The sequence below is a fragment of the Uranotaenia lowii genome, chromosome 2 (assembly GCF_029784155.1).
Source record: "Uranotaenia lowii strain MFRU-FL chromosome 2, ASM2978415v1, whole genome shotgun sequence".
Lineage (NCBI taxonomy): Eukaryota > Metazoa > Arthropoda > Insecta > Diptera > Culicidae > Uranotaenia > Uranotaenia lowii.
This window is the reverse complement of record NC_073692.1, coordinates 273,200,845-273,266,071: the sequence shown is the minus strand read 5'-3', so window position 1 is coordinate 273,266,071 and position 65,227 is coordinate 273,200,845. Positions and strand designations below refer to the sequence as shown.

The window sequence follows — 65,227 nt, the reverse complement described above, 5'->3', positions numbered from 1 at the left end:
GCCAACTTTTTCTTCTACGTACTCCTGTGTGCTACGGCTGGACCCAGTCGGCAGTTACCACACTTGCGTTGGACCACAATGGCGGAGGAAATCGGGAGAATTGAAGCGGACACTGGCGGATAACGGCCTAGCACGGTAGAATTGTCGGGCACGGTGCTAGTGCCTCGATCGCACACAAGGAAGGCTCTCTGGTCGTCGGCAGCCTACACCTTCGGATTTTGGCGATTGACTTAAGGGCGATTCAGCACGAGGATTCGCTGACAGCCCGCACGAGTATGGCCGGCGGATTACGGTAAGCTCGACTTTCGGTTCCCGGTGGTGACACAGCGCGTAGCGGATTTGGCACTTGTGGCTTTTCTGTATTTAAGCCAACAATTCGGGATCCTGTAGAGACATGATGGGAGGATGTCAACAGAATTAGTGGGTTGCCTGCATGGTTTTTTTTTAGTTGTAACCACAGGTGGTAAATCCCGGTTTACGGATTGTATTCCAAGGCACGGCGAGCCACCGCGTCCCCCCAGTTTGCTACTCTGGGTCCATGGGTACAATGAGACTCATGATATACTCCGTGTATACCCCCTACTCCCAAAACTCCACATGGGGCCGCAGACCTGGTTCCCACCTCGAACTGTTTAGTACACTATACTTCAATAGTGGGAGGTCTATTCGCGCTAATGCGCTCTAAGGCAATACTCATTAACGAGACCACTTTCAGCAAAACCTCTCATCCTTACAACTCGACGCCTGAACTCTCCTCTAACGACTTGAGAACCGACATCTCCTCGCAATGACTCGAGATTCCCACACAAACCTCTCCTCTTCGCGACTTGAGGCCTGATCTCTCCTCTAACGACTTGAGATCCGACCCCTCCTCGCATCGACTCGAGGTTTACCTCTCCCCTGTACGATTCAAGGCCCGATCTCTCCTCTAACGACTTGAAATCTGACCTCTCCTCGTAATGACTCGAGGTGACCACTTGTACCCCTCCTCTTGTTGGTAAGGGGCCTGATCCCTCCTCTTACGACTCGAGACCCGACCCCTTATCATAAAGACTCGGGGTTTACCACACAAACCTCTCTGCCTGAAGGTTTGAGGCCTGACCTCTCCTCTAACGACTCGAGGACCGACCTCTTATCTTCAGGGTTCGAGGTTTGCCACCTTGCCCGTCGTGTGCCTGATCGAGAGCAGCTTATCATAGACTCGCGCCTGTCACGGCACACGCGCGGGACTTAACGTAACGACTCAGATGATTCCCGAAGAAGACGTCATCTTACACCGACTCGAATGGCTCGCCCGGCGTCGAGAGCCACTCTACCCGTGGGTATTCCCCGAACGTGGAATAACCCTTTCCCAACGATTTCCACTGCGAAGAAGGTCAAGTCTTATCCCCGCAGCTTCTGTCGTTGAGAACCGCTCTACTCGGATACTCCCCGAAGGTGGAGCATCCTACTCACGAACGCGGCGTACCCACGGCATCCGCTACGCAGAAGGTATTGTCTTATCTTTGTAACTTCAAACCGTGGGGTCGGACGCACTCTATTCGACAGCCCCCCGTCGATGAGGTCAGTCTACTCCGACCGTTGTCCGGTCTTCTTTATCCCCCTTGGTTGGCAACCCTAGGATTTTTGGCCCGCGGATTTTCCTGCCCGTTGTGTGCCAAATCGAGAGCAGCTTATCCTAGACTCGCGCCTGTCACGGCACGCATTCGGGACTTGGAACGCACGACTCGGATGTTTCCCGACGGTGACGACATCCTACACCGACTCGAGAGGCTCGCCCGGCGTCGAGAGCCTCTCTACCCGTGGGTATCCCCCGACAGTGGTTAACCCTCTTCCCTCGGGATCCGCTACAAGGAAGGTAAAGTCTTATCCCCGCAGTTTCCCTCTTAGGAAGGGTTGCCTGCATGGTACGGGGTCCAATATGGCAGCTACCTGGCAGTTCAAGCTAGTCCAACATCGCTTTGCTATCCTGCAGCGGACGTAGTGACGGGCCTGAGCTCTCGAATCCAAATGAGGCTGCATTTACTTGAGGACTTTGACACCGTACACAGGTCAATGGCCTTGTCTTCATCCACCAATTCTTCCCATCATGCTCTATTGTCTTCTTTTGCCATTTTCGGTAGCGTTTATGATCCTAGTCAATCTTAGCACCATCTGGTGCCAAACTCCGCTGTTGAGCTACTGCGCTGTGCTGCTGACGTGTTCGGGAAGGTTTAGGGCGGTCATTCTTCCTCCTTACTAAGACACCTCCTTGGCATGTTACGCGTACAAACTAAAGAATCCCACTAAATCAGGTAGTAAGGTTAACGTACTGGTTACAGACTCTTGTGCTGAATAGTTATGCCGTGATTCATGTCCCAAAGAAATCTTTGGAATGGTTTTCGGAGAAAAAAAAATCATCTTCCATAGTGTCCAGTTCGTAATCCTGATGGATGTATGTATAATGAAAACCCACCAGTGGCAAATATTGTCTTTGCTTAACTCACAAACAAAATTTGCAGTACTACCAAGGGTTCCGTTAACACTTCCAACTGTTCGAAACAAATAAAGAATAATTCCAACTGTCCAAGTGTTCAAACTGTTCGAAACAAATAAATTTTGTTTTGTTTTTGTGGTAGAAAAATTCGACTGTAAATATGTTCTTTCGGGGAGGTTTTCGGCTTTCAGTCTTGTTTTAAGCAAAATCGACGTATTGATTTACGTTTCCAACGTTTCGATCCTTATTGGAGCTTCTTCTAGGACTAAACATAATAGTGTTTATTTAGTTAGTTCTGCTGATCATTATTTATGGTTTCTTCCCGCAAAGATGCCGTTTTCTTGTGAGTGTCGGCTGGTCGTATCTTTTGTAAGTATGAAACCTACCACTCCCACTGGCGTGTAAGAGAGTCCCTTTCTAGACCTCAGGGCGGCTGGCTTATCAAACTAAATCGCAGGGAGCTTCCAGAATGCACTCAGAAAAAAAAAACCCAAAATTGCACTTCTCGACCAATGGTATATTTAACTCTTTGTTGCACAGTAGCATTATCACAAATAGGGCACGATACCTGGAGGGCCAATCCTGGTACGGGGTGTCGGTAAGGCTGACGTTGTAGACCAGTGATTTTCAAACTTTTTTCACTCACCGCCCCCTTTTTAAAAATTTTTGAACTCAACGCCCCCCTGAACGTTTTTTTTTTATTTTCAAAAGCAAAATTAAGGTTCGGATCGTTGAAAAATCATGAGCTATTGGTATTTTGTTGTTGTAAGACAAGTTTTTAAAATTTATATTGCCTTCATTAATTACAAAATAATTTAAATTTCCAGGACAAATACTTGAACTTGAAAATAACACAACGCAATTCACATTTGTCTGAGGTGAAAATAATTTAAGAGCTGTTGATGACAAATTTGGGTGCGCTGATTCCATAAACGCAGTTCGTTTTTTTCTGTCAGCTCTTATTTTCGAGAAAACTTTTGAAAATAGGTAAATATTCGCCTCAGAAAATTCTATACATTTTTGGCGAAGCTATAGAGCAGCACAAAAGGTTGTAATTCAATAATCAACTTTTCCCCAGACCGTGAGTCACTTTGACTTCAGAGAAAAAAGCTATAAAAGTTTTCTTTTTACCAATACATCTCAAACTGCACTAGTATGCAATTTTCTCCTTTCTTTTTTTCTCTATTTAAGAAGATTTAAACAAAATTGAATCTTTGAAAAGCATAAGTCAAAACGTTTTGTATATTTTAACAATGTTGTTGAATGGGTTAAAATATTTAATTCAAATACTCAAAAACTTTCCTGAATGATGTAAGAAAAGTTGTAATGATAACTCTTCAAGCTTCTCAAAAATGAAGAATTTAATGATGGTAATGCGCTGAATCTCTGAAACTAGGTTATCAACATTTTTTTTTATAAAACACATTTTAAAAATTTTCAAGCATAGCCATCCAAAATTAATTTTTTTATAGTATGAATAATCAAAAATAAACTAACAAAATTTGATCACCACATAGATCGTCACAAAGTACGTGACAATAAAAAAGAACTGTTAATGTTCGAAAAACAAAAACAAAAACTTGCTTTGCAGCTCTGTGACATTATTGACGTTTTTATCTATAACCTTTCTGTAATTTGATGTTTAGTTCTGTAAAGAATTTGTTGCTCGTTGTGATTAATGAGAATTGTTAATGTGACCTCATCCCACCGCCCCTTTGAGGCTCTTGAACGCCCCCCAAATTTCAAAGTTGAGCTCACCGCCCCTCTGGAAGCCCTCAACGCCCCCAAGGGGGCGGTAGGGACCACTGTGAAAACCACTGTTGTAGACGCTCAGCGAGTGGACTAACCGATGACGATGGCGGCCCCTTTTCCTTTAATACAGCGTCGATCCGGCTTGGTTTAGTTAGACAGTGGCCTTTCAAGTCACGGGTGGTCCACTGTCTTGGGTCAATCGTAAGGTTCGGGGATGTACAATCGACCGGCACTTGCGATCGTGGGTTAACCGTGGTTGTGGCGGATATTCCCTTCGCTATTGGTGGAAGAAGGGGATTCCATCCACTCTATATTGTGTCCCAAAACAAAGGGGTCCTGTAGTAAGGAGATACTGGCATTAGCGCGCGTCCTTCTTGGCGAGAGCAAAATGGCGGATGAGCGGCGGTTGGCTTACCTGGTGTCTGGCTGTTATTTGCACTAACAAACTTTCTTATGTGTACACTGCGGTGGTTTTAAGCAAAGTGAGCCAGCACCAGGAAGCCGCATTTGACCGGCCTTGAACCGCGAGTTTCGGTCGTTGCTCTCGCTTCGCGATCGCTCTTCGTTCGTCGTATCGTCGGGGCGTCGCTGCCGATCGTGTGAATACCCGAAAGCATCCACTATCCAAGCTGGCCTCTGGTTGTGAGATGACAAACCATTCTGGCTGCTTGCTGTTAACGTTGTTGCGCAGTCGTTCGTTGCTTCGAATGCGGATTTTTGGGGAAAAACTTCACACACACACTAGTCACTCACTGCTATATACTACTCATTTTTTAAAAAGCTACGTTAAACCGCGATCAATCTCTACCACCTCGATGGAAGTGTTATCTGACGCTTACACTTTTAATCTGATTTAATTTAATGTTAAGTTTAAGTCTAATTTAATTTAATTCGTGTTTTTAGAAATTATGTGTAGTGTATCGACTTACTGCGTACAGATATTTGTGGATAAAAATTCGTTTGTCTAGTGTTTTTGGGACAAATTTTCCAGCATCGAACTTTTAGCACAGTCTTCACTTTTCACTTATTTCGTTTTGATCAAAAATCAGTTATTGTGTATGGCCAAGCATGGTGTAGTTTTTGGGTGTGTTTTTTTTGTTATCTGGCAGGTCGCTCATTTTTTCCGAGTAATTGGAAAATGTTTGCGTATGAAGAGTAGATGTTTTCAGTGTCTTTCTTAACGTTTACTGTGTTTTCAGTTGTTTTAATGTGGCAGCTTTAATTTTTCCTGGTTGTTGCCCTGTCGATAATCCTGGCTCCTTCGACGTCGAAATGGTGGTGCGTGGTTGGATATGTCCGCCTGTGAGTAACCGTGTACTTAAGGTTGTGAGTTCCCTTCCTTGACAGGGTAAGGCCGATCCTGAGAGGAACAGCCCGGTTGAGCTAGTTGGTTGTTACTTCTTTTTTTTTCTTTTCTTTTTGATAGGAGTTTAACCCGTTAAGGTCATATTGGTTGTTACAATTTACTACTATTTGTTTAAATTTGGATAATATAAAATTTTCAGCTCCGAAAAAACACGTCTGTCACGTTAAATCAACGCCTTTTTCTTTGTCCAGCTCGTAATCCTGATCTACATTATACATATTTCAAATCTTACGGACATTCTGGTCTACAGTGACAATTAGAAGTTTCGATCAGTTTATGAGCTGTAAAAATGTGAAAAAGACGGCGAAACATTGAGATTTACAACTTATTCAGTCGGGTGGAACAAAATGTCTTAAAACCTTGGATAATCTAGTTGACATTATGCCGAATGAATATGAATGATTGAAAATCGACATTTTATTCTACAATTTGTTCCAAATTGTTCAACGGATAGATCGAGCATAAGTTTTATCTTTTCGTTCTAAGCAATTGGCATTGAGGATCAACAATATAAAAAAGGGTGCAAAATAAGAATTCCACCAATTATGTTTTTCATAACTGCCTAAGCATAAAAAAGTGTGAAGTTCAAGTCTCGAATTCAACTTTTTTCCGCAAACATGTTAAATTTTTTTTTTAATAATATAACGATAATTTTGAAGAATTCTTACAGAAATGAAATTATATTAATATTCATGGAACCAGTGATGAACATTTCTAAATAATGGAGCAAAATCTAGATTTTTAGTCAGGAGCGAGTTTATGAAAATCGAGGAAAGATTAAAATTAAGCAAAAATAAAGTTGCAGATATTTTCGTTTGATATTAGATCTCTTAAATATTCCCATACAAAACATAAAGAAAATATTAACAGAAAGGCCTCTTTCTTTCTTATATCTAAAATTTTTATTTTTGACATTGAGGCGTTCGAGGGGCGTCATTAAGTTGTCCAATCAAAGTGAATTTTTGCACAGTTTATTATCTCGGTTAGTGTAACAATATTTGGGGGTGAGAACCGCTAAATTTTCGTTTTTTTTAAAAAAACCTCCGTATAGCTGGGCCACCCTAGTGGTTAAAACTTTCTACCACGAAATCTTTTTACTTTTTCAGGATGAGATGATCCCATTTGAAATATTTTTAAATTTCCACCACGTGAGAAGGTATGCTAAAAGGGAATGTTTCTTTCAATTTAAGTTTTCGTGATGACTGATACAAAACATCAATATTATATTGAACCAATTCAGTAGCTTCCAAATTCCAGACATACATTTAATCAAATCTACGATAATAGTCTATAATAGTGAGCTAATGCGTGTTTCCTAAATTAGCTAACCATACTCAAAGAAAACAATTTTCTTATTTTCATTCGTGCAAAGGAAGAAACCTAATGAAAACAAATACTCTAATTCAACCTTAAATGAAACAACAAAAATTTATCCGATAGCTATATCTTACTGACTAACAGTACTTATAAAAAATCAAATCTTGATCTATTTTGTTCGGGCGCCTGAAGAGCGCTACTTTTTGTGTATGTGTATGAATGTGTGTGGATTATCCTATACCGAAATCCATTCTTCAAACCTTACCACAGAATGTGAATTCTATATTTTATAGGTACAAATGTACGTACTTATATGTTTCATACAAAATTCGCACTATCGGAACTAGCTCTTACTGCTCGGTGGCATCCCTGAAACATTCGGAAGATTCTTGTAGAACTGCATAAGCTGCTCCGGCGACAAGTAGAGACTCGGGTTGGAGTACAATGCCTGGAGGTAAAGCGGATCAAACGGAAATCCTCCGCCTGGTGCAGTCGCGTTAGCTGCACTTGGATGCACAGAAACTCGGGCATTTGAAGCCTGGGCGGGAGTACTGGCACGTGATGCCGAAGTTTTCTGTTGCTGCAGCTGTTGTTGCTGTTGCTGCAACTGTTGTTGCTGTTGCTGCAACTGTTGTTGCTGTTGCTGGTGCTGTTGCTGTTGTTGTTGATGTTGCTGTTGTTGCAACTGCTGCAATAGTTGTAAATGTCGCTGTTTTTCCTCTTGCACGCGCTTCTGCTCTTGAGCGGCTTTTTGCTGTTGCTCTAGGGCAGCTTTCTGTTGTTGCTCGAGTAAAAGCTTTTGCTGCTGCTGCATTTGAACCTGCTGCAGGAGTTTGATTTGCTGGCTGAGTGGATGGGATGAAGGGGAGTCGGCAGGCGGTGGATGTTGTGGTGACGGGATTGATTTCGAAGGCGCCTGGAACTGCCCAATCGGTTGTGGGATTATCATCTGTGGCTGTGAGGTTGGTTGTATCTGGGAGTTTGATCTCCGCCGTTGATTTTTCTTCGAAGGTGGTGAAGGTTGCTCAGTTAGTGTACCCAATAGCTGAGTTAGGCCAGGGATTGAAGTTTTTGATAAACCCGAGGAGGACAGTATATTAGCTACAAGCAATGGATTGACTTTTTGTAGGTTAGCGAGCAAAAGTCCTGTCTCAAGAAGTGAATTTGGATTTGAGGGACCGCCATTGGAACTGGATGCTGAAGAACTAGAAGAAGAAGGTCCCAAAGAGATTTTCGGACTGACTGCTTTCGGGTGAACGGATGGTGACGTATTTGCAGCACCTGATGATGGCACAATGTCATACGGCTTTTTCCTCGCATTGGAAGAAGTTGATTGTTGGCTACTCGTTGTATTTTGTAGTGCTTGTGCCGACGTAGACGCTTGATTCGGTGCCTGCACAAGTGTTATTTGTAAACTAGGAGTTGTGCGTGAGGTTGCTCGCCCACCAGCATTTGAAATAGCAGTTGTTCGCTGTCGTTGAATTGAAGCTGAAAAGTCTAGTCCAGCTGAATTGGGACGAGTGCTTCCTGTGAGATCCAGCAGATCTATAACCCCGGGAGTTGGAGTGGGTCTTGTCGGAATGGTAGGAATAGAGGGTATGTCTTTAGGGTTACCAAAAATCTGTCCTGTCTTGGCATACATTCCTTGAGTTTGACAATCAATCGGTATAGGTATACATTTTCTGTCTCGAGATTTTGCTTCATCTATAATGGAACGTCCTCGTTGAGGGCTTACTTCGGCAGTGATGTTGATGAGCATCGGGTTGGGGCTTTGTTTGGAACTGTTTTGCGAAATAGTCGAAAAAATGCTGGATCCATTAGAAATGGGAGTTACTTCTAAACCTCCTTCGCGCAAAATATCCAATTTGCGTTTTTTCATGGGTGGCAGAAGCGATGGAATTGGACGTACTGATAGACCAGACTGTTTGATAGGGTTCTTACCAACATCAGGAATACTAGCAGTTGGAGGCGGAGAATCACTTTCATTATCACTATCTAATAAATCTATGACTTCTGTTGGAGCTGACATATTATTTTTCAGATTTCCAGTGTCACCTGAGATTCCTGTACCAGCAGGATTCATAGTAAAGCCGGTAGCAAGACCAGTCATTGCAGCAGCTCCGACGGCACTTCCAAGCAAACTGTTTGCAATGGGAGTAATTGTAGTTAAATTTGGCCCGCCAAATATGTTGGCAGCATTACTGCTGAGCAGTGATATATGTTCCTTGTCCAAAGGTTTCCCTGGGACAGTTTGTGGTACGACATTTGGTACCGGAGCTACTGACTTTCTGTCCGGTTTCACTCGCACATGACGTAAGGATGTTGTTTTTGATGGTGTGACTGGTGGATTACTGCTTGCAGTGCTTATCGACACCGTACCACTAGTTGGACACACAGACACTTCTTTAATGGTCAAATCCGGATCTGGGCGATTCAGCGGGAAAAGGGTTGCGCTGATATTATTTTCGAAGTTAGAACCTTTAGAGTTTTCACCAGACGGAGATTCAATGTTAATTTCTTGACCAGACTTATCCTGCTTGAAGCTATATTTGAACTTTGGACTCTCGTTAGGACCACTTCCAGGAGTCTTGTCGCTCGATTGCACTGTTATCTGTTGTATTTGGATCTGGTTTGTGATTTGAATTTGATTCGTGATGTGCTGCGGACTTTGTCCACTAATTTGCTGACTATTTGGTTGCTGGTTGCCTTGCGGGTGGATTGTAGTCTGATGGACCGTGATAGTAGTGTGGGGTTGATTGATTTGTATTTGAGACGACTGTTGATCCTTTTCGTCAATATTCGGTCGGACAATCACTGTCAGCGGAACCGAAACGGGTGACATTCCCAGATGAACCCCGTTCGGACTCCCAGTAACATTACTACTGTTGCTATTGTTATTCTCCAATAACGGAGACAGGGCTTTTGCTCTTACTTTACTTTGTACTTCATTTGATTCTTCACCTCCATCCAGTTCCTTTTTCACTGGAACTTCCTCCATCGGTTGAGGTACTGACTCTTTGTTTTCCTTATCTTCCTTAGGTTCACTCTTGATGACGGGGTCTTCCTCAGTCACTTCCTTCTTTTCAACTTTCAGCTCCAAAATGCCCTCCTTGCTATCGTAAGGCGTTGGTGAGATCTGACTTTCATGCGAAACAGTTTGCTCCTGTTCATCGATTTCCTTCTTCACGGCTTCAGCAATCTCCTGTTGATGTCTCTCGTAAGGGAGCAGAATGCGTTCATATTTCCGTCTACTCATTATGCCATTTTCTCCACCCGTACCTTCTAGAATCCGCTGCCAAACTTCCTTATTCCTAATCTCACTGTAGCCGCCCAAATTCAGCACGCGTGTATAGATGAGGTAAAGATTCACTGTAAAAGGTAAGTGTAAAAATGAGTTGATTTGTTTTCCCAAGCTTTAATTTTATACAGACATACCATTTTTCAAAACTGTTGATTGACCATTAGCATACGCCAAAGCTTTTGCATCCAAGAACTGATGCAATCGCTGTAAAAAGTCTTTCTGATCGGGTGCCATCCGATCATTGACACGGAACAAGTCATCCTCTTCCCTGTCACTTTTGTCCTCCTCTTCGTCCCGATTATCCGCTTCAGCATTGTTAGGTTCTTCAGCCGCCTCGTCGTCGTGTTCACTTTCTCCTGGCTTCTTGACCACCTTGTAGGCTTTCGGTTTACGTCCGGGTTTGCGTCCTTTAGGTCGACCGGATTTGCTCTTGCCACTACGCTGCTGTTTCCCTATCACCGATAAAGTCAGTGTGGGCACAGTTGGAACAGCAATCGGATCTTCGACCTTAACCGGAGCTCCCCTCGATGGCCTTGGGTTGAATCGTGGTGTGGCATGTAAATCAACCTTCTTGGAAGGAGAAACCTAAGGACAATAATAAAAATAATAAGTTTAGTTTGTACATGATTGCATTTAACATTGTTACAACACGCACCCATACCTTACTATATGAATAGTCTGAAATCTCGGAATCGTTCGAGTCGCTCTCTTCCGAGGCCCCTTCCTCCTTTTTGATAACCTGTGGCGCAGAAGAGTCGGAAATGGTTTTCTTCCGCTTGCCACGCGGTCTTCCCTTCATTTTAGGCGCTAAATGATTGCACAGCAGCTCGTGGGTTTCCAGTTCCGGATAGTCAAAGGTGTCTTTGCAGAACATAACGCGCATCCCCGGGGTGGTGGCCACGAATCCGCTGAGCGTTTCAATCAACGTGTTCCGCAACCAATCGTCGGCGACCCCTTCCAGTCGTTTCAGTACCGCTCGATAGCGACAGTATCGTGAAAAACTCACAATCGCCACTCTTGATGCATTGTGTTCGACTGCAAATGAGAATAATAATAGAAAACTGTTTGAGATTTCTTCTTGTTTGGGATCATCATCAATCGCGAGTCAGTGAAAATTTGGAACTCACTGAACATACAGTTGAAGATGTTTTTTTGATAACAAATCATAATATGATTAATGATAACCAATAGTAGGTACCTTTAAAATATGATTAAGAAGCTCTGGATTTGCACCGCGATATCTTTACCGCCAGAACGATCTTTTTTATGAAAACACAAATGGTTCACTGTACATTTTCCTAGAATGACTACCGTATATGATAGCGAAGGCTTTTTGACCTCACTTAACACATTAAAGATCGCAAAGAAATCTTAGCCCGAACTTGGCATATTTACTCCATCCCAAAAGCGATTGGTCCAAATTCTACAAATTATCGTATTTTTGAGGTATTCAAAGTGTTGTCTACAATTATGTTGAATAAAATTTGAATAAAATGTATCACAATTGAGTCATGCCTCTCAGTAAAACGCACACACGTCAAGCGAGAAAACGAGATAATTCGTATTTGGACCGCAATGTGTTGAAAATTTTTATTAGGATTTGTGATAAACTCACGATCTCCGGAATGATAAATAAATAAGTACTTTTTAAATGAGAACTTAAATAGAAGTTTATTAAACAACTGTTTGGTTCGACTGACATATTAATAATAATTTTCATCTGCCCGATTGCTAAGATTAGCAACTAGTCCTAACTATCACATCTCCTTTTGTTTAAAGAATAGGAAAGATGGTCGAATCTTATTAATCGAGAACAAAATCGTGGTGCCAGTGAGGTGGATCGATGGATCTTGAAGGCCTGTTCTGATCACCGGAAATAGCTGCCTCGATTTCGCTATTTGCCCCATCCTGACCATCATCATCTCCAAGAACTTTTTAAAGATGAGCCGTGTTCCGTAAATAAGTGTTTCCGTCTTTACCTCGAATTTCTACCTGGTTTCCTTTCCTTCTTAACACAACGAACCGGGTGGGAGCAAAAGTCGTTTGGAGTTTGTTTCCTGGTAACAGATTTTGGACAATTACCTTATCGCCTTCCAGTATTCCAGATGGTTTTGCGTGACGGCGTTCATCCTCGCGCTCTTTCCCTCGATGTTTAATTAAGAGGTCCCTATCGCCAGCTTCTGGGTCCCTCGGTGGAGCTGTTTCGATGTCTTTCAGTGATGGTATTTTACTCCGTATGATCCTGTTTTGTAACACTTGAGAAGGAGGTTTGCCGGTGGTCGAATGAGGAGTAGAGTTGTACATCATGAGGTACTCAAGGAGATCGTCCTTCAAGTCGCGTTTAAGAGCTTGGCTTATCTTCAGACGTTTTAGAAGAGAGCTATTTTGTCGTTCTACTTCCCCGTTCGCCTGCGGCCAATATGGGGATATATGGTTCAAAACAATATTTCTTGACCGAAAATAACTTGAAAATTCCGTACTCACGAACTGTCTTCCGTTATCGAGCGTTATTGTTCTGGGATAACCCAAACGCACAAAAATTGACTCAAGCTGCTTGATGGTTTTCTCAGAAATGATTTTCCTCATAATGCAAACTTTCTTATAACGGCTATAATAGTCCACGATTACCAACAAACATTCACCGGTGGGAAGGGGACCAAGAAAATCCATAGCTACGTCGACCCAAGGCTCATCTGGCATTACTCTACGCCTCATTGGTTCCGGCGCAGAAGGCCGACCAACCAAACGACAACCTTCGCAACTTTTTACAAATGTTCTAGCATCTTTGTCGACGCCAGGCCACCAAACGCGTTCTCGAGGGCGTAATATCATTGCCGTTTCACCAGGATGCCCTTCGTGAGCAAGCTGCAAGATTCTCTGTTGCAAGCATTTCGGAATTACTAAACGAGATCCACGAACCACGATATGCCTCAAAGGAGAGACGAGGATGGGATAAACTCACGATCTCCGGAATGATAAATAAATAAGTACTTTTTGAATGAAAACTTGAATAGAAGTTTATTAAACAACTGTTTGGTTCGACTGACATATTAATAATAATTTTCATCTGCCCGATTGCTAAGATTAGCAACTAGTCCTAACTACCACAGGATTAAAGCAAATATAATAATAGTAGGAATATTCCTCACTCCCCAGAAACTTGAAGGACACATGAAACGCGCCTCCATGTGAGAAAAGTTCTTACGAACATGAATAAATGCTATCGAGAAGACCTAAGTTGCCTTAGACTAAATTTCGAAAGCTTCTGGGCGAAAACTGTTAAGCTCATTATCACCAAAACCTTGTGTCCCGATCTAACAATTATACTAAATACAACACAAGTATATCTACTATTTTTTCATAATATCTTTCATGATAAGTAAGTTGACTTCGTTAATAAATTTTATACTCAAAATATGATTTTGATTTATCAGTTCAACATGTTTTGGAGTTTTAAAAAAATCAGATGTGCCTAAATGAAAAGTATTACAAAGAGCTAATTCTACACGAAGAATTTGTTCCTTTACCCATTTATTCAATTTTAGAGAAATGCTGATTTCCGTTTACCAAACGTGTTCCAGATAATTATAATAATAATAATAATGATGATGTGGCCATTAATAAATCTCAAATCATATTGTAGAGTAGATTTTAAGATCACTTTACTTAGTAAATTTTTGCCTTCGTATGATTTCTTTTATGAAATATTCAGTATCGTCCAAAAAGTGAAATTTCCATCAATGATTGTTCCAATTCAAATGACATTAGAATCTCAAATTGTAGATCTATTAGCATACTCCGTCAGTCGGGAGCTTTTTTCCATTCGGCAAAAAACAACACAAAATGAGAACCATAGCAACATACTTTGCTACACGAAGAAAAGTTGGAGTAGGCTGAAATTCCTATGTTGAAAATAAAACAAAAACAAAATTTTCTGCGTGGTCATAGAAATGCAAGTTCAAACACGAACTTTTGTAGTTAAGACGCGAACCCACGGTTGATGAAAAGAATGTTCAGAGTTTCCTCAGTACCTCAATGCTTGAAATTTCCTTCTAGTAAGAACTTTCTCCAGGAGGTGGTGCTGATATACATGTCCTTGCTGAAGTATATGAAGCATGCTGAGAGTTACCAATGTTGATTATAATATGTTTGATTAAAGGCTTAAACGTTTTTGAAAAGGTGGCATTTTTAGTTGATTTTTTGAGTATTGTGTAGTTTTCATGTACGTAAACCTTTTTTTCTTTATGAAACCATTTATTAACATTCTGGTCCGGTTTTCCTTATTCGAAGTATGCTTAACTCTAACCCGCTCTTGAGTGTCACACAGTTTCGAAATACCTACACCCACAAATCAAACTCTACTCGAATAATGAACTTCCTTGAAGGTGGAGTTACCGGTATAAGATTCTATGCCGAGCCGGCATTCCTATAGATCACTTTTTCCCAGTTTATGGAGTGATCCATTTCCGTTGCGTGGGCGGCTAACGCTGGATTCATTGACCCTGTTGTTGTCTACAGCATTCCTATGTTCTTTAAGTCGAACTTTAAATTTGCGACGAGTTTGCTGCCGTTGGAAGCATAATTGTCACATGTTACAAAAAGGCAAAGCGAGAAAAACGCAATCAAAGTTTCACGAAAACAATTTGCTGTTATCGCACAGTTTCGCAAGTTTTGTTGACTTCAATGCCGTAGACCTATAAAGTATACTCCTTATATGAGCCTCGATCATTTTTTTCGAAAATGAACAGATTTTTCAATGAAAATCCTTGTGTTACATTAAGCCGCGAAATTCTATGAAAAGTTGAAAAATAGACGCATACTTGTCACACCAAACATTTTCCCAGTAGTTGTTTGGTTTGGCATTTCGTGTGTGGCTCTTGTGTTTTATTCGTGAATGGAAGCTCAAATTGAAAAAAATCAGGTTTGAATCGGGTTATTTGAAAGCGTACATTATCTGGTGACAAACATGAAGTCTTTAATGGGTTAGAACTAGAGATGTACCGAATAGTGGTATTCGGCGAACGGCCGAATACCGAATATTGACCTTTTCAACTATTCGTCCAAACGAATATTTGGTCAAATATTCTGTTGAGTTTTCAATAGAAATACTTCTTTTTCTACTTCTATTTCTAAAAGAAATCTTCTATTTTCGCCATCTGAATGCCTCTCATGTTTTTGAGTCGATTATTCCCCACCAGATGTATCAGATCTTTATTAAGTAGAGGTCTCTTCAATTTTCAAAATGCCATTACTAGCTGAAAGGACTTCAGATGACTTGTCGCATCTAGAACGTTTATCACAAAAAAAGATTGGGTTCCAGTGAAATCTGGGACAAAACATGTCAAAACAGGTGCCAAGCTATTTGAAATTTCTTTTTTTTTATATCGAATTAGATGGATGTCTAACTTTTGCTAGATGTCATCAAAAAAGTAGCCAAAAAGAACGATAATTTTCAACCTTAAGCATACAATTCTTTCTACGACACGTATCCACACGGCCGGTTTTGAACGATTTTTTGAAAAACTTGTAAATAAAGTGAAAATCTGAGCAGAAACTAAACATTATTCTCAAAAATACAAGAAGAAAAAGAAATAAAATAATGTAAAATTTAAGGTTTTTATTGAATTATAACAGCACTTTTCAAATCGTATCTAATTAATAAATTTACTTTAAAAAATCGTTTTGTAACACAAAGTTTAAAAAAAAAAGAAAAGAGATTTTTTTTAAATTTAATTTAGCAAATAACCTTAATAAACCCTGGTATAATCTGGAAAGTTAAAAAAAAATTGTGACCATTCTGGTCAAATTTAACTTTTCTCGAATTCTTCATTTGGTTTATGGGCAAGACTGTATATATTAAGTTTATTTGGAATAAACGATAATCAAAGCATTAAGCAATCTACAGTGAAAATTACACGGATACATCTAAAATGTATAACTGCAACATTACTGCAACATTACTTTTGGATATTTTATAAATTATTCAACATCAGTTAAAAAATTTGACGAATCTGTTCTTGTATAAATTTAATAAAAAATAAACTAGCTCAACTATTCGATAAGCCGAATATTCGACTTAACGGTTTTTTGGCGGTATTCGGCTCCGAATATTCGGCCGATCGAATATTCGGTACATCTCTAGTTAGAACTTTAGAACAATACAACGGCACGGGAAAGCAATTTGCAGCAGCTAACTTACTTTACAGGAAGCAACATTTCTTTAACTAATTGTCAGCTGCCGTGCTGAAAATGTCACAACCGTGAGAGAAGCGATACCAGATGAGCACAATTATTCCGTTTCAAGTGAAGTTCCGGAATAGTTTGTAAACATTAAAAAACAGACATCTCCGGTATTTTGCGAGGTGCGTCAAAATCAAAAACCCAAAGCAAAATCAAAAAAGAAATGGTCTGCTTAAACCACCGACAATCACATATGGCCATCCTGGACAATTGTGGACTACAGTTCCACGGCGCCGGAGGTATACTAATTTGACAAATGTTGTGAAGCGGGTTACGCTTGAATGCACTCTTCTAAGCGCCAGCAACGAACCCGAAGCAGTTTTCAGAGTTTTCCTTACACATGCTGGGATGTTGCGAAAACAGTGACCCTTCCCTTTCCGTGTATCGCCGTGATCCCCTCCAGACTATTAAGGACACGTACGCCAAGTTTGGTGAAAATCTATTTTGACGTTCCGAAGTTATAACACAGATAAGTTATAATACGTTTATTTCTCGAGTGTGACAAATATGCGTCCAATCGTCTCAGTGTGACAAATTGACTCTGAATTTTTCTTGAAATTTCTAGAATAAACTTTATGTTTCGACTAAGAATTTCAATGATACGTATCAAATTATGACGATTGGCTTAAAGAAGTCAAAAACGTTGAAATGTCACATGTGACAATTATGCGTCCAACGGCAGTTTGGCCAATGTAAACAGCTGGGCAACTCTCACAGGGAATTTCATAGATTCCAGATCTTTCATCCTGCGGAATCTTATCCTTCAAGGAGACCAACCGATCCTTAAGGGTGTTGCCGCTCTTGTATGCTGTTTTCAGACCGTGTTGAGAGAGGATTTTTGTTATCCCATTAGTTTGTTTCGGGTGGAACGGCAGGCTAACTCTGTGGGGCTCTTCCTTCTCTGGCCTGAAAGTGGTAGCATCACTTCGGTACTTTTTTGGGGCACCGTCACCAGACACGTGGGAAAAGTCTTTCATTTTTCTCCAAATCTGCTTCCAAGTCGCTCATTAAAACTTCAGCCAAAAATGGGGATGGTTTGCTGCCCATGCTAAGGCCAAAGGTTTGTTTAAAAAACTTACCCCGAAATAAGAAGAAGTTTTGCTTCATGCATACTTCTGCAACTGCCAGGTAGGCATCTATTTCGTTGGGGGGCACCCGGCGACGTTCCAAGTGCCCCCGTAAGCTGTTGAGGGCGTCCGAGGTTGATACACTGGGGAAAAGTGCGGAAACATCGAAGGAAACTAATATTTCGCCTCGACGCACTTTAAATCTTTTTAGGCGCTCGACCAGTTCCACTGAATTTTTTACACTCTTGCCATGCTTCACATGGTACTTTTTCATTTCTTCAACCAACCATGCTGCCATTTTTTCCGTAGGTGTACTTATATTTGAAGAGAAGGGTCGCAGAGCTATCGGGTTTTTATGGATTCTCCATTGCTTGCCGAAAATCCATGTTGATGGATGAATGATGGATTTCAAGATGGCGTCGGAAAGGAAAAATTCGACTTCTTCTTGTTTAGCCCTTTTACAAAATACCCATATAATGGCGGTTGAATGCGATTTTTATCATTTACAGCATTTAAAGTTAAGCAAAAGCTACCATGTTGGATTTCAAGATGGCGTCAAATTCGACTTTTACTGGTGGATCTCTTTCAACTAATACCCATATTGTAAGGTTTTTATGCATTTTCAAGAAATCTACAGTATTTTTAAGCTGAGTGGTAGCCGCCATCTTGGAATTTAAGATGGCGACGGACAACGAAATACACGTATAGTACTTTCACCTAATAACCATATTGTGAAGGTTTCATGATATTTTCAGTATTTCTACTATTTGAGCCCTTTCACTCATATTCATACCACTTCTGGTAATTTGAAGTTTACAAAACATTTTATATAAAGTAACGGAAATTATTTTGGACCAGCGGACCTATTTTGGACCACGTCGTCTAGCTCTCTTATAAAGCAACTATTCATGAAATTTTTTAACAAATATTGTAGGAGCCCGAACACTTAATGTAATGCAAAGTTTTTTTCATAATTAGTTGCTTTATAAGAGCGCTAGACAAGGTGGTCCAAAATAGGTCCGCTGGTCCAAAATAAGTCCGTTACCCTATATATATGTTTTTTTTTTATTTTGACTCAAAATCAACACACGTAATAAAACCATATTAAAACTTTCTAATACTAGTTGGCTTAATCTGTGTTACTTGGGTCTCGATCCACAAACTTATCAAGCTCTAAAACCATTAGAGAAGATAGAAGATTGAATTAGAGGAGATAGAACAATTTCGACAAATTTTGCAGCATAGTCTCAATTGCCATCTAGTGAACTCAACCCACAGACCACACAGCTCTTGTATCAGTAAGCTTGAGACCGCCCGAAAACTCGCAAGCGCAAGCGATTATCCACCAGCGCATTAGCTTAGAGCTGTTTTTGCTCGATTTAGTACGCGTTTAACCTTCTTAAAGAGAACGACAATGATGCCGCAGCCCGGTTTGACTGGTCGAACGAAATTCAGCGAATGCAGCTCAACTAGACTGCTAGTGCTTCTGGTGCTTACGTTAGCTTTTTCCAGCGTGGGTTACGCCTCGATTTTCTACTCCGGCCACACACTTCCGGTGCCTCGGTACAGGACCTATTTCGATTCCGTCGGGGAGAGAAGGTTGACTAGCGATCGATTCGAGGTGACGGTGATTTTCCAGGAGGACATTTTGATGAAAAAACAGTGCGAATGTATAACTAGCCAGAAATGCCGATCACCGAGAAACATCATCCATCTTCAAACGTAAGTTGATCTACGATTTATCTTTTTTATAGACTAAACAAAATGTTTAGCGCAAAATAACAGACAGCCAAACAATTCTTGCTGATAGCGAAGAGATGCTCTTGGCGTTCAGTTATTTATAGTAATGATCAATATTTCCAAAACATCTCACATGTCTCGACTTTTCCGTCGTGTTTCTTTATTTTTTCGATTTCCACAGACGTGACTGCCATCATCGCGAAAAAGTTTGCTGCGAAATTTGAACTGAAAAACGCTCGATGGCAAATCAGTTTCGTGGAAATGACCCTTCAAACAATTTGTTACTGTTGCCAATAGGTTTCGACAGTTCGGACAAGTGCCATCGATTTAATTCAGGCAAAATACTGTAGATTTGTTTTTTTTTTTCATGCAACCGAGACTAGATGAGCCGTTAAAAATAAAATAAATAAACCACCCCACCGCCAAACAACCAACCTGTGTGTTTCTCCTTGTCTACGTCGGCGAAATCCAGCGCCAGGTGTTTGTTGAGGAACAAGGTCGCGGTCATGGCATCTTTGGCACTGTGCTCGTTGTAGGCCGTCCGAAGACCCCAGTTCCATTCGAGGTCCCCGCTGAGCCAGGTCAGGAGATCGTCCGCCCGCAGAATCACCTTCTCGGTTATTGCCAGCACCTCGTCCTGGAGAGAAATGGGAAGCAAAACGGTCGAATCAATATCACAGCCAATTGTTTGTTTGAAAAACACATTAAAGTTAGTAGGTACAATGTTTCAGTATTCGCAATGTTGAAGCTTTTATGCATCTGAGCAATTTTGCTGGTCGTTCGTTTATTAATCGTAGCTTAGGAATGTTTTTTTAAACACATGCTCCAAAGTGTTTAACGCACGGCACTATCCTTAAATTATTCATTCGGAACTCTGTGATAGATATATCTATACCTAAGTGGATCATACTCGCATTCGAGACATAAATATATGGATCTGGAATTTAGTTTTAGTAAATCATATTGAAAATTCTTTCAAATAACTATTTCGTACAAAGTAAAAGCCAAATTTCCTCAGTATTGTTTAATATGTGTTATTTAAAACATATGGGCTTTAGAATTTGCAATTTGAACAAAACAAAAACATTTCAAATGCACAAGGATGTGGCACAAGTAGGTACATAGAATTTCGTTTTTTGATTTTCAAACCTGGAAAACTCAGAAACTATGAATTGTGAATTGAAACACTATTCCAGAACATGAAGCACGAAACTTCTATTTCATCAAAATACTAAAATTGTAGAATTTGATTCAGTGATTGCCGAGATATACCACGTACATGCACCACCTAAAAATAAAAGTTCCCATCATCGAGTTCGCTGTTTTGATATTTGATTTCCATTTACAAATAATTTAGCTTAAAACTGAATTTGAATAATATCACAACGGAACAGCATTTTTGGTGCCTATGTTTAAATAACTAATTTGGAAAGTTTTTGGCGTCCTGAATTTAAAACATTCGTTAGATTTTCTCTATCTCCTCTAGTTATGGTGTTATGACGTATGGAAATTTTGAAATTGATCAGTTTTGAGTAACAGCGATCTTTGATAACTGATGAACTAGTTGATCTATGTAGGTACATGAAAACTTAAAAAAAGACATTGAATCTTTTTACTACCATAAAACGGGGTAAGTTTGATCTCTTTTTTTATATTTTTCGATTATTTTTTTCTGTAAAGGGGAATTTAGCATGTTTCATATTTTTAAAACCTGTACTGGACTCCTATGAACGTAAAACATGGTTGCAGAAATTTATAAGACAAGGGTTAGTTGCCCTACTTTGGACCCATTAGGCGGTGGATTTTAAATAATCATGTTTTTCTCATGAATGGACGGAAAATTTAAATCCTTCAGGAAGTTCATTTATAAGTTATGATATGATGCAAGTTTCAATGAAAATTTTAAACATTGGTTTCGCCATTATTGAGAGATTTGCAAAGATATGAATGATTTAAATTTCCAACTTTGAACCTACTGTTCCTATTTTGGTACTGGACCGGTTCCTTTCATTGGACCTAGAACTAAAATTCCTATGAAAGTTTCATTTTTCGAAAATAAGGAAACAAATTTATTGAAATTCTAATCTTCAATCAACTACTATCATAAAATAGTATTACAGCTTTTAAATATTTAAAAAACTAAAATTTCTGTTATGATTATCACAAACACTTTCATTCCTCGTCAACTCTATTAGCAGAACGATAGCTAAAACTTGATTGTGTTTACTTACTTGTCGTTCATTTGCGTTAAGCTGGCAAAAACGTTAGAAATATTCAATACTAGCTGACCCGGTGTGCTTTGCTACACCTTCCAAAAACTATTGAATTATGTGGTACCTAGCTATTTAACTTTTCATTGAGTTGCACAAAATTTTCAATTCAATTTCATAATTATTTAAAGCCTTTTTAAAATGAAATTACAACTTTTATTTATTTTGAAATCTTAAAAAAATTATCTGTGTTTTAATCTTTTTTATGACTCTGAATTTCTTTGTTTCTTAAGACTATAACTTAATCTTCACTGTACCTTTTTAATGTGGAGAGAGTTCAAACTAACCTAGAAACAATTTTTGTAACAAAATGACATCGCATTATTTTACCTATTCGTTCTCGAATTATTAAACAAATTGTGAGAGTGACCCCATCCCCTAATCCTACATCTCTGATGGAAGAAAGGAGGGGTCTTCTAACATCTGAAAAACACTTCCAGTATACAAATACGATCACATGTCTTATATGGCTCCATTCTAGATAAATTTGCGAGTTATTCGATAGAATGAGTGGCCCTCTCCCCACTCTGGCAAAAAAAAGGGGTCTCAAACTACCGAAGAAATAATTCCCGTGCACAAATATGCTCCCATGCAAATTTGGTTCCATTTTCTCGATTAGTTATCTTTAAAAAATTGTATGAGTGACTCCTCTTCCTCCTTCTTATTTTTTAACTAATTGAAGGAAGGGGTGCTAAAGCACTGGAAAAAAAATATTTACTGGGCTCGAATACCCTTTCATGAAAACTTTGGTTCCGTTTGCTTTATTAGTTGTCGAGTTGTACTTTAATATTAGTATTAAAGCCCCTCTTTCTACCTGGAAGGAGGGGATCAAGATCAAACATTCCGTGTATTCAAATGCCCAATGCCCAATTCTGTTCTATTTGCTCAATTGTATGATTGTTCTCGTGTCATATTGGTTCCATTTGTTTCATAAGTTCTTGGTTTATGCAAAACAATCGTATGTGAGCTTCCGTCTTCTCTAACTGTATCCCCAATTGAAGGAGAAAAGAAGTCTCAAATAAGCAAATAATCATTTTACTTATCCAAATGCTCTCCCATGCCAAAGTTGTTTCCATTTGCTTGATTAGTTCTTGAGTTATGCGATAAATTTTAAAGGAGCCTCCCTCTGTCCCTCCCATCACGCAACTGGAAGGAGGCAGTAGTTACATATATGCACAGAAACATTCCTTGTGCTCAAATACCCCTCCAAGCCAAATTTCGTTGCTTTTGCTGAGTAAGTTGCCGAGTTCTGTAAAAATTGTATGAGTGCACCCTCCTCCCTTAAGATCTCCCGATTTCAACAACGGAGGGTTCTCAAAATATCATAGAAACTTTTCTCGTAATCAAATACTTTCCCACACCAAATTTGGTTCCATTTGCTTGATTATTTTTCCAGTTATGCTAAAAACTGTAAAGGAGCCCCTTCCCCCCTTTCTATCTCCTCACTGAAAGAAGGGAGGGGTACCAAATATTCACAGAACTATTGATCGTACCCAAATACCCTTCCTAGCCAAATTTGGATTCCTTTGCTCGAATAGTTTTCAAGTTATGCAATGAAAAAGAAGTTAAAGGCCCCCCTCTCCTTCCTGTACCTCCAACGGAAGGAGGGAGGGGTCTGAAATAACCATAAAACCATTTCTCGTATTCCACTACCCTCCCATGCCAAATTTTGTTCCATTAGCTTGAGTAGTTCTCCAGTTATGTTAAAAATTGTAAGGAGGGCCCCCTCCCCCCTTCCTATCTCCCCACTGGAAGGAGGGAGGGATACCAAACATTCTTAGAAATATTCCTCGTACCCAAGTACCCACCCATGCCAAGTTTGGTTTGATTTGCTTAATCAGTTCTCGAGATTTGAAGACTTATTACTTTTATATGAGGGACCCCCTCCCCCCTTCCAGGGATATGGAGGGGTCCCAAACCATTATAGGAACCTTCCCCGGCCTCCAATACCCCAATCTACCAAGTTTCACGCAAATCGGTTCAGTAGTTTTCGAGTCTATAGGGAACAGACAGACAGACAGACAGACAGACAGACAGAAAGACAGACAGACAGACAGAAATTCATTTTTATATATATAGATTGGTTTTGAATTATGCCCCAATTCAAAATTCGTACCATTGTTGATTTGTTGGTTTTGATACAAAGATTTGGTGATGTCAGGTCTAAACATGGAACATCAAAGTCGAAAGTTTCCTATATTTGGACCCTTTGCAAATTTTCCGAGTTTTCCATTGATTTTAATAATTTTTTTTAAAAATAGGTAGTTTGATTCATATTCTTCACAGTGAAAGTAATTTTCCTTTAAACTTTGGCTTGGACAGTAAAAAATCGTGATTTTCCTTAAATACTCTAATTTCTCAATACGCGCCCCACTAAATGAGCTGTCTGATTTACCACTGATGAGGAGGTACATTTTTGAAAACGTTGAAAATTTTATCAGAAAGACTTTAAATGGCAAAAAACGGTATGGTAGGGTTCAGGTAGAATAAGAGTTCATTGTGTGCATAGGAATATCTTTATTTTATGCCAGCAAAATGAATTATTTACAAATTTCGGTATTTTAGGACTAAAGTAGGCTCTAGGTCCAAAGTAGGAGCACTCCCTACTTCAAATTTGAATTAAAAATCGATTTCGTCTTTGTTTAGAATTTGATGCTTTGGGGTAACATTGATTAGTCTCTATTTTTACGGTTTTAATGAGTTTTCTTGATCATGAAGGATTCAAAACACCTTCATTATATTTACAAATGCTAGTTTATCAATTGCTAAGGCAGTTCGGAAAAAAACTCAAATGATATTAAATTAATCATGAAACTCTACAAAATGGAACACAAAAATTTCGGTGGCTCAAGGATATTAACTTTGTAACTTTTGGTCCAGTGAATTCTGAGATATACAATGCTGAATTTCGGCGTTTCTTGGTTTAGATTTCTTCGCCGTCCAAAAAAACAGCATCGAGGTCCTCAATGTGTTAAAACCAAACAACATTTAAAATAGAAAGATGGACAATGATGGAGCATAAATTAAGGGGCTGTATTTTTCAACATTACCTACTTATAAAATTTTAACTAAATACCAAAAAAAAAGGGAATTTTGCCTCCATTAAATTCCCTAGACTCCGCACTATTCCTCTTTAAGTTTTTCCTTCAAACTTAACCATTTGATAGGGCTTCTAACCTCTTGTCCTAGACTGACTTACTCTTGGAAAATGTCCCTATATTTTATAAATTAAAAATTTACCTCAAAATACAAAAAACAAAAACTACACCAAAAGTATACAATTACTAAGAAAAAAGTTGAACTCTCACACATATCAACCTGCTGCTTCTAAACGCTTTGATTTCATTAGGATGGCTGTTCGTTCGCGAGCCTTCGAAAAAATAGATATTTCAAGATTTTCAAATAACATTTTTACTACATTTGAAATCTTCAAAAAAAAACAAGTTTTTCCCTATTTGAAACTCAATTTAAAGTTTTTTAAACGTAGAAAAAAGTTTTCAGATATTTTAACTTTAGGTTTAGTTATTGATGATTATGTGGAAAAAATATCACGATGGTCAAAGTTACCCCGGTGACCAATGTTACCCCGTTTTACGGTATCCTACATTCAATCAAGGATTCAGATTTTTCCTTGATATTCTTATTTCAGAAATATATCGATTCAAACAATTCATTTCTACAATTTTCATTAATTTTTATAAGTAAAACTACAACTATATCTGACCTCATTCAAGTCTCAGAGAATTTGATATAAAAGAACTTAATTCATATAAATCTGTTTTGAAGACTGCAAACCGATTTGACTTATGCTTTGAAATAAGCTTTCCGATTTTACCAGGACTTGCCCGGATATTTTGAACCAAATTTATGAAAAAAAAATCCTGTCCGAACCGGTTGCACAGATTTTGTTGAAAAAGTTTTTTTTTTCATGGACGGTCATTTAATAGCCTAAAATACGAATTAAAATCTACTGACATGTTTCAACGAAAAAAATGCTTTAACTGTTTTCTTCTGGATTTATTTCTGAGTTTCACGACATTTGCCCGGATTTTAAATAATTCAATTTTGATGTTGAGTGCCCGGGTTTTGTTAGGTTTTTAGAGGAAATAGCTCGTGCGGGAATAATTTTGGCAACGTTACTTTGAAAAATTCCACTATCTTAAAATTTTCATAGAAATTTTGTCAAATTTCTCGTATTTTTCAGAATTGGGAAAAAAATGACAAAAAGAAAACTTCTAGATGGAATTAAAATCTTTATTTTCTAAACGTTTGTGATGTTCCATTGTTCCATGGCACAGAAAAGTGCACAAAATTTGATGAATTTTTACCAATTTTCATAAGTCATCTCAATCAGTGATCCAATATAAGCTCTTAAATTTTTGGCACTTCGGAAAAAATCGTATTTTGTTGAATAGTGTAATTTTAAAAAAAATCCAATTAGGTCGGAACCAATTTCAAATCCTTCTTTTGTCACTTGGAGTTGGAACATCGCAAGGGGTGGATAATAAAAAATAATGCGAAAAACAAATAAATTGGAATAAATTGTACGAAAGATTGTATGCAACATAATTGCATACTATATCATTGCCAAAACCCATAAATCAAGTAATTTTGTATCGAAAAATTCATAAAATCAAGAAAACACAAGGTGATAAAACTCCCATCTTCCACAATCTGGTTTTTGCTCTTGTAATCTTTCGAATATTTGATAAATTTTTCAATGTTTTCATAAAATACATCAAACTTTATTTATTCCCCCCATCGTTTTTTTTTTGAAATTTCGAGGGGGGTTGTGACAAAAGAAGAAACTGATATTTGTTCCGGCTTTATTCGTTAATAAAATACACTAAAAAATTTTAAATAATTATTTTTTAGATAATTTTCTTGGGAGAAATTTAGTGTTATTAATTGAAAAAAATTCAAAGTTTTCAAAAGCATTAGACACATTCCACGCGCTTGTACCGCTCAAAAGTTCGAGTATCAAAAAATCTCAAAATTGTCTATTATTTTGAAACCAACGGAAAAAAGAGAAAATGTTTTTTTACACATGTTTTAGATGATTTTGAAAATCAGTTTTTTTGTTGGAAAAAGTGGTGTTTTCAACAACTTTTACAAAATCATTAATTTTAATATATGGATGATTTTTTTTGGAAATATTTTTAGTACGTTCAGAAGCCAAAAAACACAGCCTTATTTTGTAGAAAAAAGAATTTGTTTATATGCAATGTAGTTGGTTTGAAAAGCAAAAAAAACTGCGTATTTGAGTAAATTCACGTCACAAAAACAGGGAAGTTTTTAATTTTACGAAAAACTCTGACATTTTTTATATTTAAAAAAATAGATTTTCTTTAAAAACGATAAGACGATACTTAAACTTTAAAATTTGTAGAAATCGGTTGGAATCTAGCTGAGTTACAACAGCGCGAATGAGTGAATTAATTTTTTTTAAAAACTCATTTGAAGACACCAATATTCTATTTCCACAGAGAGAACAGGAAATCAAAGATGTATGTACTGAAGTCAGAAATGGTTAATTCTAGCGTGAATTCACGTCACAAAAGTAATCAATCACAACAAAAACAACTTAAATTTTGAAATGATCAAATTATATTCATTTTGAAGGAAATTCAATTTGCGACCGTTTGCTACAATTTTTTTCATTTTCAAGTAAATTGGTTGACTTCTAGAATGATAACAGTGCAGAAAAGTCCTGAAAAGCGATTTCACGTCAAGGTGGAATGTGTCATTTGTGCTTCGTAATCAACAGCAAATAATGTTATATATGGAAAAATAAAATAAAAATACTAAATTCTTTGATTCTTTATTGTGTTTTATTACAACACAATTTATTTTCTCACGCCATTTCCTGGTGTTCAATACATAAAATTTAAAACCTTTAAATTTGTGTAAGTGAATCAAGGAATTAAGGTAGCTTTTTTAAATTGTAGGATATTTTAATTTATCTTCCGATTTAAAAAAAAAATCTAAATTGAAATTTTAGAATAAGACTTAAAAAATCAAAAGTTTGTTTAACTTGAGATGCTAAAAAATTAATTGTATCCCATTTTTCTGAAAATCGAATGTCTAGAATTACTTTTACCAGAAAGGCAAATACCCTAAAATCGATGCCGGAATGAACAAATCGCCTGAATTTACACCAGAACATTTTTTTCAAATATCCATTTCGTTGTTACTGGTTATGATTTCTTGTGATTAAAATTTCAATTATACATAATGAAAAAAAAATTGTAAAACTCGTACACCTTTCCAAAAAATGGAATACGTATGATGAAAAATGTCTCTAAAATTGTACTTTCTAGCGAAAGGAATTCTGTGGTTTTTATAGTTTTTTTAATACAAAAACATAACTCTTTAATGCATAGTGTTGTTTTAAAACAACACTAACTAAATTCAATTTATCTCGAAAATGCGTTAATATTCACGGATCATTCCTTCACTGAAGTTGTGCTAAAGATTACAGGAAATCAGCTCTGGATGTTGTAAATACTGATTTTCCAATCAAATGTGAGTTATTGGAGAAGGTATGCATAAAAGTTGACTTTTTTCACTGTTGTTTTAAAACAACATGATGCACTAAAGAGTTCATTAAATAAGTACCTAATCCCTCGAAAAAAAATCCTTCAAAAAATCTCAATAACATTTCCTACCTTTTGAGAGAATCTGAAAACTGTTTGTCCCCTAGCTGTCGAAAGCGACGCGTAGTGACAACTAGTGAAAGCTGTTATAAAGCTCAGACGCAAACCTTCAAAACAGAAATATCGATAATCTCGGTCAACTCGATAAGTCTCGGTATTTACAGTAGAATCACTCGAATAAGGAGCCAATGTGTAAGCTTTTACTTGGATTTGCCGAAATCGACGCAGTAAGTATCAACTGTATAGTAACTAATTTAAATGAGCGAAAATGGGAAATTGGAAGGAGGAGTTCTTGTTTGTTGGTAATCTTCTCAAAACTTATCTCTACGCTGAGATTCAGAAAAATTAACACTCCCATATTGGAAAAGTGTAGTTAATTAATTAGTTAATAACCTAAGAACCAAGTAGAAAATAAATCGATTAGGTTTGAAATATTCGACAAAAAATATTACTTTGTTTCGTCATTGAGACGCTCGGGGTGAGAAAGGTGTAGGTGCCACATGATAGCTTCGAGAAACGTGCTTTGAAGTTGTCAAGGTGCTCGATTTTTCGGATTCGAGCAGTTTAAATTTTTATCGAAAGTGTTTAAAATATGTAAAAAAACCTATATTTTGCCCTAGATCTAGATTAAAATATGAAGAATTCTGGGGCAATTGTAATTTGGTCTTTTCTGTTTTTTTTTGGTAGAGAATATCACTTGGACAAACTTTTTCGATCTGTTCTGGAATAATTTTCCTCCCTTGATGCACAAACATATGTAAATCAAAGAACTTCATTCCAGCGTTTTGACCAGTTTTGTTAGATTTTTTTAAATTTTCAACATCCAAATTACGATTACGAGAAGAATAATTTTTTTAAAAAATTTCTCGTCAATTGTGTTATGTTTGAAACAACCTGTGGGTAGTTGTTTGTACATTTTCCATAGTATCTGACAAAAGATTTGTTTTGGATGTTTTGCTTTATACATCTTAAGCAGTTTGTTAGATTACTTCATTCGATATTAGGTTGATAAATGCAATGATTGTCAATTTACTGTCAATAGAAAAAGCGAATTCATTCATGATCGATTACATCTGAGCATATGGATAACATCGTCGAAAAACAAAACATTATGCAAGTACCCTGACTGCAGCACAAACTTCTCAACAAGTGCTGAGGCCTATTAGCATCTCCGCTGAATGGGAGATCGCACTTTCTCCACTCCTTCGAATAATCGACTGATGCACCTGGATCACAAACCAGCAGACGTTACATTTGGACGAAATTATATTGAAGCTGTAAAATGCTGCACTAAAACGATTGATATAATGATGTACTAAACGTAAACTTTCATAATTCAACCATTATACATACTGTCTTCAAGAGGAATAAACTTTAAATTTGTTGTTGCTTTGTCTGGGTTTCCGTTTTTGTCTTCCTGTTAAGAAAAGATAACGTCATGAGCAACTATCAACATGCAAGTATTCTTTAATGAAACAAAAAAAAAACAGTAAAACAATCATAAGCTGATTTCAAGGGTCCGTGTATGTTGCACAGGTGTATCATTGCTCATAAAGGATCGCTCAACCTCTTATCAATTTCGTCGATTATGCAAATTTTGACATAAAAAAATATATATAGGGACATCGAGTCCTTATTTTGTTGAACTTACTTTAAAAAAAAAGACAACATTCCGATTGTTTCGAATGTTAATTGAATTAACCTTATTGATCTAAGATAGTAAATGCTAACGAACATTATTTTTTTTATTAATTGTCATTTCGGGATGGAAAAAGGGCATTGAAGTTTTCGAAATTTATTTTCCAGGACGAGCAGACGCACAAATCAGTGATCATAAGAAGGTTAAAAGTAGGTACTTATGTGCAAAAAAGTTCATTTGGAGCCGCTTTCAAGCCGAAATTCGCTTCAATATTGCTTTTTCAATGAGTGATCCAAAAGGCGAACAGTCATTCTGCAACTCAAAAGGGCGCTCAAATTTGACGAATTAAGACCAAGCCCACCGGGCGTTGCTATTTAGGTCGGTATTTTAGATGGTTTCATTGGTTGCGTTTTTATCTATTTACTGATTTTCGCACCCATTGTTGCCATCCAGGTTGGTATCTGTGTTTGTTTATTTTCTGAAGGCAACGACCGGCTGCGTTGCTACCGGGTTGCTACATAAACGAATCTTGTAACAACCTACTACTCGAATGCTATTTCTCGGATCAAGTTAGCGACTGTTGGTGCGATGATGGGTTGATAGATATGTTGCTGAATGTACTCGATTCGAGCAACCGTTGGTGGGCTTGGTCTAAGGGAATGAGAAAGTGAAAAGGCTTGAAATTATATTTTCTAATTTTTTGAAGTAATAATCACAGAAAGGCTGTATATTTCAATCGCGTAGTGAAATTGAGTCGATTTGGAAGCATTTAAGTGACTTATTTAGGAAAATGATTGAATGCATTTAAATAGGAAATTGAGATTATTTTTTGAAACTTAGAATGCGTTTTTCTAAGAAAAAAGGTCTGGGCGTGTAGGCTCTTTTCAAAAATCGATACCGATATGTATAATTTCGTAATGTTTCTTTAATAATTTTTATTATTATTTTTTTGCTATTTTTGTAAATTATTGTAATATGAGTAATATGCATTCTTTTTAAAGTACCGTGTGAGTGTAGTAGTACAATTGTGTCAGTGAATTAACAGCGCATTCCCGCGACAGAAGCCGGCAATTCTTTTAAAACCGTGTGGAGCACATCTCTCAGAATTCCCCTCAGATTTCCCCTTTTTTGACAGATTTAAGCTTTTTCTTCAGATTTGAGCTTTCATCTCCTATGCTCTCAAGGCAAAAAAAGCTTAAATCTGAGGAAAAAAAGCTTAAAAACGAGATTCACCAAGACTTATTTAAAATATGTTGGTCACACGATACATAGACAAATCCTGTATCGTTGCCGGGACCACGAGAGTTGATTCAAGCGGTTTGATGAACACATGTACATAGTTCAAATGTATGAGTAAGGACGACCGTGAACTGGGGTTACTTGGATCATCGGGGTAACTTTTATAAACATATAATTTTTCCTCATAATCATCCATAACTAAGTCTTAATGAAAAAAAAATAAGTGCGCTTACAGGAATTTACCACCCCAAAAGCGCGCCCTAATTTACTTATGTAGCTAATGAGGATTTCATTGAGTTTTGCCATAGTAACATAAGTGTGAAATCTATCAAATATATTAGTTTCCTGATGAGGATAAACCTCAAAAATATCTGTACGCTCATATGAATTTCTACCACTGGGGAAAAAGTGTATAAACCACGAAGGAATTTAATATCTTCTCTCCTACATGAACCAAATCGAAGAAAATATACTTTCCTTCAGAGAGGATGTCCGGAAAATTGATTAGAGATGTAGTGTCTTTTTAGTCTCCAATATTTTGTAAACAATCCGTAAAAACACTGATTTGAGCTATAAAATTTTGAACAAAAATAGACCTATCTTGTCTGATTTTCTGTTCGAGAAATCGAATGAAGACTGTTTGAGCCACCACTCGCTTCGAGAAATGAATTTTTGGCTGTTTTTACCCTCAATTCCCCTACGTTTTAAATAAAGTTCAGAAAAAGAATGTTCAGACTTGGAAATTTTGAACCAAATGAGAGCTATCCTGTGTGTTTTTTTAAAGAAATTGAACGAAGGTAATTGAACCACCGCACGCAGCGGAAAATGGAGTTATGGTTTTTCTTACCTTCAATTCCCCTGCATTTTTAATTAATGATGAACATCGTATGTTCGGACTTGAAACTTCAAACCAAATGAGATTTTTCTTGTGTGATTTCTTCCAAGAAGTCGAATGAAGGTTGTTTGAGCCACCGCACGTATTGGAAAATCTAGTAATGGCCGTTTTACCCTCAATTTACCAAAAATTTTAATATGTATAATTCAGAAAAAAGCTTTTTTGGACTGGAAGATTTGAGAGCAAATTAGACCGATTTAGTGTATTTATTTTTTTCGGGGAAATGTTATAAAACTTCTCATCGTTGCATGTACCAGAAATAGTATCCTGACGACTTGGTTCATGATTGTAGAATGTTTAAAAGTTTCAATTTAAAAACCACCTTTCACATAAATTTTATCAAGATTACCTGAAGAAAAAGTTTTCATTGGGTTAATCTTGAAAAAGATGGTCTCTGCTAAACTTGAAAACGTTGGTTACTCATTTCATACTTTGGGCAATGTAACATTCTGCACTTTAAATATGTTCAAAATCTAGGCAAATTGATGAAGAAAACTATTTTAAGCATTTCAAGCCACTGCAATATATTCTGCCCTGACACGATCAGCACTAAAGGGCTTTTTTCATGAATATAAGAAATTAATTTCAGGGGAAAGCCAAAAATGCAAAACTCAACGAATTTTTTTTTTTCATTTTTGATTCAAATTTATGCAAAACTTGAAGCAAACAAAATTAAAAATGTGCAAACAAAAACTGTAGAATATAAACCTTGTCAGTCAACTGAAAGTGAATCGAGAAAAAATATTCAAATAATTAATTTACGTTGAAATCAAGCACTACAAAATTGTTGAAAACAAAGTTGATGTTAATATTTTGTAATGTTTTTTTTCCTTTGGATGGAAAAAAATGAAAGATAAGATTTATCAATCTTGAATTTCTGCTTAAAAATGTGTGTAAACTCAAATTTAACTAAAATCTTTGCCGCTTGAAATGCCAATTTATGCAATTCAACCAAAGGTTGAAATTTTTTTTGGATTAACAGTAAAAAGTATGAAAACCTTCAAAATTAATCAAAAAGTATGAAAGCTATTTGACAAGATGTTTAGTTTTGATATCCAGGTGAATTGTTTAAAATTTGGGTTTCAATTTAAGGAGAAAGTCAAATTTGTGTCCTAGTCTGAAATATTTGTTCATGAAAGTCCTCACACTAACTTAGCTCAAAGTGCTTACTAATATTTTTCAAGAAAAGCAGGAAACATTTTTTCATAATAAAATTCCATGCATGCTCTTTACTTCAGGTAATCCTGATCAAATTTATGCCAAAAATTTATTTTGAATGTACAGTACCGTTCATAATTGTATAGAAATTGGAAGTGAGCGCACTGTCACTTCGACTTTGAACTTCCATAACTTTTTACTCTGATGATATTTATTGATAATTTTTTTTTTGCGTAAGATAGATCAACTATCACACTATTATAACACAAAATTTGAGCTTTCTGGAGTTTGTGTGGCCTAAGAAACAGTAATTCTACGAAAATCGGGCTTTTTGGACTTTTCTCATTCAAACTGCAATATCTCTTAAACTACGCAACATTTTTTATTGAAATTTTGCACAGTGATTTTTGAGATATGAAGCTAGCATGTCTGAAATTTTCGAAAGATTCTATCGATGAGATCAAAAGTTACGCGAGGTGCAATTTTTCAGGCATGAACCTAGAAATGCGATTTCTATAGAATTTTGGACGAATATTTCCATAGGAAAATCATTTTCTCTGTTTAACAACCAGTAAATCTATTTCAACCGAAAAATCACAAAAATATCGCGAGATTCTGATTTCAAAACACAAATGGATAATTTATTCCATGTTTTCATTTCTTCATTGCTTTTGCCAGACATTTTTTGTCTGATTGGTGGAGGAAACGATATTGTTCTCATGAATCGTCCAAAATTCTATAGAAATCGCATTTCTAGGTTCATGCCTGAAATATTTCACCTCGCGTAACTTTTGATCTCATCGATAGAATCTTTCATAAACTTCAGACATGCTAGCTTCATATTTCAACAATCACTGTGCAAAATTTCAATAAAAAAATGTTGCGTAGTTTTAGAGATATTGCAGTTTGAATGAGAAATGTCCAAAAAGCCCGATTTTCGTAGAATTACTGTTTCTCAGGCCACACAAACTCCAGAAAGCTCAAATTTTGTGTTATAATAGTGTGATAGTTGATCTATCTTACGCAAAAAAAATGATCAAAAAATATCATCAGAGTAAAAAGTTATGGAAGTTCAAAGTCGAAGTGGCAGTGCGCTTACTTCCAATTTCTATACAATTATGAACGGTACTGTAAATAAACAGATCTGAAAATTTTAATACTCTACATAAAAAAACTAGGTCGTCGGGATACTATAAGTTCAAAAGATCTCAAATTTTGCAGAAATGTTTGAATGAGTCCGGATTCGATCTGCGAAAAAAGCCGAAAAATGAACTAGTCTAACGGTCATGCTTTACACTCCTTTCCTAAGTATTTAAAAAAAAAATGTGTTACAAAAAAGCAACCTAAATATCCGCATCCAAAATATTCGAAAATGACCAAAGTTCCTTCCGATAACGATATTCGTCATTATTGTAATCTTTTCATTTTTTATAAATCTTCTCATTTTTGTCATTAGGTTTTTATATGTATATTTAATCTTTTTGGACTACCATTTAAAAAATAATAAATCCTCTAGATTTAGACAGCAGCTTATTTTCGACAACATATTGAAAAATGGCATATCTTTTTCCTAAGTTGTTCAAATCCTACATGTTAAAATTTTTCAATTTTTCTTTTCTTAACGTAGGACATGTTGGTAAATAACAATTTAAGTGAATCCAATGTGTTAATGATGCTCTAAATTATCATTTCTTGCTTAACTGCTTCGCATTTGTCTAACCTTCAATCGAATTTAAACAGTTTTATTCATCTGTCGCAAATTAGCGCTGAAAAATTACATCCATAAAATATAATTTTCGACATAAGAATTGCAGCTTATGTAGCCATGGTTTCCGGAATTTAGTCAAATAATTTGTCAAAATTAAATTTAATACCTAATAAAAAATAGTTTTTTGCCCCCTTGTGCACATGCCCAACAATTCTGAGCCTTAATGCGGCAAAGATGAGGCTAAGAAAATTCAAAATGTTAATGGTTTCTCTGTTCCATGAAGGATGAGTTTTCAGGTCGTGACATTTTTAAGAAGCTTTCTCCGAGATGAATGTGCACGGTCGATTGTGGGAAATCTGACATCCGATCGGCTAAATTCGAGAAAAATTACCAAGATTCATAAATTCTATGAAACGAAAAGTCGTGCAGTCGATTTTTTTAGTTTATTGACGCTTCAACCTTTGAGGTCTTTCACGTCCTTAAAAGCAATGGAAATCGGATTTCATAAGGCTTCTTATTCAGAAAACTTTTCACATTCCTTCAAGTTAAAGCAGTTTTGTTGGAAATAAATTGAATTATTTCAACAGAGGAAATTCTTGGAACTATTTATTGGTAGGTTATTCCATTTTAACATGACTATCAAAAACAAGTCGAAAATTAAAAAAGGCTGTCGAAAACTAGATTTTTACAAGAGCTTTTCAATAAGAGAATGAAAACTGAAATTACATACTTATGGTCAACAAAAAGTGCTGAAAGTCTAGAAAAATGTTTGGTGTTAAAAAATATGTTTGATTTTCAAAATAAAATTCCGAAAATTACAAGACAGGATTATTGTGTAAAACTTATTTATTTATTTATTTTATTTTAATTTTTTTTTATTTTGTAAAACTAAATAAAAACTAGATCCTTCAGCTTTACCCTTATCAAGCTAAAATGCCTTTAAACATTGACATTATTTATATGTTGATTAAAGCTTACCAAACATTCCTCATTAAAATTCTTGTACGCTCGAAAAACAAAAGGCAATTTTCGAAAAAAATATATAATTTTGCAATTTAAATGTAATTTGCTTTATATTTTTTATTTCTCTACACGTAATAACCCTTTCTAGCTAGGTTTGGTGTATAAAGGTCAAAGTTCCAAACTAAACACTTCATCAGATATCCCTCCAATAACCCCCAATTTATTATCGATGTAGATATGCTAAACTCACAAGATCATAATGTCTTTTGGCTTTCAACGGAACTCATTTTTTTCTGTTCATCAAGTCGTATTTTTATTCCCAACAACCAGACGGCTTCATTTAACCCACTTCACGAAAAAACACGGCTGAAAGCATGACATGGTCACATGAAGAAGTAGGTAGGTAGGATACGTACATATGGTAGACGTTATGCTTCGACCAAAGAGGCAGGTAATTTAGATTCTTTGCGAAGGCAAAAACAAAAAGTTACAATTCATTTCAGTTCCTCCTCCGCATGTGCGTCTTCTCCATATATCGCGCGGGTTGCACCATTCATTCGGATGTGTGGTTGTGTGAACGAGAGTTTGCCAGTCAATGTCAATGTAATTTTCGACTCAAATCAAAGCGCCGCAAAACGAACGGAGCAGGTATTAACTACTATCTAAAACGACGAATCGAGGATTGGAAACCGTATCCATAAAATTATACCGTACATCACGTATCTGTACCACACATGTTTTATTTTGGTTTAGTAAGTTTTGCACATGATTTTTAACAGCTGCAACAGTTCTCTTCAGCTGACAAGAAATATCTACATGCCTTTTGGTCAAGTAGCTCACATATTAACAAAATTAGGGTCAATTAAATTCATCAACCATCCCCTGAACTAGAATGTCAATACGACACTATTGATGAAAGTTTGATAACCTGAAACTATGTCATTAAAAAAGGGTAAATTCTAGGACCCCTGCTGAATTGATGAGGTCAAGAGACAAGAAAAAAAAATGCATTTGATAATCTAACGTGGGAGAAAAGACACCTTTGGCTTATTTAGTGCATTATAGTGCAATTTAGTGCACAAAACTACAAAAAATTACACCCAGATCGTTTAGAAACTCAACTGATGCTCAAGTGTAAGATATACCATTTTTTTATGTTTGACAGAATTCAAACTAAGAGTAAGATATTGTCTGAGGCCTCTAGTTTTTCTGATATGACGTAAAAGGGATTGTAAAATCACCAGTTTTGATAAGAGTTTTTCAATGATAGTAATTAAGTTCTTAAGTTTTTGTCGAAATATGATCGTTTCTGAGGTATAACGTTCCATAAAAATATGTTTTTTTTAAATAATAGATCAACCATTTCTAAACGAACACACACATACATATAGGATCTCAGTGAATCTTTATGTTTTTATTTTTGCAGAAATCTAATTAAACGTAGGTACAAGCGTTCTAACTTCTAAGTTTCTAAGTTCTTAGCGTACATCTTTCAAGGATATAAAGGCTGATATTTTACTAATTCTAACATCACCAGCCCACAGAAAGAGTACGATGTATGCCGTGACCGAGACTCGATCTTATGTCCTCTGGCTTAGAAGACTTTAACGCTATCCACAAGGCCACAGTTGGCGGCTTTAAATCCTCTACATGGACTATGAGTCCGTTGAGAAAAAAATGTCAATGGAAATAACTTTACTAGGCCTCTAACCAAGCAATTTTTGTAAAAAAAATGGGTGAATAGTTTTAATTATTTAAAAAGTGCAAAGAACGATATGAGCTATTTAAAGTTTCTTTTCGGTTTTTGGGGAATTTTTGAGGCTGTCAACTTGGTTAATTTCTTATCATAACTGAATTAAGCTAAAATGTGAAAAAAGTCGATGATATACATGGGCTCGTATGCAGTAGAGGATTAATACCGAACAACGATATATCTTTAATGCAATTTTCTTGCATTGCACAATGGGAAAATTTGGCCCCAAAACACAAAAAAAAATCTAAGCCGTAGGTTTAAGGAAGCGAAAAAATATTTATCTTATGTTATGTAACATTTTTTTAGGAATTCAAATCTGCTGTCAGAAAAATTTGAGCAACAATATTTTTTTCAGTAATACAGTCTTAAGGAAACATTGTGGTTTCAAATTTTTTGGGCTTTAACCCTTCGTTTCATAAAGTAACATGAGAGTTATGACACTTTAAAAATCCAAAAAAAAATATTTTATAAAATAAAAAGCAAATTCTGTGTGTTTGTTTGTTTGTTTGTCCTCTATAGGCTCAGCCGTCTTATGAGCTAGAAAGCTGAAATTTGGCATGGATGCTCATGAGGACCAGGTATGATGAACAATGTTTTCAGATTTTTGGACGACCCCTGGCAAGGTCAAATAATTCCTCATTTCAAATTTAGTAACAGAAAACAGAAAGAGTGATCGTCCAATATGTTTGCAATTATTGCTTAACTATGAATCTGGAAGTCCATCTGGAAAATGCTTGGAAATTGACTTTCATACAAACTGTTGTCATATTTCAAGTTGAAAGCGAAACGGAGTTCGTATGGGATCAGCTAGTATTTTATTAAACTCAAAATGAAAATTTCAAATAGTTTGTTACATCACAGGAGGACGTTTGTGAGTTTTTGGTCTTAACGTTTTCAATTCTAAACGAAACAAGTTTGTATACAGCAAAATGTTTTAACAAATTCTTGGTAAACAATAAAATTTTAGTTTGGATATCAAATTCATTTAAAAATAAAAATTTTTATGTTTACCGAACGGAAAAAACTGAAATGAAATTTCCACAACATTTTTCTAAGAAGCCAATACTACTCGCGATCTTGGACAAAAATTATTACACAAGGCAACAAAATTCACATTTTTCCCAGGGGCAAAAAATTTAAGAGCTAATTTCGAATTATTTTAGGGAGCTGATTCCAAATAAATATGTTATCAATTTTTTTCTAACAGCTCTTGGTTTTAAGATAAATTTATGGAATAACAGACTTGCAATTCTTTAATAGACTTTCTTGAATGATGTCAGAAATGGGTGTAAACTAATACTTATATCTAGGAAAGATCTGAATTCACTGTAGGTAAAAATTAAGAAATTTGTGCAGTTTTTTGTCAAGTTTTTAAAACATTACAAACATTTTTAAAATTCAAATTTCAATTATTCTCTTTTCTTGGCAAATTTTTGTATTAGAATTTGTTAATACACCTTCTCTTGGCGACAACTAAAACTTAAGAGGATTTTATAATTATAGTTTAACCGCGCAATTTTAACGATAAAGTCAATGCACGGATAACATTAGAGCAGAAGTGCAAACAAATCAAACAACTAATATATATTGAGGCTTTCACTATCATCAAAGGATGATGAAAAGTGATGAGATATATCACATTCAATGATCAACTTTTCCGCGAGTCATTTTCACTTCTGAGAAAAATTTCCCCAACTCTGCAAAATACGGAAAGATTGACGAAATTTTAATGAAAATTTAAACCTAATGAAATCTTTGATATTTTTGAAGAATAAGTCAAATCGTTCTGCGGTCTTCAACCGAACCAACTCAAAGACATTCTTGAATGATTTCAGAATATTAAGGTATAATTCTATTTATTCATATTTCTAAAAAAAATTAGAATTCAGTGTTTACAAAGCTTAGAATTTCTGAAACTAAAATGAATTAAGGATAATAAATATATTCAAAATCTGAGTATTGTTTTCATATAGGATTATTGGTAGTTATCAGTTATAAAGATTGATTTTACTCAAAACTGATCAGGCTTTGGCCATTTTTTTTTTCAGAAAACTCGAGCAAAACCGGTTAAAACCGAGTTATCTGGAAAGCTCAATCTAGAGATTTATAATATCCCAAAAACTAATTTATAATTCTTTTGAAAAAAATAATGAAAAAATATTGCACGGAATCTACGAATATCTATCGAGGTTTCAAAATATGAAGGGGGGAGTATTTTTCAGCGTTACGTTATTATTGTCGTTACGTTATTAGGGGTATATGTCGCGGCTTTACGATATACGGTGCGGGAAGGGGGAAAAAAGTGCATATTTACGTTACGTAACTTATGAATACCGCCTTAAAATACTCTGATAGGTACATAGATTTCTGATAAAGTTCATGAATATCAGCTAAGTATATAAAGCTGTCCAGATTTTTTTTCCAAACTTATCCGTACCGGGGAAATCCAGGAATTTGGGTTTCAATATGGATTTGCAACTCAATATCCGGGCAAATTCGGCCAAAATTCATTTATTGAAGAGAAAAAATAAACATATATTTCACCGGGCACATCAGCGGAATTCAAATTAGATTTGTAAAACCGAAAAAATTTGGCAAGTCAATTTTGATAAGTTGAGTTTAAAATTCAATGATTGACGCAGAAACAGTTGATATTGTTAACGAAATTTGGTCCAAAATCAGTCCGATACCCTATAGACCAGTGGTTTTCGAACTTTTTTAAAACTTTCGAGCTCAACGCCCCCCCGGAAATTATTTTTAGAAATTTTTTCTATGAAAAATGATAATCTGGATCACTTAAAAACCATTAGCTTTTGGCTTTATGTTGTTGTAAGACTTAACTAAAAATTCATTAAAATTAATTATAGAGAGGGATGAATGACCCCATAGATGTTCAAATCCCAATGATCAAATAAATAAAAAAAAATATATGAGGCCCTCAGAGCCAAAGGGGTAGGGGGTATTATAAGTGTATAAACGGTCGATTTTGGTTTAGTAATGTCAAACGATTTTTCGTATTTCAAACTATATTTCAGGATTTTTAGATATTTAGAATTTTATTTTCATAGGTACTCTTTCGTTCGAAAAAAAAAGGAAATTTTCGAAAAATATATAGAAATGACCAAACATAACAACTTAAAAGCGTATTTCCTTCAAATTTGTTTTTAAGCTCTTATACTCCCTTGACTCCAAGGGCCGCACATTGCTTCAAACCTCCAGTAAACACTTTATTACATGTAAAGTTTTCTGGACAAATACATAAACTGATTGAGTGATTTGTTTTGATATCAAATCATATATCATAAATTTTATTTTGTTCTTTATTCACCATTTATTTGCAGTATTGAATACAAATTAATTAGGTAATGTCAAGCCGGTGAAATAACGTAAAAAAAGGATTATTTCTTGATATCTGAAATCCAAACTAATCTGTTTAAAGATATGCACTTTTAACGGGTCTTAAAGTTTAAATTGGATTCTTGTAACTGAATTCCGAAAATGTAAGTAATAACAGAATAGATTAATAGTTTATTCATGGCAAATGGCACATGAATTTTTGAATCGATTGAAATAAAGGCGAGCAAATAAGAACTGTAAAAAAATCTCTTGCCTGAAAAAATTCTTTCACATTTTCTTTTCAAAAATTCTATCACTAAATCTGTTTAGCAGATTTTTTTGAAATTATCAAGCATTGAAATCTAAATTTTTTATATTTTTACTATCCCAAAATAATCTTACAAAAGAAGATCAATATGTAGAGCGTATACAACATCTGTGAAAATATAAAAAAAAATCTTCCAACGCGCGCTAAATATCAAAAATTGGCTCACCGCCCCCTGGAAACTCTAAGCGCCCCAAGGGGGCGATAGTCTTCTAAATTAAAAAAAAATCTTCTAAAACAAAATAAAGCACATTATCACATTGAAAATGTAAGCTTATCGATACAAAGATAATAAAATCCCACTCGTAATTTCACCATGCTATAAAAAGCAAGAATTGCCAGTTGATAATTCATAAACAAACTCTATGTGTAGTGTGATTATAGACATTGATAAGAAATCGTTGATAATGAAGATAATGAAGATCCAAATAAAAAAAAATCTGTTGGGTAGTTTATCTCGTATCATGTGGAAGCTTACGACGTGATGTAGCATTTTTAACGACATAAGATTCATATCTAGTGAGAATAATCATCAAATCCAATCCAACCGTTTGAACCGTTAAGCCCATCCTTCTCCTATAATCTTACCAACACATTGGTGAAATTGTCGTTCCCATGTGAGAGTAGGAATCGCTAGGTAGCCATCTCCTTGCTCTCTTTCGGTCTGCCTCCATCTCCATTTAAAATAAAATTTGGAACACTGTCCTCTTTGTTGCCGTTGCCACCAACCAAGGCCATAATCAAGTGGATCAAGAACTGAACTATACTTTTCGACGAATTCCGGCAAATAGGAAACGGAAACAAAAACTTCCAATGAAAAGAGTGAGATATAAAATGCGGAACTTAATTTTAAAAATAAATCACGTCAGTTGAAAAAGGTTCATGCTTAGGTGTCATTTGGTTGAAAATAAGTTTTACCTAAAATAAATTAAAATTAACATTTAACTTCTTTCAATAACAATTATGCTTTTTAAAACGAATTGTTGAAGGAGAATGTGAATAGTCAATAAAGCAGAACTATCAATAAAAGTGAAGCTTTTGAAATATTCCAAACGCTTGCAAACAAATCAAAACAATTCATACTTAAATAGTTCTAACGCTTTTTCGATACGTGTCCTTTTATCATGAAAAGTTGAACAACAATGCCGACATTCATAATTGAACTAATCAATATATATTATTTATGTATTTACATTTTGAAATGCAAAACGTTTTCGTAGATTAAGAATTTCCTTTTCTCGTTGATCCGAAGAAAAAATAAATAAACTCCCAGTCCAGCGATAAGCGAACTTAACCATAAAAATAATTTCAACTAATTATCACAACCTCAAATGCACCGATTCGTCATCACGAGTGTACAACGTTTCCGAACTAGAAGCAGGCGAGGAAGCTTTAAGCGCTTCGTTTTTCCAGAAGGTCGTATATATTATTCAACAACGAAACAAAAAAAAATCCCCGATGCCGGAGCGCTATTAATATCCTTCAATAGATTACCTACTGAAGCAAGCAAATCGGAAAGATTTTTTGTTTTCACCATTTACGACCTTTTGTGTTGTACCGAAAGTTGGCTGTGCGGTGCGATGCGATCCGATCCGATAGCAAAAAGGGGACGCGCGGGACGGAAAACGTCCGACGATGATGGGCAACGCAAAGCGAAAACAGAAACAAAATAAATAATAAATAAATCAGACTCTTGTGTCATGTGCAGAGGCATTTCTTGTTTCCGACGAGGTTAGGTTGGTTCATGTTCAGGTGGACGGTAAATTTGATGCGTGTTTTTTATTTGTTGATAATCAAGATTGGTTTGTGTAGCCATTGTTATGAACGATGTGCGAACAACTAAATCGCTGAAAATTTATTGATCATGAAAAATTAAATATGAGCTGAACTAGCCAAAAAGTGCTGCCAACAAACACCGCACTTATCACTGCATTTATTGAGAAGCTCTAAAACTTTAGAATCAACCAGTAGTTTTTGGATTTTTAATCATTAATTTCGATTTTTTTCTCAGTAAAACATGAAGTGTGTTTATACAAATGTTCACCCAAAAAATATTATTTTTACTCAGCTAATAAGGATAGAGTAAAGTTGTGTTGTGGTGAAAAAAGATCTATTAAATGAAATCATTTTTTGGTGATAATAATAAACTTAAAATGTTTGCCTATAGGAATTTCTATGTTCTCTTATTGTACACAATAAGATTGCAATTCTTCCGCTCGGGATCATAACACTCTGATTTACAGAGAAACTGCTCGAATGACACTTGACATGTCAAAAAACAATAGGTTTTCCTGAGGAACGGGCAGATAGCAATCTGAATCTCGTAGCACTCCATTACTCCTGAAATTCGGAGGAACTCGTGTTTGAATGCTCAGGAACTCGAACAAATTCAAAACAACTATTATATGTAATACGTAACTGTCAAGGGGTCTTTATTGGTAAATTGATCCGTAGAATAAACTATCCTGCTAGTAGGTAACTCTAGCCGGTTACCTTAAACAGCAAAAGAAGCTGAAAGTCGCGCGGCAGTTTGTTCTTAAAAGCTTCTGAGGGAGTTCTGCAGCATGCTGGAGCAAGTTAGTTTTATTCAAATAGATGTATAAATGAGTGAAATATGTACATTTCGCCGTTTTTTTTTGTTTAGAAACCGGACAAATTGGAAGAACACCTGAAAATTTTGCAACTGTGGACGCTCCAATACAAAACCAACGTAAGACTTTTCATAAATCGGAAAAATTTCAAGTAATTTGCACTAAAAGCTGGTCGGGGTTTGTATTGATAGATAGTAATTAAATATTTTTCTGTGTTCTTACATTTTATCTATTTGAAAAATTTCTAAACAACTCCACTAAGCTTGGTATACAAGTCAGATTTGATAAGAAGATGATTCAATTGAAAAAACTCCTACCACTTTCCCCAACTCCTATTTTTTTTAAAGGACGGGAGACTGTTTCAAAATGAACAAAAAAACATTTCTAGAACTTTTGATAACGGAAATGAAATAACTGAAATTTATTATATTCTTCTTTTATACAAAATTTAAGAAACAGAGTCAAATATTCAGATTTTGAATATGAATGAAAAATAATCAAAATCAGATTTTCTTCCAAAAAAACCAATTTTATTTAGAAGATGCTTCAAAGCACACCGTCACACAGCTAGGAGTATCTAGAACAAAAAGTTGGCCAAAAGAGTTTTTTGATATTTATACTCTGTCATACGTTTAAATATATTGAAATGAGACTAATAAAATATAATAAGAGTTTAAAAAGTAATTTTTAAGCTAATTCAATCACCTAGCAGTGATTTTTAAGCATTCTGATAGTAAAAAAGTCGATATCAGTATCGAATCCACTTGATACTTCAAATATTATCTTCCGATTTAATAATACAAATATCATTGAATTATTCCAATGGAAATCCTCTTACTTTCTTACCACTTTATTGTACTGATTTCTATTCAGATTTGCATCAACAAATTTTTGTAGTTTTTACATGTAATGAGCTTTATAAAGATTGTGCAGTTCAGCCGCATTGCCAGTTATCTTAGAAACTTTTTTGTTTTTTTTAAGCATGCGTTTATCATGCTGTCCTAATTTCATTTGTACTTTCACTTGTTAACATAAGATTCGCTTCTATAGAGCGATCTCGATATCCTATACTGCCTGATTATTCTAAACAGCTCAGCTCTGAAAAATGAACGTTCATTTTGCAAACGAAAAATTTCAAATTAAATTGAATAAATTCTCGATTTCAAGCCCGTAACCTAAAATCCAAGAGTTTTCTTTGTTAACATTTAAAAAAAGAATAATGTATAACTTTCCAAAATTCAAAAACAACACTGCGACTTTTAAACATGTTCCACGAGATTAACATCAATGAAAATGTATAATGAGTTATATTAATTATTTGCAATAAGCACTAACAAACAATTTATAAGAATAATTTCAAAAACTATTTTTTCTTTTCAGCAACTGATTAAAATAAACATGGCGCATTGAAAGGATTGTACAAAAAAGAAGACAACTTTTTCAAATTCAACATTGAAAATATCACGAGTGCGAAAGTATTTATGCGGAAGTTTTATCATCTGTACATGGTTCCTAAAGTTATGAATTTTCACATGATGTAAAATTTGTTGCTGGGACTTTTATAAACGAACACAAACACATACAGGATCTCAATGAAACATGATGTTTTCTCGAAGAGATTCCATTTTTTCTTAACTCTAAGCGTACACCTTTCGAGGATATGATGGCTAGCATCTTCCAAATGCTAAAACCACCAACCCACCGAAAGTGTACTGTGTATACCGTGACCAGGATTCGATCTCATACCCCCTGGCTTAGAAGACTTGAAGGCTATCCTCTACGCCACGGGCGGCGGCGGCACTTGCAGGGAACATGAACAAAAACCCTTATTAAACAAAAATAAGGTTTGAAAACTTCAAACATAATAAAGAGTTTTTGAAAGCTCCATATACAGTACCCGAATTACTTTTTCACAACCACTTATCCTCAAATATAACATTCTGACATTCATTTAAATTCTCCTTTTAAAAATTTGTTATTATGTCACTTCTAAAACCAGTGATCACATGTTGAACTGTGACGCGATTTTATTACGGTTTGTTGAAAAATTTCAGTTGATAAAAATATTGAAGTTCCATTCTGACAGCCGCTATTGCTCGTAAAAAAACTAAATATTGAAAAAATGACTGGTAAATGGTGCCAAATGTATTCAAGAAGCAAATTAAAATGAAAAACATGGTAATAGTTCATTTTTAAATTTTGACTTTTGGTCAGGTTTTTGGGTGAAATACTCCTGCGTGCGTCAGCTAGTTTAAAATATTTATCTTAGAATGTTCTGTGAATGAATCGCTCTTTCAAATTTATTTTATGACGGGCAATTTAGGCAAAAACTATTCTAATGCCCTTTTTTCAAGGCAAACAAGGAATGACTTATTTGAAATAAATAAAAAATGACGATTCGTTAAAAAATCTCATTAATTCGTAAAAACTATGCATAAATTGAGTAACAAAAGTAACAAGAGTAATAAAATAATAATAAAAAGAGGAATAAAATCAAACTTATTTCAAAGCTACATAACTCTTTTTCATCGGAAATCATTAAAACGCATTGAAACGTTATCAGCTTTACAAATAAAATATTTAAAAACTTTGGCCCGCGAAGCTCTTTTTGGAAGAGCCATGTTCTTAGAATCGATCGGTTTTCTTGGTCTGCGTATATCATTTGGAAAAATATATCTCAATCTACTCTAACTAACTCTAAACAAAGATCTGAAAATCTCTTTGAAGTGAAATGAGCCAAAAAGGTAAAAGTGTATAAAACTTATTTCGAGAAAACACGCATTTGAATTGTTTTGTTTGGCCATTTTCCCTCCATTTGTCGAACACTAGCAATTTTCTTTCGAACGTAAAAGTATGCGAATATAATTTTAAAAATCTTATGAATTCAACATGGAGAATCGTTTGGCATTATTTACTAAAAATCAATCATTTTTTCACTTATACCCAATTGGTTCTGCGGGTCTCATATAATTGAAAAAAAATGTCAACTTATTATTGTTGGCTAAGCTTTATAAGAAAATGGTATATTTGAATATTTGAAAATTAAACCAAATTCAAATATATTTTAATTGGCATCTTACTCTGTATTTCTGAACATCAATAAATGAAAACTAGACATAACTTACAGTTGGATATTAGATTTCAACTAGAACCGGTTTGGTACTGACAAATTTTTCAAAAGAACGACAGCAAAATTTGACTTGAAAAAGGTGCAATGATTAGAAAAAGACTCAAATTTGTTTTCATTCTGTTCATAGGAGGCATTCCAAGTTCACTTGTCAAATCGAGATGTTAAAACATTTGGAAAGAGTTGTATTGAGTTGAGGTTGAGGTCTGTGCTTTGAAAAAACCAACATCATTTAAATTATGATATAACTAGAGATCGTCGAAAAAATTATTCTTTTAAATATCAGAAGCTTGTGAACGCCACTTTGACAATATTATCCTGCGTGTTTATTTTTTTTTAAATTTGCTTGTAGGTATGCAAGTAACAAAAAAGACTTGTTTAGATGAATTTATACTAAGGTTGCCAAAAATTTTTCATCACGTATCCGGGCCGGAAAAATCCGGACTGTTTTCATCTTAAAACCTGGCAAAATCCGGGCATTTGATTCCAAAATGTTCGACCAAAACTCCAGGCAAAATTGATAGCAAATCAATAGCTTAAAAACTTGGGAAAAATGTCCATCAAAAGTTATCAGCTGATTTTAAATCGCATTTCAGGGTTCTATATGATTATTTTTATAAAACTTACTCAAAAATTTTCGTTTTGGACGCATGAATAAAAAAAATGTTACAATATCATTTGATTTTTCTAAAACTTACTTCAAAATTTTCGTTTTGGATGCATGCATAAAAAAAATTTACAATACAATTTGGTTTTTTTGGATTTGGAAAAAAGGTGAATAAATCCGAACATTTTTCAATGAAATCCGGGCATCCGAGCCTGACCGGACAAACCCGGATGAAACCGGACAATCTGTCAAGCCTAATCTTTACTCGATGTGAACAAGGATATGTTTTCATACCATTTTCAAAAATCTGTTAATTTATTTTTTGAATTCTCCAGAATAATTTGTTTTATTTTTGGCACGCCAGCCAATCTCATTTCAGAAATTTTACCCACCTATTGAAACTGTTGGCCACCCATGATTTAAAGCTTATGTATAATTTTTCATATTAAAGGTCATCACTGAATTATTTTTTTTTTTAAATATTTTATTTGTAATGCTGATAACATTTCAATGTGTTTTGATGAGATATTTTAAGATTTCCGTTGGAAAAATACAGAGATATGTAGCCTTGAAATATGGTTTTATTTTATTTACAAAAAAATCTAATCAAATCTAACTCAAAAAATAAAAATGTTGAAAATCTGAAATGAATCAAATTTTCAATTTAGGAGAAGATCTGAAGACCCCAGGCACAAATTTTCCGATAATAAAAAAAAGTCCCCATATGTCGAAATCGACCATTAATTGCTGGAGCCATATATTGGTATTTCATGGAACTAAAATCATTTTTTGATATAATTATTTCAGGGGAAAATTTCAAGTTTATCTTTCAAAATTAAACATATAAAAATGCTAAGAAGGATTATGAAAAACTGAATTCCACGCAAAATTTTAGAAAAAATAGGAGAGAAAGTTTGCAAAAATTAGTGGAAAATTTATGTGAAAAAATTTATAAATTTTTTTCACTGAATCACTCAATTTTATGGCTACATAGTTTGTTTGTTAAAAACATATATCCCACTAGTAGAAACAAAATCAAAAAAGTTATTATTGCCAAGATATTCACGCAGAGAATGCTTTCGAACCACCCTAATTGAGCTGCCCAGCTCTTTACGAATATCAATTCTACGCTGGGTTTCAATTTCTTGCTTTATTCCGCATTTGCAAACCTGTACCCATCTACCTAACCTAGCTATAGCCGACTGGGTAGGATGGAATCGAAAATCTAATTCGACAAATTGGTGTCTTCCAGATTGCAAAACATCTTTGCGGAAGCTATTTCCAATGAACTGTTTTGTCGATTCGATAAATTTCTAAATGATCATGCTTATAAAAAAATGAACACAGGTGGAGTTTATAATTGATGTAATATTATTTTTTATTAAAAAAACTACTGAACAACTAATCGTTAAATCGTTAAACCTACACCACCCCGTTGTACCCTACGGTGTGATTGAATAACGTGGGCTAGGGTGGAATGAATTCACAGAAACAGCCCGGGAGGGAAAATGCGGGCGAAGCTCTCCGTGCTTTCTCAAAAGTTGTTTCCTCAGTTGTCCGCGCGGTTTTCAAACATTTTTGTTCTGACCAAGACGGGAGGGCAGTCGCTAATACATATAAATATACATAGCTATATACGACTGACTGGGTGTAGTTTGTTGGCTGAGAAGGCACTTTTCCTATCAATTGGGGCCGATTGCATATGTCAGATGGGGAAACCATGTGGGATGATTTGCAAGGGGTTTGCTTGATTTGGAAACTAAATTGTTGCCGGCAGGAAAGATTTTTCTGGAGATGGATTTGAATTTATCCGGCATGTTGACAAACGATGCTCAACACGTTTGAGATATCGATTAGATAAGATTTCGGTCGAAAACATTCCCCGGAGGGTAAGAATAACTTGGTCCCGTCAAAGATGGTAAGATAGAAACTGTCCTAGCGGAGCATTACAAAAAAGGAGAATTATCGATTTTTCTGTTCATCTAGGATGCATACGATTACGTTTAGTAAAGTGCTATTGTAAAACAAGGGTTTTGTTGTTTTTAGCTTTGCGCGGTGGCGATATCGTAACCAATGAGATTCTACCGAGGTGTGATTATTGCTATTTGAAAAAAGAGTTATGTTGAAAAATCAACAATTTGGAAATGTACATAGCTCAAAATGGATACTGCACATCTGAAGCATATTCCACATATGTGTAGTAGGTATCAGTTGCTGTTTTTGCTTTAATCACACACTTACCTCTCCGTGACAGTTCCGCCCCAAGGGAGTGTTTTCCGGCAGAAAGTACAGCCTCAAAGCGATCAGCAGGCATTGCTCGTTGCGGTCTTTCCACGCCATCCGCAACTCGGCGAGGCACGTTATCGGTGAGTCGGACCAGGGCCGAACCGGGAAACAGTCTCCCAGAGCCAGCACCAGGGGTTTGCAGCTGCAATGGTGGAGAACGAGAAATAAAGGGAGTTAAAAAACCTGAAAAAAGCTTTTTGATTTAAAACCTTAGATACCGATATTTTATAACGAAGGTACAAATTCTTGTTTTAGTAAGTGAAATATAAAGTTAAGATAAACTCATCATCATAAAAAACATCGATATAAACCAACACGCCAAGTTATAAAAACTCCCTTTAAAATTGATAAAACGCTTATGATTTCCTGTATTCCTGGAGATCCTGCTGAGCAATTTGGGTACAATAGCCGAGCTATGGATTGAATGTAAGTCATACATCAAAGAAGCTCCCGAATTGCTTCAATAATCATGACTTTATGACCATTTGTATGTTACTATTTAGCAGTTACATTAAAAAAAACTATCCAACGCTGCGAAAATGGTTAAAATCGATAATCGGAATAGAAAGCAATTCAAGTTTAGTATTTCGGTAGCTTTTTCATTCAACATATACCTATTGCATATTTTCTTTTAAGTTGACCCTCGAGGCAAGCCGTGTTAAAGTTTTTATACACCCACAAATCAGACTCTACTTCAATAATGAACTTCCTTGGAGGTAGAATTATCGGTATAAGCTTCTACGCCCGACTGGCATTAACAAGAATTACAAAACCATATTTTATTTAAGGTTCAGACCTAAAATTTTCTGTTCAGCTTTTGGAAATTGTCAACATTGAGGTTTATTTTTATTTATCAAAGACTAGCTTACACGGTGTGCTTTGCTACCCCTTTCATAGAAAAACTAAGTTCGTTAAAATTATTGTAATTAAAATATACTTCCTTTTAAATTAAATTTCAACATTGTTCAAAAGCGAACAACTTTTCATAGGATCTGAGCTTCAAGATTGCCTTGAGTGTCAATGTTACTTAAAGGTTGAAAGTTGAAGGAGCCACCCCTTAGAAAAAATAGGAGGATCTTCAATACAATAAATGAAACCTTTAAATTAAAAAAATCGCCCCTTTTTAAAGCGGAAGGAGTATTCCAATACAGGCAGATTTGTAAATAATCAAAAAGTGTCAAACTTTATGAAAACACTGAGATTGGTTAATAATATGTAAGTTACATTTATTGAATATGAGAGTCTTCATTCATAACAATGCGTCAATCGATACAATATATTATCTAATTTTGTGGAAACTTATATGTAATTTCAGTAAATCATCTCATTATGTCAAAACGCTCACGTTTATCAAATTTTATCAAAAATCCTTCAAGCATTGTTAATTTTATCAAAATTTTGTTAATTTTGTATGGGAGCCCCCCTATTTGAATTCAGAGGGGTTTAAAAGTTTTATAGAAACCACTAACGGCCTTAAAAACGGCTACACATCACATTTCACGTTGGTCGGTTTAGTAGTTTCCGAAAATTGTTTGAATTGTGTTGAATTTTTGCTATTTTCGTATGGGAGTCCCCCTTCTTCGGATTTGGAGGAGTTTGAACGTATTATAGAAACCATTCCCAGCCTTTAAAAGGGCTGCACACCCAATTTTCCGTTGATCGATTCAGTAATTTCCGAAAATGGTTCTAATTGTGTTGAATTTTTGTTATTTTTGTATGGGAGCCCCCCTTTTTGGATTTGAAGTGGTTAGGAAGTATTATAGAAAGCATTCCCGGTTTTGAAAACGGCAACACACCAAATTTCACAATTTAGGTTAAGTTGTTTTTGAATAATTTTCGAATTGTGTCATATTTTTATTAATTTTGTATGGAAGCCCCCCCCCCCCTCTCCTTAAAGTCGGAGCAGAAAAAATAAACCAACACCTCTTCAATTAAAATATTGGCGGTCTTTCAAGTGAAACTTCAAAACACAGACAAATATTTCTCGCATGCACTTTTATAACGTCGATTGAAACAGATGTAAAACAATAGTTTTATAGCAAAACAAAAATAAAATAAACTTTAGCTTTTTTATCGCATGTCAAGTAAAAATTTTGGAATTGTTTTCCCTAATTTTTAAAGATGTTTCTGTGAATCTTTAAAATGTTTCATACGACGTTATGAACGCGCACGCGTCACTTGTGAATTGAGAATAATTAGATTAAAAGATATCATAAATCACAAATATTTATCTTCTATGAACCCATATAAGGTTTCGAAGATTTTTTTTTTCATTTTTAAGCCAATTTGCAATTATAAAGCCTGAAAGCGGTTGTTCGAGTAGCGCGGACGCTCGGATCATCGAGGCTCGAATAAGCGGGGTTCTACTGTAGAAGTAATTAATATTTTTTTCTCTTAAGCTTCTTTCTTTTGGATTTTAGAATGAAATTGACCTGGCTAAAAGAAAAAAGAGGAGGCGTGTCTTTTTGTTCTAGTATTTTTCTTTGATTTTTAATATTTTCAAAAATTTTGGAACATGGAGCTGGGATGTCGCAGTTTGAGACCCAAAGCACGTCTGTTTGCCGACCACTGATCTTTAGGGTGTGTTGCAACTTTTGCAACTTTTCTTGAATTTCAAAAACACTGTAGTTAAAAAAGTTCTCTTCATGGTCAAAACGAACGACAGAGTATCTGGGCATTTGATCCTGAAATTTTCAAAATAAAATCTGGACAAATCTAGGCTGAATTCAGTGATGACTTGAAAAAAAAAAGTATAACAAAATGACCGAAACCGGCTAAATTTTTTTTTTAACAAAACAGATTTTTTTTAGTTTTAAAAGAGATTTAAAAGCTGCTGGTTCAATTCTCTTTTCAAACTAAAAAAACAATTTGGATAAAACAAGCACAGAAAGATTGAGCTCAATTTAGACCTTAGTTTAGTTAACAGTAGTTTTTCGATTTTATCACGTTGAAAAAAGATTCAACGTGAATATGGCGAAACCGTGAATTTGGTGAAACTTATATTAAAAGTGGGAAAAAATATTTTTATCGTTTTAAATATATATTTATTATAAGACCTTTTGTAGTATATACGCTTTGGATCAATCAATTTTTATCATAAGATGTATTAATCAAAGTTTATTAAACACAAAGGATCAATTCAGTTCTAATTACTCTTCTTTATAGAAATTTTAAGATTTATTCTTGATGAAAAAGCATGTGCTCGCTCAGCCAATAAAGTGAATTATTTAGTTTTAATGGAAATTCAGCAGTCGTTATGTCGATTTTATAAAAGAATTCAAAGAAAACTGTATCAAAATATTATAATCTACCAATGCATGATTTTAATATTTTATTCTTCACACCTTTGATGAACTGAGAAATTTTCCTTTTAGAAAAATATTTTGAAATTTCCACAACTAAGACTTTAAAAGTGTGTTTTTCGAAATTTGTTTAAGGTTAGCTAATCGATTCTTTTTCATACTTTGCAAAAGAAAAACCAAAGTCCCATTTACATATTGTAAGGCAAAGCTAGATGAATTCCATCTTCTTAAAAAAATCCGATTTACACAACACTGATTGCTGCCCAATCGGGATTACACGTGAACACCCTCTCATATAAACGAATATTTAAAAAAAATCAGATAACTCTAATCTTTCTTCAAGAACGCTTACAGTCACCCACATCTTTATATGATTTAAAAAACCAACAAAGTATAGTATTTTAGAGCGGCTGAGCAATCACAAATAATAGCACTAGCAACAGAAATACTTATTTCGATTATTACAAACGTTTTTAAAATCCAAATGACGATTTTACATACTAGACTGCTAAAGTAAGCAGTTCAATGACATTGTAATATTATTGAATGCTTACATATGTATCATAACATAAACCATGAAAAATACAATGAACAAAGACGCTCTTGGAAATGGTTTCAGAATGGTTTCTAGAAAAACGTGATAAAATCGAAATAATAACCGTGATAAAATAGAGCGTGAATTTGGCGAGTAGTGAAAAAATCGAACAGTGATAAAATGGAAAAACTACTGTATATTTCCACTTTACTTTACCGGGCAAATTTTATATAAAAACCTGGCAAAATCCGGTCATTTCATTTCTAAACTGACGGCCAAAAATCCGGGCAATATCCGAGCAAATTTAATCAAAACCCAGAAATTACTCAACAAAAATGAAGATAAAAAAATAATTTTTATCAAAATTTATAGACACATTTTATATCGTATTCCGGGCTTCTTTCAATGAAATTCGGGCAACCGGGCCGGGCCGGACTGTTCCCAAATGTTGTATTAAATATCCGGGAAAACCCGGATAAACCCGGATAAAAGAAAAGGTTACTGTAGTTGACTAAATAAAGCTTAGTTCTTTTAGAAATGGGACAGTTACAAATGCCTGTATCTCAAAAACCATTCGTTTGAACGAAATACTTTCTATGAAGGAAAAGTAGGCAATGTTATGATATTTCATGAAAAAATTTGAAAAAAAATATTTACCGTTTTTTGTAAAAGAAATTTCTACTTTATTCTTGGTGTCTCCCATTGGCCGGCGCACACTTTTTTCTGTCATGGTATTGATCAGTTTCTCCAACTTATACTTTGTAAAATCTATATTTTAGGTGGCTTCACCTTCCTTCTTCAATTTCTGATACTTTTTGGTCCAATACTTCTCTGGAAACTGGAAACTGGAAGCATTTTAGTGGATACAGTTGTTTCGAAATGAACAAATTTGGTTATTTTTTATCACATTTTTGAACGTTTTTTTTTCGGTACCGGTTTTACAGCTTAAGAGCTTTGGAACTATCAAAAAATGGCTGTTTGAGGTTGGATTTCAATGAGTCATCACTAGGCAACACTTTCAGCTTATCGGAGAAAATTGTTTTGGACATTTCAGCGATCTACCCTTAGCTTTTCGTTTATTGAAAATTAAAAATGCTGGTATGAGACTTGCATTCCTTGATGATCCTTAACCGTTGTTGCCGATCATCTGCTTCACTCCAATGCTTGATTTGAACTTTGTGGACATTATTGACAGTGTTTGCATACTTATCCACCACATAAACTCAGTAATTCTTTGAATAATCAACGGTTTTTTCAGCTATCAATTTGATAATGACGAATTTTAAAGGAATCTGTGCAAAAATTTTTTTTTCTTTTTCTCAAGCATCGTACATATCTCAAAAACGCGTAAATTTTAAATTTTGAAAAAAATAGGTCGAATAGTACTTTTTACAGGCAACAAAATGCTGTTCAAATTTTTAATATCCAATAACTAGTTAACGAGCTATTAGCAAATGAAAGTGTCCCATTTCTAAAAGAACTAAGCTTTAGTATCAATCGGTAAAAATGAGCTCCGCTATTGAATTTTTATGCCGATTTGAATCTAAGATTTGAAATTCTAATTGAAACTTTTCCAACTGATTTAGCACGAACTCAATAGGCTTTTGATTTTGATGTCCTTTTTTTGACCTATCCTTTACTAAAGATAATACCCTGAATTCGGCATATCGTTTTCTAAATTACCGTTCTCAAATTATTATTATCATAAACATACTTTCACAGTTGAATTGCCAATTTCATTGAGCGATTCTCTGAATATAAATATTTTTATATTTTCAATCTCCCCTTACTCCAGATTTTTGATTCTGAGTTCTGAAAACTCAATTTCCATTTTGAATTATTGTTTTCGATAGTAACTTTTTTCACATTTGGAAGAAATTTTGATAAAAGCTTTTTAATTTTTTATAACATTTTTTTATGAAATAAAACATATTTTTAAGTTTTAATCTGCATTACATATTTAAAATTTCAACATATTATAAACTGTTAATTGTATTTTGCATTTAAAATTATTAAGCATTTTAATTTTCGATCAGTTTCTTAATTTTTCCGCAATGTTTGCAAGAGATGGATTAACAATTATATTATTTGAAGATATCAGTCAGACATGAAAGTTATTTGAAGGTAATATAACGAACTCTTTATAGTAGACTGGGCCAATTTTGTATGGGATGATTTTTACAACATTTTTTTCAACGCGGCACCCCCTAAATTGGTGAATTTAAGTGGTCATTGTTTGAACTACAACTCCTGAAATTCTTTGCATACTGGAAACATATTTTAGAATACAATGGGTGAAAGTATGTCGATTTTTCATACATTTTGCCGAAAATCTCCATATAAATTTGAAGACCTTTGCGCCAGCTCGTGCTTCTGCAAAATGACCTGAAACCTTCAGAAAGTCATTTTTCATCTAAAGGCACCAACTTAGGGGGTGCCGCGTGGGATATAAGATTTTTTTTGTTATTGGCCAATCTTTTTTACAGTTTCTTTGTATGTTTGAAATGATATATGATCTGTGGGACAGCATATGAAAAAAAAAGATCCCCTTCGTAAAAAAATTTGTTTTGGTCATAAATAAATTCTGTGGTTTCACACAAATAAATGGAGTGTTGAAGGAAATATTTTTCAAGCTTTTTTATTGTTATTCGGCACTACAACGATCTTAGAAAAGGACTCGAAAAGGATACTTTATAATAATATTTATAATCATAATAGTTCTTAGATTATAGTGCATTTGTAAGCGAAAGAATCTATTTATTTTAAAATTTGAAAAAAGATATCACGAGCAAAATACAAAAACAGTTTCTCTCATTCCATCCAAATTTCTAATAATAAAATACAAACTTACCCTTTAGGGACGCGTTTTCGTTTTCGTCAACAGGACATCAAAACAGGATTTTAAATTGCTTTTAATTACAATAAGTTGTGCGAAAAACTGTTGTGCGTGAAAGTTAGGAGTTTAGTGAAATGGTGTGTGAAAACATTCAAAATCAAATACGTATTATTCAAAGCAATAGAATTGCTGAGGCTAGCGCTACGTCCTCCGGACCAACCCAGGTTTTTCTACCAGCCGAGCGTTGCATTGGAGACTCGATGTCTAGTTTAAATCAAAGATGAGTATCTGTTTTCATTATTTCCATACCGTTTTTTCGTATCATGTTATAAATTCAATCAAAACATAATTTTTAAAACGAAACAGGGCAGCTAAAATCATAATTCACAATCTCTTTCAATACAAGCCATGCAATTTTTCAAAGTTAAATGAAATATTGAAAAATTATACATAAGATATTGCACAAGACAAGTTTCTTAGAAAGTTCTTCATAACTAAATCTACTGCTCAAAAAGCTTCTAAATTCTAAAGGTATTTTTGAGCATATCTTTAGGCGTTTCCAATTTAACGATTTTTTTTTTCGTACGGCTGAAGATTTCAGCTACTGTGGTCTATGTGAAAAGATCTGATAATTTTTGTAGTTAAAATTTTCTTCACTTTAAAAGTTTAATTTTGTTGTGCGATAAGTTTCGTTTATTAACGCGATACCAAAAAGTTTTGCTAGAGATTAAATATATTGGTTCCATGATCCATTGAAAAAAAATAATGGATATATAAAAATCTGCAATTTTTGATATTTGTTTCAAGAAAATTTTTGTTTAATTTCTAAGTATATAAAAAAAAGATAATTGATACCGTTTAATATCAAATCATAAGTCTCTCGTTACTTTTTGGTGCATAAAATGCATAAAATTGCGTAAAATTAAGTCAAAATTGGGAGGTAAGTACGAAGAAATGAGGGAATTACAGCTGTTTAAAGGTAAGATGTAAAAATAAGAAAAAAGTGGTAACTTTTTTGTCATTTCATATTCAAAATAGCTTAACTCTATTTATGGGGAATAGAGGGGGGTAGGACAGGGCATCAAACGATCGGAAGACTGATATACAATGGATTGTGGGTTCAAGCCAGCCGGAGTATCTCGACAAATTTAGAATAATGAGTAGGTTACTTTGGAACCTTTTCAGAATTCTTCATTTGTTTCGAACAGTTGGAAGGGAGTGAGATGATTGAAACCTGTTCCAAGCCAGTGGTAACGGACCCCTTGGTTGTGCTGCAAATATTGTTGATGAGTTAAGAATGAACAATATTTGAATGTGCGATCGAGACTTCCCGTACAGCCTCGGGTCAAAAGACCTATCAGCCACTGGTGGGTCAAACATACATACATACACAGAAAGAAAAATGTAATCTTACATTGCACGTTTTCACATCATCGCCACGAAAAATATGAAAAAGAGTATAACATTTAAAGGCTTAGATGAACTTTACACGTCACCACATGCGAAATCCAGCGTCAACGTCAGTTTGCCAATTCTGTTTTGTTTTCGTTCCTATTGGATTCCCAACGAAGGCAAACTTCATCAATTAGCTTGCAATTTCATGTAAATCTTAGCGTTCACAACGTTCGACCGTATTTTGTTGTACCTGCTCGTGTGCTGTTCGCTTCTGTTCGAATCGAGGTGGTGCATGCTGAGTTTTAAAGCAAGTAAGTGAGAAATAAAACAAAATACCCTTCTGATTATTGTAACTATTAAATCAAATGGTAAATTATATTTGTTCCAGAAAAAAAATGCCACTTGAATTCAACAAAAGCTCGGGCTACCCCAAGTGCATGACAACTTATTTTCCTACCAGCATGTCAATCGCCGTTGCCGTCGTCGGGGGAATAGCACCAAAAAAAACCGGTATTCGTGAAAATTTATTGAATACCAATTTTTCTTGTGTGGATTAAATAAAATGTATGTGTAAGATATTAAAATCTCTTATCGACAAATATCGATGCTTTTTTTATTGGATAAACAACCATACCAAAAAGAATGATTGGAAATGTAGGTTTACAGTAAACAAATCAGTTGAAGGCGATAGGAAGTTTACATGAATTAAGCCGTATTGATACATGTAAATACCCGATTCCCTTCTACCCATGCAGTTGCATGTAATGTTACGAGGATTTTTCTAACTGTGTACATAAAATACAAACTTACCCTTTAGTCCCGAGAGCGGCCTTGGAACTGCTTCCGCTGCTATTTTCGCTAGCACATTTCCGTTGCGGCGTCTGTTTCGCTTTGAAGCTACCATCGGCGGAACTACTACTATCCTCATTCCCAGCACCACCGCCTATAGTAGACTTGGGCGTTCCGGGAGTCGAAGAAGCATTAGGCGCAGGGCTGACGTTTGAGGTTGGAGTGGCAGGTGTTGCTTGTGTTGCTGATTGGCCGGAATCCGACCCATGCCCTGCAGGTTGGACAGTTCCGGTCGCAGTCGATATACAGGATTCCGACGCTATGAATGAAATTTTTACACCTTTGTAGAACGTATACGGTCCGTGATGACCACAAGGATTTCCGACGGGCTGAAAATAGAAAGATAAAGCTTGGTTAAACTTTGGAACTAATAAAAATTTGGTAAGAGAGATGTTATATTTTCTATTTAATTTTAATTTAACTCCGTGTATTTCTCAAAAACAGTAGATATCAATCGATGATCCAATCGCCATCGTTCAGGTGGCTAAGTACCGATTACGTAACAACCAAGCGCAATAACAGTACATTCTATTCGGCCAGCCCAAAGTCAAGTATCGCATAAATGGCGACCCCAAAAGGCCACGTGATATCCCAGCATTGAAGAATGAATAGGGAAAGAGAGTTTCCTACTAGCGAGCAGCGAGCCAGCTACATAGATAGAGAGGTTGCATTTAAAAGCAAGAAATAATTTCCTCAATCTGCGCTTCCACCGAAAGAACAACTACAACATCAACAGGCAACGTCGTCGACGTCTTGAATACTGTGAAAACCATGGAAATCGAGATAAAGTAGGTACCAACCCGAGCTCTGCCACCACCATCATCATCAACATCAGCGGCGGCAGCACCACCATCAACAACAGCAGCAGCAACATCTAAGCTGATTTTTTTTTCAAATTCATTTATGCTGGGAGGCAAACACGCTGCTGCCAGAGAAACCGAAAGTCAGTCAAAAGAGTGGAAAAACAACTTGACAGATATTCTTATGCTCCAGTGAACCTTGAGTGAGCGAGACCAGATCAAATATTGCCAAACATTCATATCGGCTCTAACTACTGAGCGACGTAGCTTAATGGGTGTTTCAGCCGAGAATGAAAATGTTTAAGGCCACGTCATTTCTTCGTTTCAGGTCGCCAACAATGAGCTGGTAAATTCAATTGATTTGAATAAATCAAAATGTGGAAATTGAATGTGATGAAAGCATGAACGCATTATTAAAAAATGTAGCAACTTATTTTTAAGATGTTTAAAAATGATATTAACCCAACCTTAAGTAGAAAAGCTCAATTATTTACAGTCACATACATACTCACACCAAGCAATTCAAAAATAATATCTTCTAATAGCACAGTTGTAACGGTATTGGAGTGAAGTGAAACCGTCGTCAGTAGGCAGTGCTATTGAAGAAGATGATGCTACTGCCGGGAATCTGCTAAAGTGGACAGACTTCGTTGTTGAGGAAGAGCATAGTAGGTAGGGTGAGTGACGCTACTTTGGACCTAGAGCTTATTTTGGTCCTAAAATGACGGTAATTGGAAATAATTCACTTCGTTGGCATAGATTTAAGTTAGTCCCATGTGAACAATGATCTGTTATTCATCCTTCATCCTATCATACCGCTAATTGCCATGAAAAGTAGTTCTAATAAAATTTAAAACGTTTTTAAAAATGTATAACCTCTGCTGGGATAAAACAGACATACGAAAAACAGACAATACGAAAAGATCACGTTTTCCAACTAATCAAGCTAAAGTTTGAAGGGAAATCACTGTTACAATAGTAAAACAAGGAAAATTTATAAAGGGTAAAAAAAAGTTCACTTTTGATCGTGATATTTGATTATTAGACCTAACATCACAAAAAAATTGTTTAAATACCCTCCAATCAAATATCTAAGGTGCAAATTTTCTTAAGGGCATTATCTAAGTAGAACCTATATTGATCATTTCAAAAATTGTCTTGCCAGCTTTGTCTAAATAAACTACAAGTAATCACAAAAAAAATCTTACTACTGTAGAGTATAGTGGGGTAAAAGTACGTCCTTAGTGCTATTCTATTTTTAGAAAATTTTGCAGTTGTTTTTCTAAAAAACCAAGAACATCATTGGATTTCTTAGACTTTTATCACTCTTATAAAAAATTACGATCGTAGACTATCGATCGACGCATTTGAAAGCAGAAGTGAAAAGGCCAAACTGCCAGCGAAATGTACTCTTACCCCACCTCTGGGGCAAAAGTTCGAATTATGTGGGGTAAAAGTACGACCATTCAGAATTCCACATTTTTGCACGAAGTCAAGAGGAAAATTATTTAATATCAATTTTTGCTTACTTCTGTGTTCGCTTCTGATACAAATCCTATACATAGGCAAACAACCTGTGCGGATTAAGAATTCTTCACAAATTGTCTATATTCAACAGCTTTACGAAATCCAGTTCTCATCGTATTTGAGCAATTTTTCGCGCGAGCAAGTCTTTGTAAAAACAAAAATATGCGCTGATGTTCCCAGGGAATTTTAGAAAGAAGTTAAAACTTTCTTTCAGATTTACTTCAGTATATCCTGTATATCATTTGTACTTTTTCCCCATTTGCAGTTCGTACTTTTGCCCCTTCAAGGTTTCTTGTGATTAACAGTTTATTGAGCAAAACAGAGACATATTAATTCTTTCTTCGGCATTTGCTTGTGGTTGAAAACAACTAAACAGACACATTAAGACTTTCATTGAAAGCCAGAATTTTGATTGCTCAAACATGTTTGCCGTTTTTTTGAATATTACATCATTTGGACAAAAAGCTGCTTTTCCTCATTTTTCGGAGTATTTTCAATTCCTCCAAATAAAATTTTGTCTGGATGAAGGCAGTCCTAATCACTATCAATCCACGTCAGAATTTTGAATTTGTCTGTTATCGGTTTGTGATAATCTCAAAACGTACTTTTACCCGACTCGTACTTTTACCCCACCTTACTCTACTGCTGACTAAGAGTGAAAATTGTAGAAAATTATAATCATCCATATTTTTGAATAGCTTTGAATAACGGTGAAACCTAGGATTAAAACTCTCTGTGCAATTTGCAAATAAGATCATAAATGGATTTTCTGAAAAACACAAACCTTGGATTAGCAAAAACCACTGCTTAAAGGGTCCAAAGTAGGGCAACTCACCATGGTTATTTGCAAATCGATGAATATATTTCGATCGAAGCTGAAGATGCCACCACAGCTCAGCGCTTTAATTGAAGTCTTAATTCGGGCTTCGAGATTCCTAATAGTTCAGTAAAATTATGGCAGATTGCTTGATTGACGACGAACAAAACTATAATGTCACTAGCGAAATATATGTAGCAAAAACTTCCTGTGCTTCTTGAAGAGATGATTCAACCCGTTCGCAAAAGTTCAGTTTTCACATTTAATGATTCATAGAACCATTAAAATACAGTCGGCCAAAAATTTGTCGGTACACCACTTAGATATATCGACATCGAAATTTTCTTTAAAGGTACTTTTTCTATCAAAAGTGGAACTAAAATATCGACATTTAGTGTGGAAAAAAGTTTTCTTTTAAGATCTATAAGCACTTTACTCATAAATCAACTGGATCTTAAAATATGTTGAATATACAACATCAAGTCCAAAAATTATGGCAAAAAATTGACCGTACCCTGAAGTTTAAAGTGACTTAATCTTTCAATTTTCCTCAGATTACTGCCAAAATTTTTGGGATTGTAACTCAGGCAGTTTCAAACATTTCTACCAAGTTTGAGCTGATTTCAGCAGTTTTCTGATAAACTACTATCACTACAATTTTCTGATGAACTACTGTCAGTTTATGTGATAAATAGCTCTGTTTTTTATCAGTAAATGTTAGCTAGCGATTCACTGATTCAGTAAATAAATGATTTTTTGGCTTCTAAGGGTTAGTTTTGATTGCATGTAAACGGTCTTTAGTTATATGAGCTTATAGGTCAAATAAAAAAAGGAAGCTACAGACTAGTATTGTAAATATACGAAGAAGTCAACATTAAAGATTAAAAAAAATTATAAAAAATAAATTTTTGGCCTTTTTTTTCTTTAAATGGTTCTCTGATTTCATACTCGGCAATCAAAACAAACCATTAAATGCCATAAAAACCATAATTTGACGGAATCAGTGGATCACTAGCTTTCATTTACTGGAAAAAATATGAAAACAGAGCTATTTATCACATATACTGATAATAGTTTATAAGAAAATTATTGAAATCAGCTCAAACTAGGCAACATTGTTTGAAACTGCGAAAGTAATAATCCAAAATATTTTGGCTGTGATCTGAAGAAAGTTGAAAGTTTATCTTAAGATCCATTTTTTTGGTAAAGTGCATATAGATCTAAAATAGAGATGTACCGAATAGTGGTATTCGGCGAACGGCCGAATACCGAATATTGACCTATTCAACTATTCGGCCAAACGAATACTCTATTGAGTTTCTAACGAAAAAAAAACTTAAGGGATTATTTCAATGCTTTCAATTTCTTTCATATGAAGGCCCCTCATGTTTTTAGTCGATTATTTTCAACCGGATGATAATATCGGATGATGAATTACAAGATATTTTTAAGTAGGGGTCTTTCTGATTTTTAAAATGTCAAAATAACTGAAATGACATCAGATGACTAGTCGCTTCTAGGGCGTTTATCCCCAAAGAGATTGCGTTCTGTAAAAAAAATCTGGGATAAAAATGTCGAAACAGGTGCCAAGCTATTTGAATTTGCTTTTTTGATATTGAATTAGATGAAGGCCAAATTTGAGCAAGATATCTTCAAAATAGTTGTTGAAAAGATAGATGATCTTTAACCTTAAGCAAACTATACTTTTAATCACACGAATCCACATGGTCAGGCATTCGAGACGATTTTTGAAAAAAAAAATATTAAAAAGGGCAAAATTTATGCTTCATTTGAAATTTTTGAAAAATCATTATTGAACACAAAATTTTAAGGTTTGAAGAAATTTGGGTTTTTTGTTTGATTTAGCAAATAATCTGACAAAATTCGAAACGTTTTAAACAACATCTGGACATCCTGGACAGATTTGACTCAACTGGAATCTTCACTGGATTTATGGGAAAGCCTGAATATATCCAGATAATGTGCAATAAACTAAAATCAAAGAATAAAGCGATACTTGTCAGCATTCTCTTGTTACTTGTACGATCTACCCGATCAGGAGGGAAAAACAAAATTATATCAAGCTGAGATATTTTGATACTAATTTTTTTTCTATCGAAATGAGTTATAATTCAGTACTCGTAGGATGTTAAAATATCTCAAATTATATCAAAAAGTATATACGATCATAGCTAAATTATATCAGTTTTTGATATGCTCCTATCAAGATTATATCTGGTTCAGATAGCATAGTTTGATATTAGGCAGAACAAATCCTATCAAAATTGTAACTTATCAAGATATGAATGCTTCGAGAAAAATTTCTAGTGGAATGTCAAAAAACCACATTATATGCTACAACCATGCTCCAATTTTGGTTTCCCAAAAATTTGATTCAATTTTATGGATCTGTTGAGCGAAATTCATTAATGCACGGTTTGGGCCGTTGACTTCGATGTCCGTGTTTCAGAAAAAGTTGCATGTATATCAAAATATGATATAATCATTTTATTTTAGGACAATCCGGAAAACAAATCTTTATCTTTGAAAATGAGCTCAACCTCATTCAAGTCTGTCAATCAGAATAAGATATAATTCAGATTGGAGAAACTTAAAATCGAAAATTTTGAGTACCTAATTATAACTGAATCAGATGTAAATATCTTGGTGAGATAGGTTTGAGTTATTATTTTGATATGCTCTCCTGATCGGGTACAGGATACGCGGATACACCTTAGATGTTTTGCTGAAACCATAAGTTTTTAATGATTGTGTTGCTTTTACAACATTTCTTTCAGTCATTTGAAAAATTTTACAAGTCTGTAGTAGATATTCGGCCGAATACTTAGCTCAACTATTCGGTGAGCCGAATATTCGGCTTAACGGTTTTTTGACGGTATTCGGCGCCGAATATTCGGCCGACCGAATATTCGGTACATCTCTAATCTAAAACGAGAACTCTTTTCCAGTGTTGAAAAGTACCTTTGAAGAATATTTCGGTGCCAATATTAGTGCTTTGTGGACAATTTTTGACCGACTGAGTCAAAAAATAGTAAAGCTCCTTTAAAAACGGGACGTTTTCGTTAAATAAACTTCAAACTTATCTTCCGAACGTGAAATAAGTCTTTTTTAAATTATCTACATGCATGTTAGGTGTTTGTTGCCAAATAAAATACATCAAAATAATTTGATCCGTAGGACAAAAAAACCGACTCAGAGGTGGGGGGTGTTTTGGTGACAAAACTTTTCATTAACTCTGCTTACATAAAGAAAAGTATAAAAATGTTTAGGTTCTATCTAATTATTCAGGTACAAGTTATTCAACATTTATTTTAAATCCTTTCGAAAATAAGT

General features: G+C 35.2%; 2 protein-coding genes and 1 pseudogene across 2 annotated transcripts; 2 read left to right on the top strand and 1 right to left on the bottom strand.

Moving 5' to 3' along the window:
* Positions 1-6,793: 6,793 nt before the first annotated feature.
* On the bottom strand, positions 6,794-59,256 carry LOC129742664 (uncharacterized). The gene is made up of 7 exons (XM_055734592.1): positions 59,229-59,256; positions 58,691-59,162; positions 49,768-49,954; positions 19,695-19,896; positions 10,874-11,247; positions 10,347-10,797; positions 6,794-10,280 (listed from the first exon to the last, which is right to left on the bottom strand). The coding sequence occupies exons 1-7, from the start codon at positions 59,254-59,256 to the stop codon at positions 7,255-7,257; spliced, it is 4,740 nt and encodes a 1,579-aa protein (XP_055590567.1). The 3' UTR covers positions 6,794-7,254.
* LOC129746406 (uncharacterized) lies at positions 18,839-20,145 on the top strand. Its single transcript, XM_055740048.1, has 2 exons — positions 18,839-19,241; positions 19,441-20,145. The coding sequence occupies exons 1-2, from the start codon at positions 18,934-18,936 to the stop codon at positions 19,481-19,483; spliced, it is 351 nt and encodes a 116-aa protein (XP_055596023.1). The 5' UTR covers positions 18,839-18,933; the 3' UTR covers positions 19,484-20,145.
* Positions 49,571-49,698, top strand: LOC129750246 (U4 spliceosomal RNA; annotated as a pseudogene).
* Positions 59,257-65,227: the final 5,971 nt, after the last annotated feature.

Excerpts from the sequence above, each read along its gene's own strand:
- LOC129742664 (XM_055734592.1), bottom strand. The coding sequence starts at position 59,256 with ATGTACTGTTATTGCGCTTGGTTGTTAC. Across the intron at positions 11,248-19,694 it reads AGACAAGGAGAAACACACAG|TCGAACACAATGCATCAAGA; the intron begins GTTGGTTGTTTG and ends TCTCATTTGCAG. Across the intron at positions 10,798-10,873 it reads CAGACTATTCATATAGTAAG|GTTTCTCCTTCCAAGAAGGT; the intron begins GTATGGGTGCGT and ends TATTGTCCTTAG.
- LOC129746406 (XM_055740048.1), top strand. The coding sequence starts at position 18,934 with ATGATGCCGCAGCCCGGTTTGACTGGTCGAACGAAATTCAGCGAATGC. Across the intron at positions 19,242-19,440 it reads AACATCATCCATCTTCAAAC|ACGTGACTGCCATCATCGCG; the intron begins GTAAGTTGATCT and ends CGATTTCCACAG.